The sequence below is a fragment of the Xenopus tropicalis genome, chromosome 8, assembly GCF_000004195.4.
Source record: "Xenopus tropicalis strain Nigerian chromosome 8, UCB_Xtro_10.0, whole genome shotgun sequence".
NCBI lineage: Eukaryota > Metazoa > Chordata > Amphibia > Anura > Pipidae > Xenopus > Xenopus tropicalis.
Window position 1 is genome coordinate 118,094,092 of NC_030684.2, and position 72,089 is coordinate 118,166,180.

Genomic DNA, 72,089 nt, shown 5'->3' on the forward strand with positions numbered 1-72,089 from the left:
TCGGTTACCATCTCCTTAAGCAGTTTGGAGGTGACATCCAGTTTGGCACCGCTGCTGGTGCTGCGCCCGTCCTCAATGGGGCAGTTGAAATCCCCGCCCAACACTACCACCCGAGTGGTTGCTAACTGGGCCCGCAGGGTTTGGAGTAGTTCCAAACGCTCACCCTTCTCAGGGGAGGCGTACACGTTGATAAGCCTAACAGGCTCCCCTGCCCAGGAACCGTCCACGACCAGTAAGCGGCCGCAGACTAGCTCAAGTACAGAATCAACAGTGAAGAGGCTCCCCCTGATCAGAATGGCGACCCCTGCAGACTTACAGCTATTACCCCCAGACCAGTAGGAGGGACCATGGGTCTACTGACGCATGAGGTGTTTGTATGACCTGGAGAAAGGAAAGGCACATTCCTGCAACATGTACACATTACAATTCTGACTGTCAAGAAATGCAAAGATGGATTGTCTCCTCATCTGGTCCTTAATACTCCTAACATTAATGGTGAATAAGTTAAAAGACCCCATTAGTTAAGAAATAAAAAGATAACCCACTCTGGTCGGGCGGGTCTCCTCCTGCATTGTCGGGCGGGGGGTGACTCTCTTCCGGAGATTCCAGCTGCTGTAGCAGGGCCCTGTTGACATCTGCAGGCTCGAATGGGATCTGCTCGAGTTCTTCCAGGAGCAGTTCCATGTCCTCTGCTTCTACCTCTGTGGTGTGCACTGCCTCCACCTCCTCCCCCTCCTCTGACGATGTTGTGCCGTCCAGGTCAGTGACGGCCTTCTTCTTCTCCTGCTGTTGTTCAGCCGCTGGGCTTTCCTCTGCTTCCCTGGTTCTTTTTTTGCAGAGGGCTGGAGAGGAAGAGAGAGGCTGGGAGGGGTGGGTGAGTGGGGGAAATCCTCCAGGGAGAAACCTGCAGCCCCTGGAGGGGAGGTTAGTGGGGCTGCAGGGGGAGAGGGAGGTGTGAAGGTGGGGGCTGGAGTGGGAGAGGGTGTTGGGGCAGCAGTGGGGGGCTTACCATTCTTCTCCTTGTTCCCATTGTTCTTGGTTTTGGCCGGGGCCGGAGATGTTACCTTGACTTTGGCTGGGGCTGGAGGCTTTCCTTTGTTTTGTGTATTGGCTGGGGCTGGAGGTGTCGGTTTCGCCTGAGCCACAGACGCATAGGTTCTTGATCTCTGTGGGCAGTCTCTGTAGACATGATCAGCCAATCCACATAGGTTGCAGGCTTTGGAACGGGGGCAGTTTTTGGCCTCGTGGCCCAGCACCTTGCAGATCCTGCATGCATTTGCTGTGCAGGTTTTTGCCTGGTGTCCCAACTGTCCACATTTCCTGCAGGTTTGAGGCTGGTCTGGGTAGTAGAGGAGTCCGGGGGAGCTGCCGAGAGAGAAACTCTGGGGGAGGTGTTTGAGCCCATCTGCTGAGCCCTCTACCCGCTGGAGCTTTACCAGGACCGAATACTTACCCGTCCAGAAGCCATTGGAGTCCGATATCTTGATAGGGTCTTTGATGACATTGCAGAATCTGCTCAGGAAGGTCATGATGTCTTTGACTGGGGTGTGGGGGTTTCGCATTGCGACCGTCACCCGCCTTTCCTCACTTTGAATAGGGTTGTTGCCCACAAAGCGAGTAAAAGGAGATTCAGGCCCCGCCGCTTTAACCCTTTCCCAGTACCTCCTGCAGATTGCCATGGAGGCGAAAGTAATGTAAAACAGTCCCCCTATGAAGGTCTGTATACTTACAGTCTCCGCCTTGGAGAAGCCCTGCTCCATCACCATTTTCTTCCCGAACACGTCTGTACTCATGTCCGGGACCTTTCCTTCCACTTCCCTCAGCTTCAGTACTACCATCTGCCTCATCCATGGCTCCAGATTAGGTGACTGGGTAGCCTTGGGAGGCAGAGCGGAGGCCTGGGCTGGGGTTTCGGTTCCGGGTGATGCGCTCCTGGAACCTGTGGAGACTTTTTCCTTATTCTTCCCTGAGCTCTTCCCTCTGCTGGCAGCTGTAGTAGGAGCCATCTCTTCCTGTTCCAAGGGTCTGGAAAGGAAAAGAGAGGGGAAGAAAAGGGTAGAAAAAGGGGAGAAAGTTGGAAAAAAGAAGAGAGAGAGTGGGCGGGGGTTATGCAAATGACCCCGAGGGTCGTCCTTCAGAGCAGTGCAATGGCCCCAGGGAGGGAAGAGAGAGAGTAAGGGGGGAAGGGAGTAAGAGAGAGAGAGGAGTTTTTAAAAAAAACTCCTAAGTGTATACAGCTCTAGAGGAGTAAGAACTCCGAGTTTCTTCTTTATCTTCTTGTCGTTTCAGTCGGAGACTTCTTTCCTGAAGGTCAGAATCTCAGTCGATCGCTTCCAGATGAAGTGCTTCCTGAAGTGCAGCCTGAAGCCGAAGTCGGTCTCTGAAGCCGGTCCTTCGATGATTCTCCGTCGGTCAGTTGATCAGATGTTTCTCTTCCTCAGCTTCAGATCTTCAGACTTCAGCCTGCTTCAGTAGATCTGAACTGATAAGAACAGATAAGGTTTCAACAAATATTTATTGAATTTACAGAATAAAAGGAGTATCATAAAACTTTGAGCAGAAAACCATAAAATATATACAAAGCTTTAAGAGAAGATTTAACAATGTTTTTAAAAGAGAAAGCAATAAAATCACATTAAAATATCATTCCAGAGTTTAAAACCCCAGACATGCATAGCTTTCTCTGCCCCCAAACATTTTTTATCTCTTAAAAAGTATATATACATTTCGCTAAAAGCGATTTTAATACAGTTTTTCACATCAATAAAATCACGTTTAAAAAGTAAAATATTTCGTGTTTTCCAAATGGCATTTTTAAAACAATTAATCATCATCCAGCATATATTGTATTGGCTTGAGGTAGAACATACAAAAAGTCCAAATAAAACCATTAGATGATTAAAATCTTTAAAACCCCCAACGTGTTTAAAAAGAGGACCTGCCACTTTCCATACTTCTTGCGCGAAAGGGCAGTTCCAAAACAAATGTAAAACCGTTTCGTCAATGCAGCAGGTTTCCCGAGGACATTTGGCCCTTGCCACCAGTCCCCTTCTGTGTTGGAACTCTCTCGTGGGAAGACACTGGTGTGCAATGGCCCAAGATAGGTCTTTGTGGGTATTGGCTAAAAACTTCCCAAACACATTCCTCCACACTTTTTTTGACCTGTCCTCTGAGAAATTAGACACCGGTACAGTAACTTCATCATGCTTTAAAACTTTGGAGACCTTTCTTTGGTCTCCTAAAATCTCAGTTTCCACATTTTTGAAATTAAAAAGTCTTACTGCTTTTTCTAAAACTGCATAGTGCTTAGGGGGGCATAAAAGTACCGGTGAGTTTAAAGGAACACGAAACCATTTTTTAAAAACCATACCTGCTGCATATTTTAAAAAACAACTAAAAATGCCATCAGAGTTAAAAAGCTTAAAACAGAAACGGAAATACTTTACATGAAAGAATAAAAGAAGGTTAAGGACATTTCTTCCACCTTTTGATTTATCTTTATACATAGATTCCCTTTTCAATTTCTCCATTTTTGAGCCCCACAAAAATTTAAAACAAACCCTGGTCAGTTTTTTAATGTAAACATTAGAAGGGGGAAAAACCATACCAACATGTAACATTATTGGTAGTAAAACCATCTTAATTATTAAAATCTTCCCTTCCATTGTGAGGTCACGTAAATTCCATATTAAAACCTTCTTTTCTAATTTCATTAAAACCGAGTCCCAGTTGACAGTGCCTGTAATATCAGAATTAAAAATGATACCTAAAATCTTAATCTTGTCTTGTTGGAATAAAATATCAGGAGTTGGGGACTCATCCCATACTCCCACACCCAGACAGTTACACTTGTGCATATTGAGTTTAAAACCAGAAGCCCCACAAAAAAAGGAAGTATGAAAGAGTGCCCTTTTTATAGAGTAGGAGGAGGAACAAAAAACCGTTAAATCGTCCATGTAGCTTAGGACTTTGACCTGAGGGCCTCCTCCTCTGGGGACTGGGACTCCTCTGATCACTTTATCTGTTCTTAAAAGAATTAAAAGGGGTTCAATAGCACAAATAAAAAGAAAGGGGGACAGGGGACATCCTTGCTTTACCCCAGACTTTAAAAACACTGGCTGAGTTAAAAAACCATTAACGGATATTTGGCTAAAACAAGACTTATATAAAACTTTAATACCATTTAGAATAAAAATAGGCACATTCATTTTTTCTAAAATCTTAAAAAGGAAAACATGACAAACTCTATCGAAAGCTTTTTCAAAATCAAGTGATAAAATAGCAACGTTTTATTTTCTGTCGTTGCAATACCATATCGCATCCCTGATCACATTTAGAGCCTCAGCCATACTTCTCCCAGGGACTCCACACACCTGATCAGGATGAATTAGTTTGTCAGTAAAAGGCTTTAAACGCAGAGCAATTAATTTGGCCATAACCTTATAGTCAGCATTAAGAAGGGTTATTGGCCTATAATTTTCTAAATTCTCCTTACTTCCCTTTTTAAAAAGTAAAGAAACAATCCCTCTTCTCCAGGAAGAGGGTAAAACGTTGATATTAAAAGCCTCTTTATATATTAAAATTAGATCGTTCTTTAAAATTTCCCAAAAATGCATATACAATTCGACAGGTAAGCCGTCCTCACCAGGGGCTTTACTAAAAGAAAAACTTTTAAAAACAAGTAAAAGCTCATCCAGAGTAATATCCTTGGATAGCACCTCCTGGTCTAAAACACTAAGCTTACCTTCTAAAATCTTGAGACAATCATTTAAAACAGAGGCATCAAAACATTTTTCATTAAAAAGAAGCTGTTAAAAATTAAAAGTAATGGTTAAAATATCACTCATGTCAGTTTTACCATCTAAGGAGGAAATAAGCTCTTTTTTGTCCATCACTTTTTTAAAGAAAAATCTTGAGCATTTTTCTCCTTCCTCAAGGTGTTGAACATGAGAATTAAAAATAATTTCATTACCTTTCTGGTCAATCAGCTTCTTAATTTCTCCTTTAAGGGATAAAATGTCATTATCAACGTTAAAACCAATGCTCTGCAATTTTAAAAGCGTTTGTAAACGTAAATTTAAAACATTAAAACATTGCTTTTTTCTCTTTGCAACCATTTTACCAGCCTTTATAAAAAATTCCTTAATCTTTGGTTTAGTGCCCTCCCACCATAGCAGCATTGAAATCTGGGGGTCACGTGACTTCTGCCAACTATGGTAGGTCCGCCTAAATCTTTTGCAAATCGTAGGATCACCCAGCAATAATACATTAAGTCTCCATAGGCCACAATTAACCCTTTTTTCACCATAAAATTCAAGAAGAACACTTAAAACTTGATGATCAGAAAATATGTTAGATAAAAGATCACATTTGAAAGAGTTAAAATCCTTGGATAAAAAAATAAAATCAATTCTGGAGTGAATCCTACCGTTAGACCACGTAAAACCAGGGTTTGTTAATAACATTTTAAAAGCATCTTTCAACTTAAAATCATCAGTAAAATTTTTTAAGAGACAAGAGGTACGATCTTTCCTTCTGGGGTCACCTCCGAGTCGCTGTTCTCCTGCTAAGACACAGTTAAAGTCTCCGCCGACTATCAGAGGAGATGACCCTATGCAAAACAAAGGAATAAGATCAAGCAAATCAGCCCTCTCCTGCTTATCGGGAGGGGCATAGACATTTAAGATACGCATAAAATGACCCTTAAAAAATACATGAATTAAAAGCGCACGGCCGGGCATAATTTCTATCACATTTTGTAACGAAGCATGGGAACCTCGAAAAAGAATTCTCACCCCAGCATTTTTCCTGTCATTAGAACCGGACCAAACTGATAGTCCTTGCTTCCAGTCCTTTTTAAGATAAGCATAGTCCACACTACTTTCCACAGCACACTCCTGCAAAAGGCATACTTAAAAGTCCAAAGTCTCTAGAAAAGAAAATAAAGCAGCTCTTCGGACAGAGCCCTTTATGGACCTCACATTCAGTGAGGAGATTTTTAGAGAAGACATGATAGGCAACTTACGAAGCACCAGCGTCCATATCAGACTGCTTCCAAAAGAGATATTCAGGGACCCCCCCTCTCCTTGTTCAAGAGAAGTAGGATCCTCGATGTTAACCGGATCCGAAACGTAACGAGGATCAACTCGAACCCGGGGCATCTCATCACTGGAACTGGACGACGATCTATTTCTCCTCTTGCTGAATGCTTCACTCCTAGGACGCTTCTCGGCAGGATGGCGCCCTTCGATCTCCTCACTCTGGAACACACCACCATCAGGCTTCCGAATACCAAGACCCTCTTCGACGGACTTCTCCATCTTGGACGACCCCAGCATCCTGGCCTGACGACGTTCCTTTTTCGCCTTCTTTTTCTCATTGGCCTCAATCCATCTGCCTTCACAGGAGACATCCGGAGTCGTCTCGGCAGAGTCTCTCGCAGGCAATGCTTGAGACCCTTGCTCAGACTCCACAACAGATGTCCGGTGGCTGGTGTTTCCTCCCTTCCTTACAGACTCTGACGCTGATGGCACAGCAAAAGTCTGCTCAGGACCTACAACACCCGTAATCATCCTCGCACTGTGCTCTGACCCCACCGCCAGTGTGCACGGTGCCAAAGAAGCAGGAACCACCAAAGTGGCTGCAATATCCTGCCCCACAACCGAAGACCTTCTGCGGGCACTCGGAACCTTCATAGAGGGATCCGCCACAGATGTAGTGGCAACAGCCCTCTCAGGCCCCAAGGAACCCCTTCTCGCAACTGGCACTGTTTTAACTGGTGTCTTACGAACCAGTGTGGACGGTTCACCACGCTCATCTGAAGTCTTCTCAGCCGAGCCAGCAACTGCTGCTGGCATCTGCTCAGACCCAGGACCGGATTTTACCAGCTTGGCTCCGGCTCCCTCCTTCTTAGCCTTGCTGGGGCAATCTCGGTAAATATGGCCCTCCTTCCCACACATATTGCAAGTTTTCAGGAAGGTACAAAGGGCTGCGACATGGCCCGGTCGACCACACTTATTACACCGGGCCTGTCTTGCTTCGCTACAACCATCGCTCGTGTGCCCGAACCGACAACAGTTGCGGCAGTACAGTGGCATACCAGAATAAAAGAGGTACCCTCTGAAATTAGAAAATTTGAGGGAGGGTGCATAAAACCCCCTATACCCTCAGGGTCTCGCCTGAACTTGACAAAAAACTTCCGCTTTCCGTTCCAGTAGCCCAGCTCGTTCTTAAGACAGTGCGAGAACCGTAGCTCTGTACAATACCGCTGTAAAAAGGTGGAAATATCAGCGGTATCAAGAAACGGGTTAAACATATGGACGACCAAAGGCACGTCCTCCAACCCGTAAATAAGAAAAATTTTTAGGCCGTCAAGCCTATCCTCTCCCAGCTCTTTTATCTGAGAGGACCGCGTAGATGTTCTCGCAGCTTGATAAGGATATGAAGGTGATGGTATACACCCCCTTCTTTTCCTGGTCCTGTAGACACAGGATGTCATCGCTTTTCAGGCTGAAGATGCCAAACAAGATCTCCCTCACGACATAGCGCAGGTCCTTCTGTCGGCGATGTCCTTCTTCGACCTCGATGCGGACTGTGTTCTTCAGCCAAGTTTCCCCGACTGGGAAATCATATGAAAATGGCATCCTGACTCGCTCCCGACACCAGAAGAGAGAAACACAGAAACCACGATCCACAACAGAAACCGCTTCCACCCAAGGATCACCCCAAGGACCCAGGGATTGGCCCCCTGCCCAATAGCAATATGGGACTGAAGTCTCTTAAAAGAGACGATGTCCCATAGCCGAGCAAGGGGGGTACCCCGAAACCAAGTAGCAACCCAAAGGCTTCAGCAACTCTCCGCAAACCGAAATTCCCGCTATCCTCCTCAGGCCGTAAGGCAAAGCCCTTCGCCTGGCGATCGCAACTCATTGTTTTGGGATTGGCTCCCTCCCCAATAGCAGCATGCGGGTTTAGTTTACTAGGTAAGCGATCCCGCAAGGCCGAGAAGGGGGGGTCCCAGAAACACCTTTAGACTTTAGATCTTGCGTAATAGATTTTTTTTTTTTTTTCCTTTCAGTTTGAGTTTCTTTCATAAGAAAAAAAATCTTTCCATTTCAAACAAAAATGAAGAAAGATGAAGAAAGAAACTAAAACACATCATAAAGGAAAATTTTTAAAAAATAATCACAGAAATAGAAAACTTAGGAAAATTTATACCAGTCTTTTATTTTCCATTCATTCATGGCAGACATTCCAAGCTTTTTCTTATCTACTAAGTACAAAATATATAGATTACTTAAGGCAAATTTTATGCAGTCGGTTACAGTTAACTCATCCCTTCTTAAAACTAAAATATTTCTACACTTCCAAATTGCTTCTTTGGTTACATTAATTATTTGCCAGGCCTTGATAGTATCCCCGTTTTTACATTTTAAATTATGTCCAAAAAAAAACTTGCTCATAACCTAAAAACTCAAGCTCTCCTACATACTTTACAAATCCACTCATCTTCTCCCACACCATTCTTGAGAAACTACAGTTCCAGAACACATGCATCACCGTTTCATCATACACACAACCACTTCTGGGGCATTTAGGATTATTTAATAAACCTCTCAAGTACTGAAAGTTCCTTACTGGCAAGCAATCATGAACTACTGCCCATGCCAAATCCTTTTGGCTATTGGTGAGATTTTTATTCAGTACCATATTCCAGATGTTTTTAGAAATTTTAGCATTAAATTTTTCAACCGGGTATATTAATTCATTCTTTTTAAAACTTTTAACTATTTGTTTTGCGTTTACAAGTTCGGTAAAATCAAATGTATTTAAATTATATTTTCTCACTATTTTCTCTAAAATCACATAAAACCTACTGATTTTAAAAGCGTGCGGTTTATTTAAATCAAATCCCAACCATTTATATTTATTAAAAAACCAACCTCCGCTATATTTTATAAAATTCGACACAATACTCTTTTTTTAACAACCTAAAAATAAAAGCAGCATGTTTTAATGATAAAAAGAGTCTTAAATCAGGCACACCTCTACCCCCGTTAGCTGTATCTTTATACATGATTTCTCTTTTTATTTTCTCCATCTTAGATCCCCATATAAAAATGAAGATTTCTCTTATAAATTTCCTCATATACAAATCCGAGGGTAAAAACACAATAGACACATATAATAATAAGAGATAAAATTACAGCCTTAATAATTAAAACTTTCCCTACAATCGACAGGTTCCTCAGTTTCCAAAACCCCAATTTTTTCCTAATTTTACCCAACACAATAGCCCAATCATCTTCACCCGAAAGAGACTGATTAAAAGTAATTCCTAATATTTTCACACTACTCTTAACAACTTTAAATTTACAAAACATATCAAAACACCAATTCCCATAAGCGCAACATGTTGATTTACTCAAATTCAGACCCAATCCTGATATGCATTTAAAACAACTAGCAATAAAACATACCCTATTAATAGAAGTTGAATCCTTAGATACCACTACCACATCATCCATGTACGCTAAACATTTCACCTCTTTTCCTCCACCTCCAGGAATCTTTACACCCCTAATTAATTTCTCTTCTAAAAACCTGTACCAGAGGCTCCATGACACAAATAAATAAAATTGGAGATAAAGGGCAACCCTGCCTCACCCCTGATTGTATATAAATTTTTTTTGTTAAAAAACCATTTACTAAAACCTTACTCTCAACCTTATTATATAAAACTCTGATCATTTTAATAAAATCATTGTGCAAATTCATTTTCTCTAAAACAAGGAACATAAAATCATGTGATACACTGTCGAATGCTTTTTCGAAATCCAAAGAAAAAAGACTGACACCCTGATCTCTATCTAAAACATCATATAACAAATCCCTTATTAAGATCACGTTTTCCCATATCATTCTTCCTGGTACTGCACAATTCTGACCCTCTTCAATCACAATGTTTATTATTTTCCTAAATCTATTAGCTACAACTTTCGCCATGATTTTAAAATCCACATTTAATAATGTTATTGGTCTGTAATTTTTAATGTTTTCTTTATCGTCCTTTTTATATATAAGGGTTACCAAACCTTCTTTTTGAGATTGTGTCAATTCCCCTTTTTTAAAACACTCATTCACTAAATCACACAAGTCAAACTTAATAAAATCCCAAAATTTTAAGTAAAATTCCGCGGTCAACCCGTCTAATCCCGGAGATTTGTTTTTAGCAAAACTTTTAACCGCCTCCTCTAATTCAAACATAGTAATTTCACCTTTTAAAACATTTTGCTCATTTAAATTAAGACATCTATTTAAATTATTTAAAAACATCTCTACAAAACTTTTATCTACAATTTCCTTTTTACCTAATAAATTATTATAAAAATTAAAAACAACATCTAAAATATAATTTATGTCATTATTTCCATTCATTCTTACAATCTGATTATTATTTTTATTTTTAACACATCTAAAAAAGAAACTCGAGCATTTTTCATTTTCTTCAAAATCTTTCACTCTAGAATTTAAAAAATGGATTGAACGAAGGGGCAAAGAAATTATTTTTATTTCTTTTTTCACATCATCAATTTCTTTATTAACATCGTATCCTAGTTCTCTAAAAGCCAACATTCCTTGTAAACGAGAATTTAAAAGCTTAAAATGACTCCACTCTTTTTTCTTTTTCTTTATACCATTTCTTATAAAAAATAACTTACATTCTTTTTTAACCCAATCCCACCATACACTCTTAGAAACAAATGTATCTTTCATACTCTTCAAGTGCTTATATTTCTTTTCAAACAATTCACATATATTTGCATCCTCTAACAATAAATAATTCAACTTCCAAGGCCTCCTTGCTGTACTTATGTTTTCCGCACTCATTGACACAAAATATTTTATGGTCAGAAAACCCACTATTTATTAACTCAAAATCACGTATTTGAAATTCATTTGAACAAAAACAAAAATCTATTCTGGACTGACTATTTGCCCAAGTAACACCATTTTTATCCCCGTGTTTTAACCTCCACGCATCTTTTAGATCAAAATCTTTTATCAATTTTTTTAGAACAACGGAAGATTTATCTAATTTATTAATTCCAGTTCTATCTTTTCCATCTATTATGCAATTAAAATCCCCCAGAATAATAGTAGGCTCTGAACCCACCAAAAAATAACTAATTTTCTCAAATAACTTAATTCTATCATTTTTACCTGTATTCCCATAGACACACATAATTTTGACTTTAAACCCCCCAAAACAACCTTTAACGCAAAAAGCCCTACCTGGCTCAATTTCAAGATAACTTTCAAAAACAAAAGAATCGCCTTTAATTAACAATCCTATACTGGAGTTTTTTATATTGTTTTCCCCTGAAAAAAAAGAAGGTCCCCATTTCCAAGAATCTGATAGCAATTTATAATTTTTACAAAACTCAATGCCACACTCTTGCATACAAAAACAATCAGTATTTAATGTGGCCACAAAATCAAAAATTCCATTCCTTCTACCTATATTCTTGATACTTCTCACATTCAGGGACCCACACTTTATAAGCATCAAAAAAAAGAATCAAGGGGAAAAAGAAGAGAAAAAAAAGAAAAACAAAAAATCAACAAAAAAAAAAAAGGTCAAAAATCAGTCAAAATTTACCAAAGCACAAAAAGGAAGTAAATCACCCCGGGTCATTCTTACTTCCTTCAGGAAACAAGTCAGGAGTCACACTCAAGCGACTCAACCCTCTGTCCACTCTAGCCGAAAACTCACTTTCACTAACGGGAGAAAAGACACTTAGATCCATACTGTCTATTGTCCACTCGCCTTCTTCTTCTTCTACTACTTCTGCCTGGTCGTCTTCTCTTTCTCCTTCTCCTCTCTCCATCACTACACCCTCACTTCCTTCCACGTTCTTTTCTTCTTCGACGATCTTTTCTTTTCCGACGATCTTTTGCGGACACTTCTCACTATCGACCAACCTTCTCCTCCGTTGGAAAGTCCTAGTGGGCAAACACCCATGCACACACATCCAGGCTAAATCCTTCTGTCGATTCCCCAGATCCTTATCACACACCTTCTGCCATACAGTTTTACTCTCAGGGACAGTAAGACCTGCCACCCCCTCCATTTCCTCTCTATTACCCAAGATTTGGAAGATCTTCTTGTTTTCCACCCACATATCCTTAGTTAGTGTTTGCAAATTATTTCTTCTGATGCATCTATCAATCCTCATATAAAACCAAGGGGCAGTAAAACACACAGGCTTCATCCTATCCACGTGGCACAAACCATACTTTCTCAACACATTCCCTGCTGTATATCTCACCATGCATCCAGCCAAATTGTCCTTCATACTCACTTTAACACATAAGCTCACGTATTTAATCGCAAGAAAACGTTCCACATTCACCATCCCTTTCCCTCCATTTACTTTTGACTTCATAACCTTTTTTCTCCGTAACTTCTCCATCCTTGAATTCCAAAAGAAAACAAAAATGAGCCGAATAATTTTCCTCAGCACAGGATCTGAGGGCGGGAACACATTATTTATATACAACAGAATAGGAATAATTACGGCTTTAATCACAAGCACTTTCCCATCCATAGACAAAGATCTTAACGACCAGAAATCAAATTTCCTCTTTATTCTCGTATTTACTCTCTCCCAACTTTCACCCCCTCTCATATCTACATCAAACACCACCCCGAGCACCTCAATCCCCCCGTTACACACAGGCCACCCACATACATCAATCTCCCTCCATTCCCCAAAGGATTTACATACACTTTTAGCAACATTTAAACTAAACCCACTTACCGCACAGAAACATTCAATCAATAGCTTACCCCTTCTCAAACTCGCCTGATTCTTACACACAACCGTAACATCGTCCATATACCCAATTACTTACAACAAACACTATACAAACACTTAATCCACACTAACATCCGCTCAGGCACCCCCATTTTCTCTAACACACTAAACATAAAACCATGCACGACCCTATCATACGCTTTCTCAAAATCCACCGTTACAATCGCCACCGCTTGCTCCCTTTCCCTAGTGTACCACAAAACATCTCTAAGGCACAACAAACATTCCCCAATCTGCCTCCCCGGCACCGCACACACCTGCTCCTCGCCCACCATTCTCACAATTACTTCTCTCAACCAATTAGCCACAACTTTCGCAACAATCTTATAGTCAACATTCAACAACGTAATTGGCCTCCAATTTCTCAGATCTCTCCTTTCGCCCTTCTTATACAACAACACTATTACACCTTCTCTCATACTTTTAGTCATAAACCCTTCCATTAACACATTCTTACACAATTCAAAAACATATATACCAATCATATCCCAAAACTCCCAATAAAACTCAGCAGGCAGACCATCACTTCCAGGCACTTTCCCTTTCTTCATCCCCTTCACACAACCATCAACCTCTGCTTTCATTAAGTCCTCACTCAAAAACTCTCTATCAGACTGCTGCAATTCCTTATCAAGTATCTCCAAATATTCATCTTCCGAACCCCAATCTCTCTTCCTTTCAGTATACAATTCTTTATAAAAACCACATACGGAATCCAAAACTCCCACCTTACCACAACACTCGTCACCTTTGTTATCAAACACACTCAACATTTCAACCCGTTTACCATATACCTTTTTGAAAAAGAAACTGGTACATTTCTCATCCAACTCCTTCACTCTCACTCTCGCTTGTGCAATAATCTTTATCCCTTCTGTTTCCAAACTCCTCCTTATCTGCTCTCTGGCCTCCACCATCTCATTCTTCACATTCTCCCCTATACGCTGTAACTCTTCCAGATATTCCACCCTCCGCTGCCACTTTTCATGTTCTTCTCGACCCTTTCTCACTTTCTCACAACCCTTTTTAATAAAAAATATCTTTGTTTGGCTTTTCACCCACTCCCACCATTCACACACATTCCCAAACTCCTCCTTCCTCTTAACCCACTTACCAAACCACACTTTATATTCCTTTTTAATACTTTCATCCCCCAATAAAGAGATATTCAGCTTCCATAAGCCTTTCCCATACTCCCAGTCCCCATTAATACTGACCTCACATTCCACACAGCCATGATCAGAAAAAGACACTCTCCTAACATTATAATTCAAAGCCTCCAGGGATCTGGAAATAAAACAAAAATCAATCCTGGATTTCACAGTCCCCTTATCACTATAATATGTAAAACGCTTGGTATCATCACCTACAATTTCAAACACATCCTGTAAATGAAACAAGGAAATCATAACCCTCAATACCTTCCCAGATTTCTCCACCCCCCCACCACTCTCACCCCCCACACCACACCTGTCCCCCACATGAAGAACACAATTGAAATCTCCTACTAGGATAATATTTTCTTTACCCCCCAGAAAAAAATTCATATTCTCAAAAAGTTCAATCCTTTCCTGTCTTTTAGCAGGAGCGTACACATTTATTAACTTAAATACACATCCCAGGAATTCAAAAATAACCAAAAGAACTCTTCCTTGGACTACATGAATGATTTTTTGGATTACATAATGAAACCCTTTAAATAAAATACCAACCCCACCACTTTTTTCCTTACTTGTAGACCAAACAGAAGGACCATGACTCCATTTCACTTCTTTGGGCTCTTCTTCAATATTACACTCCTGTAAGCAAATAATGTTAAGATTCAACAGAGCTAAAATCCTAAATATAGCAGCCCTTCTAGCATCTGATTTTATGCTCCTAATATTAAGAGAACCCAAATTTAGAGTCATACAAAAGGAAGAAAATTATACATTAGCACAGAAACAACATTTGCAAAACAATATCACTTTCAAGTATCATCTTTTCTCTTCGGCCCCCCTCTCGCTCGCAGTCTGCATGGGGGATCAGGCTTAACTGGTTGAACCCCTCTCATCTCTCCAAGATCCTTTTTTGGTTTCTTTTTGGCTGCTTTAAAGACCTCCTCACTTCTCACAATGTTCAAAGTCTCAGTCAATTTCTCAACATCAGCTGGATCCAAAAAAGCAGATGACATAACAGAAGAATCAGAGTCAATATTTACAGAGGAATCTTCTTCCTCACTTTCCTCCGAGCTGGAAAATTCCTCGACCCTCTCACCCCAACTTTTAGTTGCAGAGTCTGTCTTTCTTTTTAAAGAGGCTTTTTCAACTGACATTTCCTCCAAGTTTTCTTCCTCCACCTGAACATCGTCCCCCTCCGCACTCAACAAATCTGGTATATTCTCTACCGGGACTTCCCTGGAGGGTCCAGCTTCCACCACACTCTCCTGGGATGCCGGTTTCTCCTCCTCAGGAACTGTTCTCACCACTTCTTTCCCACCTTTTACTGCCTCAGAAAAAAGGCGGGTTACAGGAGCCACTGGAACAGACGGACATTGTTTAGCCAGATGCTCAACGGAATTGCACAGATGACACTTGCGTGCCACTTCACAGTCCATTGTCTTATGTTCAGGTTTGAAACAGTTACGGCAGCAAAGTTCCTTCTCACAATCAGTCTTTAAATGACCAAAACAAAAACAGTTTCGGCAAAACAGTGGTTGGCCAGGATAGAACAGGTAGCGTTTGTTACTTCCGATCGAGAAGGTCTGCGGAGGGTGGGAAAAGCCCCCAACCCCATCTGGATCCCTCCTGAATTCCACCCAGAACCTCCTCTGGCCATTAAAAGTTCCATAAATGTTCTTTCTTCTTTCACCCGGTGAGACATAGGTACAATACCGACCCAGAAAAGCCTTTATTTCCTCATCCCGGACAAAGAGGTTGAACATATGCACAACAACAGGGGTTCTTTTCTTGGCCTCATTAACAACAAAAGAAAGACCTTCCAGCAGAGGATGTGAGGCCTTCTCTTGGCTTCTCAGGAAGCAGGTTCTTAACTCACTCGTGCTGGAAAACGTAACGTCATAGAAGCCTTGTTGCAGAAAAACTTGCACGCAGAAAATGCTCGATCGGTTCATTCCCAATAAATCCTCGATCATATCTTTTTGTATCAGGCGTAAGACGAATTTCTCCTTCTTCTCCTTTGGAAAAAACACCCTCACAGTGTTCGGTGCCTCTGGTGGGACTTCCATACTCCCACAACGCTCATAGATCGCCTTCCCTCAATGGATAGTGCCTGGTCCCCAATAGCAGCATACCTCCCAACCTTAACGGAAGAGAGGAAGGCAGAGAACCAGGGTTCCTCGGTATTCTGTGGGTACTGCCTCCACCCAATAGCAGCATGGACCCAACCCGTCAGGGAAGGGCCACAAGGCCGAGTAAAAGGGGCCCCACAGATGCCAATTGCTAGACACTTGGTCTTTGCCAAAAGGCCGAGAAGCGATAACCCGAATTGCGCACACACCGACGGGCCCAGATCCTCACTTGCTCTACCTCCATGGGGAGAGGGGCCATAATGCTTCCTCCTGCACCTATACTATCCTCCCCCCAAAACCCCAACCCCCACCTCACACACAAGCCCCCACATTACAGCATCTCTGATATCTTCTACAGCCCTTCTGGCCTCTTGCTGTTGCAGTGCTGAGAGTCCGCAAAAGCGATGCAACTTCACCACTCTCCCAGAAGCCAACATTTACATAGCCCCGCCTCTTTCTGGCGCACACAATCAAGCACACAACGAGCTCCTGCAACGAGTCCCGGCTGAAAGGGCATCACACCGAACAACGGGCGGATGACGACATTAACAGCAAACTGTCTCCTGCAAAGTCTTGCAAAGTTCTTTTTTCCCCTTCCTTGGGCTGCTTGTTGCTGCTGTTTCTTTGCACTTGTTGTGCTGCTGCTGCAGATTCGTGCTTGTTCTGATTTTTCAAACTGAATAAGAGAGGTGCACCGGTCCTGGAGGTATTGCAATACCAGGTCGATGCGTGGAGTGGACAGAGCAAGCTCTTCTTCCATCTCCCTGTTCCAAAAATCCATTTAATATATGGTCCCCAGATAGGGGACGTATCAGATATTAAACTGATAAGAACAGATAAGGTTTCAACAAAGTTTTATTGAATTACAGAATAAAAAAACACCATAAAATACTTTGTTGAACGTAAAATATATACAGAACTTAAGAGAGAGAAGCAATTAAGAGAAAGCAATAAAATCACATTAAAATATCATTCCAGTGATTAAAACCCCAGAGAGACATAGCTTTCTCAGTCCCCAAATGTTTTTTGTCTCTTAAAAAGTATATATACATGTCACTAAAAGCAATTTTAATACAATTTTTAACATCAATAAAATCACGTTTAAAAAGTAAAATATTTCGTGTTTTCCAGATGGCATTTTAAAAACAGTTAATAATCATCCAACATACATTGTATTGATTTTTATTAGGACATACAAAAAGACCATATAAAACCATAAGATGATTAAAATTGCTAAGACCCCCGACATGTTTAAAAAGAGGACCTGCCACTTTCCATACCTCTTGTGCATAAGGGCAGTTCCATAGCAAATGTAATACTGTTTCATCAATGAAGCAGGTTTCCCGAGGACATTTAGCCCTTGCCACCAGTCCCCTTTTGTGCTGAAACTCCAGGAATGGGCCAGGAAAGGTCTTTGTGGGCATTAGCAAGGAATTTCCCAAACACATTCCGCCACACTTTTTTAGACCTGTCCTCGGAGAAGTTTGATACCGGTAAAACAATTTCTTTTTGCTTTAAAACCTTGGAGACCTTTCTTTGGTCTCCCAATATTTCAGATTCCACATCTTTAAGGTTAAAAAGTCTTACTGTTTTTTCTAAAACCACATAGTGTTTGGGGGGACATAAAAGTACCGGTGAATTTAAAGGAACACGAACCCAGTTCTTAAAAACCATACCTGCTGCATATTTTAAAAAACAACTAAAAATGCCATCAGAGTTAAAAAGCTTAAAACAAAAACAGAAATACTTTACATAAAAGAATAAAAGAAGGTTAGGGACATCCATTCCACCTTTTAATTTGTCTCTGTACATGAATTCCCTTTTCAGTTTTTCCATCTTAGAGCCCCACAAGAATTTAAAACAAACCCTGGTTAGTTTTTTGATATAAATATTGGAAGGAGGAAAAACCATACCCACATGCAACATTATGGGGCACATTTACTAACCCACGAACGGGCCGAATGCGTCCGATTGCGTTTTTTTCGTAATGATCGGTAATTTTGCGATTTTTTCGCGTCTTTACGATTTTTGCGTAAAAACGCGATTTTTTCGGCGTCTTTACGATTTTTGCGTAAAAACGCGAGTTTTTCGGCGTCTTTACGAAAGTTGCGCAAAGTCACGATTTTTTCGTAGCGTTAAAACTTGCGCGAAACGTCGCGCCTTTTAAGTTTTAACGCTACGAAAAAGGCGCGACTTTGCGCAACTTTCGTAAAGACGCCGAAAAACTCGCGTTTTTACGCAAAAATCGTAAAGACGCCGAAAAACTCGCGTTTTTGAGCAATAAACGTAAAGACGCCGAAAAAATCGCAAAAAATACGAAAAAGTCGCAAAATGTTCGTTTCCAATCAGAATTTTTCCAATTCGGATTCGAAATCGTGTCTTAGTAAATCAGCCCCTAAGGGTAATAAAACCATCTTAATGATTAAAACCTTGCCTTCCATCGTGAGGTCTCTCATATTCCACATTAAAACCTTCTTTTCTAATTTCATTAAAACCGAATCCCAATTAAAAGTGCCTGCAATGTCGGAGTTAAAAACGATACCTAAAATCTTTATCTGATCTTGTTGGAATAAAATGTCAGGAGTTGGGGGGTTCATTCCATACTCCTAAACCCAGACAGTTACACTTGCATATTGAGTTTAAAACCAGAAGCCCCACAAAAAAAGGAAGTGTGAAATAGTGCTCTTTTTAGTGAATAGGAGGAGGAACAAAACACCGTAACGTCGTCCATGTAGCTAAGGACCTTCACTTGACGGCCTCCTCCTCCGGGGACTGGAACACCTCTAATCACTTTGTCTGTTCTTAAAAGGGTTAAAAGAGGCTCAATAGCACAGATAAAAAGAAAGGGGGACAGAGGGCATCCCTGTTTCACCCCAGACTTTAAAAACACAGGCTGAGTTAAAAATCCATTCACAGATACTTGACTAAAACAACATTTGTATAAAACTTTAATACCGTTAAAAATAAAAGCAGGCATATTCATTTTTTCTAAAATGCTAAAAAGAAAAAAATGACAAACTCTATCAAAAGCTTTTTCAAAGTCGAGAGATAAAATTGCAAGATTTTGCTTTCTGTCATTGCAATACCATATTATATTGATAATATTAAGAGATTCGGCCATGCTTCTCCCAGGGACTCCGCACACCTGGTTGGGATGAATAAGTTTGTCAGAAAATGGTTTTAAACGCAGAGCAATCAATTAGGCCATAACCTTATAATCTACATTGAGAAGGGTTATTGGCCTATAATTTTCCAAATTCTCTTTACAGCCTTTTTTAAAAAGTAAAGAGACAATCCCTCTTCTCCAGGAAGAGGGTAAAACATTGACATAAAAAGCCTCTTTATACAGTAAAAACAGATCATCTTTTAAAATTTCCCAAAAATGCAGATAAAATTCAACAGGTAAGCCATCCTCACCAGGGGCTTTGCTAAAAGAAAAACTTTTAAAAACAAGTAAAAGCTCATCCGCCGTGATGTCCTTAGACAATACCTCCTGGTCTAAAAAACTTAGCTTACCTTCTAAAATCTTAAGACAATCGTTTAAAACAGAGGCATCAAAACATTTTTCGTTAAAAAGAAGCTGATAAAAATTAAAAGTAACATTTAAAAGGTCATTCATGTCAGTTTTATCATTTAAGGAGGAAATTAGTTCTTTTTTTATCCATCACTTTTTTAAAGAAAAATCTAGAACATTTTTCTCCTTCCTCAAGGTGCTGAACATGAGAATTAAAAATGATTTGTTTACCTTTTTGGTCGATCAGCTTCTTAATCTCACTTTTTAGGGATAAAATGTCATTGTCAACGTTAAAACCAATGCTCTGCAATTTTAAAAGCGCTTGTAAACGTAAATTTAAAACATTAAAACATTGCTTTTTCCCTCTTGCAACTATTTTACCAGCCTTGATAAAAAACGCTTTAATTTTAGGTTTAATGCCCTCCCACCAAAGCAGCATTGAAATCTGGGGGTCACGTGATTTTTGCCAACATTGGTAGGTCCGCTCAAACCTTTTACTTATTTTAGGATCCTCCAGCAATAAAACATTTAATCTCCATAATCCACGATTAACCCTTTTCTCACCATTAAAATCAATAAGAGCACTTAAAACTTGATGGTCAGAAAAAATATTAGTTAAAAGTTCACACTTAAGAGGGTTAAAATCCTTGGATAAAAAGATAAAATCAATTCTGGAGTGAATCCTACCGTTTGACCAAGTAAAACCAGGGTTTGTAAAAAGCATTTTAAAAGCATCTTTCAACTTAAAATCATCAGTAAAGTTTTTTAAAAGACAAGAAGTACGATCTTTTTTTCCAGGGTCACCTCCAAGTCGTTGTTCTCCTGCAAAGACACAGTTAAAATCTCCGCCGACTAACAGAGGAGATGACCCCACACAGAACAGAGGCAAAAGCTCAAGCAAATCAGCTCTCTCCTGCTTGTCAGGGGAGGCATAAATATTTAAAATACGGATAAAATGACCCTTAAAAAACACATGAATTAAAAGCGCACGGCCAGGCACAATTTCAATCACATTTTGTAATGAAGTATGGGAACCTCGAAAAAGAATTCCCACCCCAGCAGACTTGCCATCATTAGAACCGGACCAAACTGATAGCCCGTGTATCCAGTCCTTTTTGATGTGAGTATAGTCCACACTGTTTTCTATTGCACACTCCTGTAATAGACAAATTTCGAAGTCCAAAGTTTCTAGGAAAGAAAATAAAGCGGCTCTACGAACCGAGCCCTTTAGAGACCTCACATTGAGTGAGGAGATTTTTAGAGAAGACATGATGAAATCCACTTACGAGGCAACAGCGTCCATATCTGAGTCCAGACTACTTCCAAACGAGATGTGAAAGGACCCTCCCTCTCCTTGTTCCAGAGAGGTTGGATCCTCGATGTTAACCGGATCCGAAGCCGACACATATCTAGGATCAATTCGAATCCGGGGCACCTCATCGCTGGAGCTGGACGACGATCTTTCTCTCCTTTTACTGAAAGCCTCACTTCTTGGACGCTTCTCGGCAGGATGGCGCCCTTCAATCTCCTCACTCCGACCTGCAGATGTACCACCATCAGGCTTCCGACCACCAGGACCCTCTCCGACGGACTTCTCCATCTCGGACGATCTCAGTAGCTTGTCCCGACGACGACGTTCCTTTTTCGCCTTTCTTTTCTCATCTGCATCGACCCATTTTTCTTCACAGGAGACATCCGGAGTCGTCTCGGCAGAGTCTCTCGCAGGCAATGCTTGAGACCCTTGCTCAGACTCCACAACAGATGTCCGGCGGCTGGTGTTTCCTCCCTTCCTTGCAGACTCAGACGCTGATGACACAGCAAAAGTCTGCTCAGGACCTACAACACCCGGGATCATCCTCGCACTATGCTCCGATCCCACCGCCAGTGTGCATGGTGCCAAAGGAGCAGGAACCACTAAAGTGGCTGCAATATCCTGCCCCACAACCGAAGAACTTCTGCGGGCACTCGGAACCTTCCCAGAGGGATCCGCCACAGACGTAGTGGCGACAGCCCTCTCAGGCTCCAAGGAACCCCTTCTCGCGACTGGCACCGTTTTTACCGGTGTCCTACGAACCAGTGTGGACGGCTCACCTTGCTCATCCGGAGTCTTCTTAGCAGCACCAGCAACCGCTGCTGGTATTTGCTCAGACCCAGGACCGGATTTTACCAGCTTGGTTCGGTTCCCTCCTTCTTAGCCTTGCTGGGGCAATCTTTGTATATGTGTCCCTCCTTGCCACACATATTACAGGTTTTTAGGTAAGTACAGAGGGCAGCGACATGGCCCGGTCGACCACACTTATTACACCGGGTTTGTCTCGCCTCACTGCAATTCTCGCTCGTGTGCCCGAACCGAAGACAATTGCGGCAGTACAGGGGCATACCGGAATAAAAAAGGTATCCCCTATTTCTACCAATGAGGAAATTTGAAGGTGGACGCATGTATCCACCAAATCCCTCAGGGTCACGCCTAAACTTCACAAAAAACTTTCTTTTGCCGTTCCAGTATCCCAGTTCATTTTTCAAACAATGGGAAAATCGTACCTCCATACAGTACCGCTGCAAAAAGGTGGAAATATCAGCGGTGTCAATGTACGGGTTGAACATATGGACAACCAACGGGACATCCTCCAACCCGTACAACAGAAAAAACTTAAGACCGTCTAAACGATCTTCTGCCAGATTTTTCTTACTCAGCACTGCGTAGATGTTTTCACAGCAGGCTAGGGAGGTGAAGGTGATCGTATACACTCCCTTCCGCTCCTGGTCCTGAAGACACAGGATCTCGTCACTCTTGAGGCCGAATACTCCGAACAGAACCTCCCTCACGACAAAGCGCAGGTCCTTCCGTCGGCGATGTTCCTCCACGACCTCAATCCTGATGGTATTCTTTAGCCGAGTTTCCCTGGCTGGGAATTCAAAAGCAACTGGCATCATAGACCCGCTCCGAACACCAGAAGAGAAAAAAAGAAAAATTCTGATCCACCAAAGGAATCACCTTCCACCTAAGAGCCACCCCAAGGACCCAAGGATTAGCCCCTTGCCCAATAGCAGTATGAGGCTTAAGTTTCTAAAAGAAACGATGCCTCAAAGCCGAGCAAGGGGGGTACCTGGACCCGAGAAGCAACCCAAAGGCTTCCAGCAACCACTCCGTAAACCAAAAAACTCCCTTGATCCTCCTCAGGCCATAAGACAAAAGTCGTCCGCCTGGGGATCGCAACTCGTTACCCTTAAGCTTGGTCCCCTTCCCCAATAGCAGCAAGTGGGTTTAGTCCTAGGACGATCCCACAAGGCCGAGGAAGGGTGGCTCTGAGTACCTTTCAGCTAAGACTTCCTGTATTACTACACTTGGTCCTAGCCAAAAGGCTGAGAAGCGATAACCCGAATTGCGCACGCAACGACGGGCCCAGATCCTCACTTGCTCTACCTCCATGGGGAGAGGGGCCATAACGCTTCCTCCTGCACCTACACTATCCCCCCCCACAAAACCCCACCTCACACACAAGCCCCCACATTACAGCATCTCTGATATCTTCTACAGCCCTTCTCTGGCTCTGGCCTCTGGCCTCTTTAGGCCTCTAGCATCGCTTTTGCGGACACTCGGCACCGCAACAGCAACTTCACCACTCTCCCAGAAGCCAACATTTAAATAACCCCACCTCTTTCTGGCGCACACAATCAAGCACACAACGAGCTCCTGCAACAAGTCCCGCCTGAAAGGGCATCACACCAAACAACGGGCGGATGACGACATTAACAGCAAACTGTCTCCTGCAAAGTGTTGCAAAGTTCTTTTTTTTCCTTCCTTGAGCTTTTTGTTGCTGCTGTTTCTTTGCACTTGTTGTGCTGTTGCTGCTGGTGCTGCAGATTCGTGCTTGTTGTGATTTTTCCAACTGAATAAGAGAGGTGCACCGGTCCTGGAGGTACTGCAATACCAGGTCGATGCGTGGAGTGGACAGAGCAAGCTCTTCTTCCATCTCCCTGTTCCAAAAATCCATTTAATATATGGTCCCCAGAGAGGGGACGTATCAGATATTAAACTGATAAGAACAGATAAGGTTTCAACTCAGTAATAAAGTAAAAATAGTAGTAAACCACCAAATTACTTTACATAATCATTGGAAACCATTTTTTAATTTTTATTTATTTTTAACCATCATTTCAAATTGCGAATGAACGTTAGCACCTGATACCTAACATTACCCATCGCATTACCGTCTTTTATACATACATTAATACCATCGATTTCTTCTTCATCTGACCAAGACGAAATGAACTCTTGTATCTCAGTGTTTGTACCAGTTTTGGAAGAAAAAAACAAAGTCTCACCTCTGGTATCATACTTTTTTTCACCACTTACGTCACCAGATGGTGTAACCTTAATATCTTTATTTTTCTCCTTCTTTTTCCTTTTGACGACCGGCTTTACCTCACTCGCTGGACTAGAGGCATCTGATAAACTTTCACTAGAAAAATTAATAACTGGAGATTCACTAAGATTACCCAAGTCAGGTGAAGCTACCTGAATTTCTTCTGGGATCGGAGACTCTTCCACTCGCTTCTCCTGTTTCTCTCTTAGTGGGCACCTCAAATACAGATGATTGGGCTGAAAGCACAAAAAACACTTTTTCGCCTGCACACAATCTTTTACCTCATGGGTTGACTCACCACAGTTGGTACACGACTTACAATCTTCCAAAACATGCCCATAGGCACGACATTTTCGGCAACAGGCTGGCATCCCATTAAAGTGACAGTCTAAATTAAAGTTTCCCAGCCGGAATCTTGCTGGAGGATAAACATCTTTTTTGAACTTAGCTTTGAACTTCAACTTAGAAGTCCAAATCCCCAGCTCGTTGAGGATCTTTCCTGCAAAGACAATTTTTTCACAATATTTACCCAGCACGAGCTCTATCTCCCGTAGGGGGACAAAAGGGGAGTAGGATTTCACCACCAAGACCGTCTCCTCAGCGATATGCGGGAAAATCCTGTAGCCACTCAAGCGATCATCTTCCTTATTTGCAGACAAAATCTGTAAGAAACTAGACAAAATTCCTTCACCAGTAAAGGTGATGTCGAAGACCCCACGTTTGGGATAGTCCTGTATCGCCAAAATTTCCTCTTTCCTCACTCGTCCGAATTCGCCTAACAAGATGTTCACCACGAATGATAACTTCTTATCACCAGCAACGACATGAATGGAATTCTTGATCCTGGCGAAAGCAGGCACGACATCCTCTCCGACATCCATAGTACACTCCCAGCTTCCCCCTCAGACTAGGGTTACCACTGGAGTGGATGATCGCAACTCGTTGCCTTCGGAAGACCTCTCCCCTATAGCAGCAGTGGGCTTAAGGTGGTATTACCCACCGATGCCCAAAGGCCGAGGAGAAGTGTCCTACAGCACCTAATGACTCAGACCATCACCTGATCTTTGCCAAAAGGCCGAGAAGCGATAACCCGAATTGCGCACGCACCGACGGGCCCAGATCCTCACTTGCTCTACCTCCATGGGGAAAGGGGCCATAATGCTTCCTCCTGCACCTACACTATCCTCCCCCCAAAACCCCAACCCCCACCTCACACACAAGCCCCCACATTACAGCATCTCTGATATCTTCTACAGCCCTTCTCTGGCCTCTAGCATCGCTTTTGCGGACTCTCAGCACCGCAACAGCAACTTCATCACTCTCCCAGAAGCCAACATTTACATAGCCCCGCCTCTTTCTGGCGCACTCAACGAGCTCCTGCAACGAGTCCCGGCTGAAAGGGCATCACACCAAACAACGGGCGGATGACGACATTAACAGCAAACTGTCTCCTGCAAAGTCTTGCAAAGTTCTTTTTTTTCCTTCCTTGGGCTGCTTGTTGCTGCTGTTTCTTTGCACTTGTTGTGCTGCTGCTGCTGCAGATTCGTGCTTGTTCTGATTTTTCAAACTGAATAAGAGAGGTGCACCGGTCCTGGAGGTACTGCAATACCAGGTCGATGCGTGGAGTGGACAGAGCAAGCTCTTCTTCCATCTCCCTGTTCCAAAAATCCATTTAATATATGGTCTCCAGATAGGGGACGTATCAGATATTAAACTGATAAGAACAGATAAGGTTTAAACAAATAATTTATGATACAGAATAAAAGAACATCATTCAAGCACGAGCATTAAAATACAGAAATAAAAGTACAGGGCAGATTAAAATATGTCATTCCAATATTGCAAACCCCACAATGACATAGCAGCATTATCTCCCAAATTCTTTTTATCTCTTAAAAAATAAATATACTTTTCACTCAGTGCCATTTTAATACAGTTCTTTACATCAATAAAATCATGTTTAAACAAATAAATATTTCTTACTTTCCACAAGGCGTTTTTAAAACAGTTTATCATCATCCAACATACCATATGCAGTTTAAAAGAAGGGCAGATAAAAAGACCATATAAAACATAATTATGGTTAAAATCTTTAAGACCGCAGATTCTTTTAAAAAGGGGCCCAGCAGTTTTCCACACCTCCTGTGCATAGGGACAGTTCCAAAATAGATGTAAGATAGACTCATCAACGCAACAAGAGTCTCTTGGGCACTTTGCTCTAGCCACCAAGCCTCGTCGGTGTTGAAACTCCCGTGTAGGGAGGCATTGGTGGACTATGGCCCAGGCAAGGTCTTTGTGGACATTCGCCATGAATTTGCCAAAGACATTCCGACATTTCAGAAATTGGATACTGTCACAACGATTTCCTCGGCCCGCAGGATTTTCGTTACTTTTCTCTGGTCCCCCAACACTTCAGCCTCTATCTCTTTCAGGTGAAAGAGTTTGACGGCTTTTTCGAGGACTACGTAGTGTTTTGGGGGACATAAAAGCACAGGGGTGTTCAAGGAAGTTTTGAACCAGGGTCTAAAAAGCATGCCCGCTGCATATTTTAAAAAACAACTAAAAACACCATTTGAGTTAAAGTTTAAAACAAAAGCAGAAATATTTCACATAAAAGAATAAAAGAAGGTTAGGAACATCTTTCCCTCCACAAGCTTTATTTTTGTACATATAATCTCTTTTCAGCTTTTCCATTTTAGAACCCCAAAGAAAAAGGAAGCATACACGAGTTAATCTCTTAATGTACAAATTAGAGGGAGGGAAAACCAATGCAATGTGCAACATTATAGGAAGTAGGATCATTTTAATAATGAGGGTCTTCCCTTCCATGGTTAAGTTACGTAGTTCCCAAAATCGTACCTTCTTCTCCAGCTTGACTAAAACAGAATCCCAATTGTCATCACCTTTGTTATCTGCATTAAAAAGGACTCCTAAAATCTTAATTTTGTCTTGCTGGATGTTTATTTCTGGTGTAAGCACAGGATCTCAATAACCAATCCCCAAACAATCACACTTGTGCAAGTTCAGCTTTAGACCAGAGGCTCCACAAAAGAAGGATGTGTGGCGTAACGCCCTTTTGAGAGAATGTGAAGTAGTGGCAACAATGGTCACATCATCCATGTAGCTGAGCACTTTCACCTGCTGCCCACTACCGCCCGGGATTGGGACGCCTCTGATCACTTTGTCCTTACGCAAGGACATTAAAAGGGGTTCTATTGCACAGATAAAAAGAAAAGGGGATAAAGGGCATCCTTGCTTAACACCAGACTTTAAAAACACTTTTTTAGTTAAAAACCCATTGACGGAGATTTCACTAAAACAAGCTTTGTATAAAAGAGTAATGCGACTTAAAATCAGATCAGGTATGCCCATTTTCTTTAAAACTTTAAAAAGGTACTCATGAGCTACGCTATCAAAGGCTTTCTCAAAGTCTAATGACATGATAGCGAGATTTTGTTTTCGCTCATTTGAGTACCAAATAACATCTCTTATGATGTTGAGGGATTCCTCCATACTCCTGCCCGGAACCCCGCATACCTGATCAGGATGAATTAAAAAACTGGTAAAAGGTTTAAGATGCATAGATAAAAGCTTGGCTAAAACTTTATAATCAACATTAAGAAGGGTAATAGGGCGATAATTTTTAAGATTGTCTTTCTCACCCTTTTTAAAAAGCAGTGAGACAATACCCCTTCATGATGGAGGCAATTCATCTGTTTTAAAAACCTCCTGATATAATAAAAACAAATCATCTTTTAAAACATCCCAAAATTTCAGATAAAATTCAATAAGAAGACCGTCTTCCCCAGGGGCCTTCCCAGATAAAAAAACTTTAGAAGAACTATATGTTGTTTTTAAAAGTAATATCACGGGATAAAACCTCCTGGTCTAAAAAACTTAACTTAGCATCTAAAACATTTAAACAGTCTTCTAAAAGGGATGGATCAATACATTTCTGGTTAAAAAGGAGTTGGTAAAAATTAAAAGCAGAATCTAAAATCTCAGGCATTGTAGTTTTACCGTCTAGAGCAGAAATAGTCTCTCGCTTTTCCCGGGCCTTCTTAAAAAAGTACCTAGAACACTTCTCGCCTTCTTCTAGGTACTTAACGTGGGCATTGAAGATAATTTCTTTGCCCTTCTGCTCTAGACATTTGGTAATTTCCGCTTTTAAAAACAACATATCATCAGCAACATCAACTCCAACATCTCTCAATTTAAAAAGCGTTTGTAAACGAAGGTTAAGATAATAAAACCATTTCTTTTTACTTTTTGCAACCCTCTTACCTGCTTGAATAAAAAAAGCTTTGATTTTAGGTTTAGTACCCTCCCACCAGCGGAGCACAGATTCGTGGGGCTTACGGGAAAACTGCCACCGCTGGTAGGTCCGTACAAACCTTTTGCAGAGCTGTTCGTCTTCTAGGAGCTGAACGTTTAGTCTCCATAGGCCTCTGTCAACATTTTTTTCCTTTAAAAAATTAATATGGGCAGATAAAATCAAATGATCAGAAAAAATGTTTAAAAGGGCTAAAACAATCCGATAAAAGCATAAAATCAATCCTAGAAGAAAATCGCCCATTAGACCACGTAAAACCAGCATCTGCTTTAAACAAATCTCGCCACACATCCTTCAATTTAAAATCATCAATAAAATTTTGCAGCAGGTAAGAGGTTCTATCTTTTCTATTAGGATCTCCCCCCTGTCGGTGCTCGCCCGGTCGTACGCAGTTAAAATCGCCACCCACCAACAGGGGAGTAGAACCAACACAAAACAAAGGTAAAATATCAAATAAATCTGCTCTCTCTTGTTTTTCAGCAGGAGCATATAAACATTTAAAACACGCAATAAGTTACCTTTAAAAAATAAATTAGTTAAGACCGCTCTGCCGGGCATAATCTCAGTCACTGATGAAATAGCGCAATGCGAGCCACGGCAGAGCAAGCCCACCCCAGCATTTTTGTTGTCATTGGCCCCTGACCAAACTGAAGGGCCCAGCTTCCAGTCCTTTTTTTAAATACCCATAGTCCAGTGCACTGTCAATACCGCATTCTTGCAGAAGGCAAAAGTCAAAATCCAGAGTCTCCAGAAAGGCAAATAAAGCAGCCCTGCGAACAGGGCTCTTTAGTGATCTCACGTTAAGTGAGGCAATTTTCAAGCTGTCCATCATGATGCTTTACTTAGTTGCGACATCCATCTCCGGTTCCGATCCGCTCCCGTCAGATCTCCAGCGATTCTAAATCCCCTTCCTCAGGGGACCCAAACTCGCCGATGTTAACTGGGTCCGAAGCCGACGTGTACACCACCTCCGTTCGTCCCCTTGGTTCTCCCTCACTGGAACAGGATCCACCCGACATTCTCCTCCGGACATCGCCACCATCACTTCGCATACGCTTCTCCGCTGGACGTTTGCCATCAATCGCCTCACTCCTCAGCAGAGGCTCAGCGCCAGCCTGAATGCCTTCCACGCTCAGGTCCCCAGGAAAACCCAGGACAGAAGGATCTGCCCTAGACAACCCAGAGATTCCAGGCTGCTGCGAAGCAGGCCCGGGAGGCTGGCGCTTACGAGCCTTTTTCTGCTGTTTTGTCTCATGCCTTTGCCACCGACTTCCGACTCCTTCATCATCCTCTTGGGCATCAGGGGCCATCTTTGCAGGACTTATCGCAAACAGATTTTCTAGTCCTTGCTCCGGTCCCTTTACCAATGCCTTACCGCCCTTGTTGCTGGTCCTCTTCACAGGGTTTACTGCCTGCGGTGCAATAAAACCCTGCTCCAACCCAACAGTGACTTTCGATGCACTAGACCTTCGGGTACTTACTTGAACAGAAGGCCCTGACTCTGGTCCCGAAACCGACCTACGTCGCACACCTGGGTTTGCATCCAAAGGCTTGGCCAGAGATGTTCCGGCTTGCACCCTTTCTGCAGCACCCGGGGCCGGCTTATCAGAGTCTGTCTTAGCTGGCACCTTCTGTCCAGAGCTCTCTTTCGGAACCGTCCTCGCTAAGCTAGTCACGGATTTGACTAGCTTTTGCTCGGATTCCGAACGGGCTGGAAGCATTCTCACTTTATCGGCATAAGTCACCGCAGACTTAGCCTTACTGGGGCAGTCTTTATACACATGGCCTTCTTTTCCGCACATATTGCATGTTTTCTGCATCTGGCATGCAGCCGCCAAATGACCCGGTTTTCCGCACTTATTACACCGGGCCATTTTTTCCTCAGGACACGCGTCCTGAGTGTGCCCAAATCGCTGACAGTTTCTGCAGAACAGGGGCATCCCAGAGTAAAAGAGGAACCCCCTGTTTCTGCCAATGAGGAAGTTTGATGGTGGATGCGAGAACCCGCCAACTCCCTCAGCATCTTTCCGCAACTTAACAAAAAACTTTCGTTTTCCATTCCAGAAGCCTAAACCGTTCTTCACATTATGTGAAAAACGAACTTCTGTGCAGTATCGCTCCAGGAATGTCACGATATCTGCTGTATCCACGTGAGGATTATACAAGTGGACAACCATATGTATATCCTCCTGCCCATAAAGTAAGCAGAATCTCAGGCCGTTAAGCCTGGGATCCTTCTGCTCTTTACTTCAAAGAGCTGCGTAAATATTTGCGCAACACGCCAAGGAAGTAAAGGTGACAGTGTACATTCCTCGGCGTCCTTGATCCTGTAGACACAGGATATCCTCGTTCCTGACGTGGAGTACTCCAAGCAGAACCTCCCGAACGATGTACCCCAGGTCCTTCTGCTGGCGCTGTTCCTCCTCCACTTCAATCCGAACGGTATTCTTAATTCTTGTCTCCCCAGCTGGAAATTCGTAGGAGAACGGCATCTCGACTCGCTCTGTTCACCAGAAGAGAAAGAAAGAAACTCCTGGACCACAAAAAGTCACCTTCCACCAAAGGATCACCCCCAAGACCCAAGGATTGGCCCCCTGCCCAATAGCAATATGAGACTTAAGTCCCCTTAAAGGAGACGATGTCTCAAAGCCGAGCAAGGGGGGTACCCTGAATCAACGGAGCAACGCAAAGGTTTCCAACAACTCTCCGCCGACCAACAATCCCCTCGATCCTCTTCAGGCCTTCAGGCAACGCCTTCCGCCTGGGATCGCAACTCGTTACCCTTTGAGTTATTTCTCCTCCCCTATAGCAGCAGGTGGGTGAAGTCCACAGAAGTGGACGATCCCACAAGGCCGAGGAGGAGAGTCTCTTAGGTACCCTTCAGCTAAGACTTCCTGTATTTTTTTTTTAACTTAGGCTGTACATAACAAAGAGGTACACCATTTTTATTAGACATTAAAAAATTTTAACAGAGACATGACCATAAAATACAATTTACAAAGGATTCACATAAAAGAAGACCAATCACATAAAAACCAATTCTTTGCTAGTAAGACATCTTGTTTCTTGTCAATCAAATAATACAAATACATTTCACTAAAAGCCAAACTTAAAACATTTTTAACAGATAAAACATCATTTTTAAAAAGTAATATATTTCTTGCCTTCCATAATGCTTCTTTACAACAATTAATAATTTTCCATGCAATAATTTTATGAACAGAAGAGGCACATTCCAACGGACCATATAAAATCGTAAAATAATCCATGTGCTTTGAATTTAAAATCTTCAGTAAAAAAGGAGTAATTTTAGTCCATAATTCTTTAGCAAAAATGCAAGTCCATAACACGTGTAAAACAGTTTCCTCTTCGCTGCAGCAATTCCGTGGACATTTTGACGAATTGGCCATGCCTCTTCTGTATTGGAAGGCTCTGCATGGAAGGCACTGGTGTATGCACATCCAAGAAAAATCTTTTTGAGAATTAAAACAATGCGTAAAATTTACCATGTTCCAAATCACTTTACTTTTGGCTTCATTGAAATTACCCACCAAAGATATTACTGATTCCATTTTTAAGGATTTTAACAATGTTTTAACATTCAATAAAACTTTTAGCTCCTTCCCTTTAAAATTATATAAAACCACTATTTTTTCTAAAATATCGTAATTTTTAGACAAAGTAAAAGAGTACGGATGACTTAAGTCTGTTTTAAACCAGCCACATTTTCTCATAAAAAAACCGGTATTAAAACGAATAAAAAAGGACCAATAGTGATTTTTAAAAAGAGCATTTAGACAAAAAACAAAAAATCTAACAAGTAAAAAAACCTTAAAATCCGGGAAATCTTTTCCCCCTTTTTCTTTTGACTTCATGACAATTTCTCTTTTAAGTTTTTCAGCTTTTGAGCTCCAAAAAAATGTAAAGCAAACTTTTGTAATTTTTTAAAAAAAATAAACCGGAGGAGGAAAAACCAGACTCAAATACAATAGAATAGGTAGAATCACCATTTTGATAATTAAAATTTTTCCTTCCATTGTCAACTTCCTCAGACCCCACATGCAAATTTTCTGATTTATTTTATTTGCGACCATGTCCCAACTTTCCAAACCGTTATTAGAAAGATTAAAAATGACACCTAAAACCGTAATTTTTTCTGATACTGGCACAGGGACGTCCCTTAAATCCAGATTTCCAAGGTTTAAAATTACACTCTTATTTAAGTTAATTTTAAAACCGGAAGCACAACAGTAAAACTGGATTTGCCGTAAATTTTTTCTTAATGAGAGAGTATCTTTACAAAAGAATACCACATCATCCATATAGGCAGAAATTTTAGCTTCAAGTCCACCACCGCCTGGTAAAAAAACACCCCGAATTTGCTTGTCTTTGCGAATTGCACATAAAAGAGGTTCTAAGGCACATATGAAAAGTAAAGGGGAAAGCGGGCACCCCTGCTTTACCCCAGATTTTAAAAGAACCTCTTGCGTCATAAAACCATTGACTAAAATTCTATTAGAACAATTCGTATAAAAAGATTTTAAACACAATAAAAAAGAGTCCGGAATCCCCATTGTATGTAAAACATTAAAAAGATAAAAGTGAGATACCCGATCGAAAGCTTTCTCAAAATCGACTGATAAAATCGCCAAATCACATCTCCTAATCTTAGTATCTTCAATAATGTCCTTTACCAAATTGAGATTTTCCCATACACTCTGACCTGGGACACCACATACTTGGTTTAGATGAATAAGTTTTTCAGTAACCCTTTTCAGTCTGTTAGCACAAATTTTTGCAAAAATTTTATAATCACAATTTAATAACGTTATAGGCCTCCAGTTTTTTAAATCACACTTAACACCTTTTTTATGTAACAATGTTACCACACCTTTTTTCCAAGAATTTGGTAAAATTTTGGAATTAAAAACCTCAGTAAAAAGCGCAAATAAATCATCTTTAAGAACATCATAAAAAATTACATAAAATTCAATAGGTATACCGTCGTCCCCGGGGACTTTACCATTTTTAAAACTTTTAACCGACTCTAAAACCTCTTGTTCATTTAAAACTCTGGTTAAAAAATTCTTAGAAACCTCATCAAGTTTGTTTTCAATTTTACTCAAAGAATCTTTGACAAAATTCTCATCAACAACTTTTTCATTAAAAAGTTCAGAGTAAAAACCATGCACCTTATTTAGAATGCCTTGCAAATCAGACACCCCCTCAATTTTTTCAATAAAACCACGATTTTCAACCTTTTTCTTAAAAAAATACCTAGAACATGTTTCGTTTTCTTCAATGTGTTTAACTCTTGAATTAAAAATCACCTCTTTCCCTTTTTGCTCTAGGCATTTAGTAATTTCTTTTTTACATTCAATAATATCATTTGCAACTTCAATATCATAATTCCTCATCTTATATAAAGTTTGTAAACGACAATTTAGAACCGCAAAGAAATCCCTTTTTTGCTTAGCTTTCCTTATTCCAACCTTAATAAAAAAAATTGATTTTTTTCTTCACACTTTCCCACCAAACACCAAAGGAAATATTTGGGTTTTTCTTTCTCCTACAATCAGTATAAAATTTTTTAAAATCTGTTAAAACCGTAAAATCATCTAAAAGGGAAACATTCAATTTCCAAGCAGTTTTCTTCTTAATCCTTTTAAAACCAGTTTTCACATAAAAGGATAAAATCTTGTGATCTTTTAACCAATGTTTTTTCTGATCATAACTGACAGGTTCAACATTATCAGAGGAAAAAACAAAATCAATTCTGGAACTGCACAATGCATTGCTCCAGGTTACACCATCTTCTTCAGGTAAATCCTTATTACAACATTTAAAAACATCAGTAAACTTAAAATCAGTTAAAACATTTTTTAGCATAGCAGATGTTTTATCATAATTCCGACTGGTAGATTGCGTAAAACGTTTTTCCCCTTTAAGAACACAATTAAAATCCCCAGCTAAAATCAAAGGACAAGAGTTATCAATAAAAAGAGGTAACATTTCTAACATCTCAGCCCTTGCCACTTTATCTGGAGAACCATAAAAATTTAAGAATTGCCATTTAACACCATTCATAAAACCTTTAACCAATAAAATTCTGCCTGGTAAAATTTCTTGTTTAAAATCAACAATAAAATTTCCCTTAAAAAGTATAGCAACACCCGCGGAGGAAGATCCGTTGGACCCAGACCACACCGAAGGACCATGAACCCAATCATCCTCATATTTCTTATAATTCAAACTGTGCGGGATGCCACATTCTTGTAAAAAGAAAACAGATGCGGTTAAAACAGATAAAAAATTAAAAAGAGCAGATCTCCGAACATTTGACAACAAACTTCTTACATTAAAAGAAATACCATTAAATGATGACATTTCCATAAAGAAAAAGAAGTTAAAAAGCAAATCAACATCAGAGGCTACATTAATCTTTACCGGTCAGACATTCCATGTCACCGGAACTAAACTCTTCCACCTCACCAGAATCAACAGTGCAGAGTGTAGACACAGGGGAACTACAACCCTCACTGATATCAGAAAGACCCTCAAGAAAAGGGACTGGAGTATATTGCGGTAAATCTGATACATGAAGCTCTTCAGCAGGCTCTTTTCCTTCACGACACTGAATACTGGATTTTCTACCAGCAGTATCTTCCATCAGACCTCCTAAAAAAAGGTCTTCCGGAATCAACCGAGGTACTTGCATCACAGATGGAATAGCCAGTTGCTGACTCTCAGATGTCTCCGGGACCACAGAAACGACAGGACCCCTATCCTCTGCAGGAGAAGAAGAAGGAACCATACATGACTGCTTACCCGAAATAGCTTCATCATCATCATCATCATCATAAGAGGAGCTAGATTTTTCTTTCCCAACACGTCTCCTCTTTGCAGCAGAAACTGGTTTGTTCATAGGTGGAGAGATAAAGGCTGGTTCGGCATCATCCAAATTCCCAGCAACCCCTTTGGTAAGGGGGGGTACTTTTGTCTGCCGCCCGCTGGCCTTTGTTTGCCGCCTCAGACGTCTCCTTTGTTTTGATGTCAACTGCGTTTGGAATCCCTCATTGCCCGAAACGTTTTCATTCTCTAAAGGTATCTCTGTAGATGGAGGTTGAGACACAGAAACAGAGGACACCACAACAGGAGCAGGTACAGAAACCGGTATAGGAACGGGAACAAGAGCAGGAACGGGAGCAGGAACAGAGTCAGAGGAAACAGTCTTGAGTACCCTGAGAGGGCACCCCCAAAAGGTATGTCCGACTTTCTGACAGAGCCTGCATTCTTTACCCTTAGGACACTCAGTACCCGAATGTTCCTTACAGCCGCAATTTGTGCAGAGGGCCTCGCATTCAACCTGAAGGTGCCCGTGCTGCTTACATTTACGGCAGAACAACGGCATACCTGTATAAAAAAGATCTCCGTTAACAGTTCCCAGCTTGAATCTGGCAGGAGGGTGTTTTTTCCCCTTAAAACCATTTGGGTCCTTAATAAAAGTAACTTGATACCTCCACTTGGAGGTCCAGATACCATATTCATTATTCACTTTACCCAAAAGTTTGATATCTTTAAAGAAATTGGCCAGAAAAGTACGAATTACGTGTTCTGGTACAAAAGGGGAATACATTTTAACAACAAGAATAACACTTTCATCAACAAAATGTTGTATAATATTAACACCCTCTAATTTAGGATTCCCCTTCAAGTTTTCTAATTTACAGACGAAATCTTTGAAAATGCCTTCTGCAACAAAAGTAATATCAAAAATCCCTCTTTTGGGGTAATCCTGAATGGATAAAATCTCAGCTTTCTGGATGGAAAATAAATTGAAGAGGATGTCTTCCACCACATATTTAAAGCCGCGAAGATCTGCTCCACCATCCTTGTAGGAGATCCGGATGGTGTTCTTTAATCTGGCGTAAACAGGAACAGCATTGGTATCAGCCTCCATGATAACATCAAAATGAAAAATTCCAGTATTTCAAAAGGAAACTGGAAAAAGGAAAGAGGAAGGACGCTACCCGTTTATCAAGAGGATGCCCCTTCCCCAATAGCAGCATGCAGGTTAAGCCAAAGGCGATCCTGCAAGGCCGAGGAAGGGGGTCTCCCGAAAACCGCAAGGCCGAGAAGCGCAAACACAAAATACAATTCCAGTACTCAAAAAAAAAAAACACTGGAACACAGGGGGGGATCGCAACCCGTTGCTCTGAGATTAGCCCCCTCCCCAATAGCAGCATGCGGGTTTAGCCTATCTAGGTAGGCGATCCCGCAAGGCCGAGAAGGGGGGTCCTCAAGAAGCACCTCTTTTCTAAGGTCTCATGCAGTGGATACCACACTTGACCTTAGCCAAAAGGCCGAGAAGCGATAACCCGAATTGCGCACGCACCGACGGGCCCAGATCCTCACTTGCTCTACCTCCATGGGGAGAGAGAGGGGCCATAACGCTTCCTCCTGCACCTACACTATCCCCCCCCCACAAAACCCCACTTCACACACAAGCCCCCACATTACAGCATCTCTGATATCTTCTACAGCCCTTCTCTGGCCTCTGGCCTCTTTAGGCCTCTAGCATCGCTTTTTCGGACACTCGGCACCGCAACAGCAACTTCACCACTCTCCCAGAAGCCAACATTTACATAGCCCCGCCTCTATCTGGCACACACAATCAAGCACACAGCGAGCTCCTGCAACGAGTCCCGCCTGAAAGGGCATCACACCAAACAACGGGCGGATGACGACGACATTAACAGCAAACTGTCTCCTGCAAAGTGTTGCAAAGTTCTTTTTTTTTCCTTCCTTGAGCTGCTTGTTGCTGCTGTTTCTTTGCACTTGTTGTGCTGCTGCTGCTGCAGATTCGAGCTTGTTCTGATTTTTCAAACTGGATAAGAGAGGTGCACCGGTCCTGGAGGTACTGCAATACCAGGTCGATGCGTGGAGTGGACAGAGCAAGCTCTTCTTCCATCTCCCTGTTCCAAAAATCCATTTAATATATGGTCCCCAGATAGGGGACGTATCAGATATTAAACTGATAAGAACAGATAAGGTTTCAACTCAGTAATAAAGCAACGTCGTAGGAAAACCCACTAATTACTTTACAACATCACTGTAAACCAAAATTTTTAAACTTTATTTAATTTTTTTCTTTTTATAATTTTTAAAAAAGTTACTTTAAATTCCTAAGATGACTCAATACTATTTCCCTTCTCCCCCTTTCAGGAGTTCTCGCAATCTTCTTCATTATGATATTAGACTCTTCATCATCTGACCAATCCTTCAGAAATTCTGAAATTTCTTTACCTGTCTTCTTCTTAATCATCTGGTATAGTTTTTCACCTCTAGAAAGAGACTCAGAAAGAGAATCAATAGACTCCATAGATGCACTTACTTCACTATTTTCTGAATCCTCTTTACTCTTTTTCTCACTCTTTTTACGTTTGACAGTAGGACCTTCTTGTGAAACATTTCCCATAGCCTCCTCTCCAGAAGACATCTGAACTGGTTCAGTTAAAACAGGTAACTTACCAGGCTCCTCAGACTTAATTTTCCTTTGAGGGCACGCTGCATACAGGTGTCCTACCTGCAAACAGAAATTACATGCCTTCGGCAGAGAACAGTTTATAACTTCATGTCCCGTCTTACCACAATTTTGGCAAAAAGTACACCCGTCTGCTAAGTGCCCATACTGCCGACACCTCCTGCAGAACTCTGGCATACCAGGAAAAAAACAGTCAATATTTACAGTTCCTAAGCGAAACCTCGCTGGCGGGATCATTCCTTCCTTGAAGACAGCCTTAAAGCGGTATTTAGAAGTCCAAATACCTAACTCATTTAGGACCTTACCTGCAAAATCGAGCTTCTTGCAGTACCTACCAATAACTGTCTCAATTTCCTTTAAAGGAACAAATGGAGAGTACGACTTCACCACAAGCACTTTCTCCTCCGAAAAATGAGGCAGAATCTTAAACCCCTTTAACCGGGGATCAGCCGAAGACTCCTCCAAAATTCTCAGGAAACTGTCATAGATTCCTTCCCCGTCGAACGTAACGTCGTAGACACCCCGCTTTGGGTAGTCCTGGATCGCTAAGATCTCTCTTACAGCGACTCTCCCGACATCCTCCAATCTTCACAATGTAGCTCAGGTTTTTCTCCACATCCGAAGGATCGATCGACCCGATTCTTACCGAGTGCTTAACTCGAACGAAGGTAGGAACACCATCTTCCATCGCAGCCATCGTAGGAACACTCCCAGCTTCCCCCACAGCTCAAGGGTTACCACTGGTGTGGTTGATCGCTGCCCGTTGCCTCAGGAATGACCTCTCCCCTATAGCAGCAGTGGGCTTAAGGTGGTGTTACCCACCGATGCCCAAAGGCCGAGGAGAGGTGTCCTTCAGCACCCAATGACTCAGTCCTACACTTGGTCTGAGCCAAAAGGCCGAGAAGCGATAACCCGAATTGCGCACACACCGACGGGCCCAGATCCTCACTTGCTCTACCTCCATGGGGAGAGAGAGGGGCCATAACGCTTCCTCCTGCACCTACACTATCCCCCCCCCACAAAACCCCACCTCACACACAAGCCCCCACATTACAGCATCTCTGATATCTTCTACAGCCCTTCTCTGGCTCTGGCCTCTTTAGGCCTCTAGCATCGCTTTTGCGGACACGCGGCACCGCAACAGCAACTTCACCACTCTCCCAGAAGCCAACATTTGCATAACCCCACCTCTTTCTGGCACACACAATCAAGCACACAACGAGCTCCTGCAACGAGTCCCGCCTGAAAGGGCATCACACCAAACAACGGGCGGATGACGACATTAACAGCAAACTGTCTCCTGCAAAGTGTTGCAAAGTTCTTTTTTTTCCTTCCTTGAGCTTTTTGTTGCTGCTGTTTCTTTGCACTTGTTGTGCTGCCGCTGGTGCTGCAGATTCACGCTTGTTCTGATTTTTCAAACTGAATAAGAGAGGTGCACCGGTCCTGGAGGTACTGCAATACCAGGTCGATGCGTGGAGTGGACAGAGCAAGCTCTTCTTCCATCTCCCTGTTCCAGATATTAAACTGATAAGAACAGATTTTTTTTTTTTTTAATTTTTTTTTTTCTCTTTTTATTTTTTTTCCACTCAGTATGTCTTAAAATAAAAAGTCACATGGATTTTTCTTATCCCAAAACCATAAGAAGACCATCATTGTGGAAAACTCAAAATAACATTTTGTTCCAATCTTTTGATTTCCATTTTTTTTCTGTTTCAACAAACCCACTATTTTTAACTTCCCTCCAAAAATAAACATATAATAAACTCAAACCATACTTAATACACTCATTAACCGAAATATACTCTCTCTTTAGTACTCTTATGTTCCTTACTTTCCATATTACCTGTTTAATATTATTTGGTTAAGTATTAATTGTTTCAAAGTTTTCCTCCCCAATTCCCAAACCATACATAATGACCTTATAATTTAAAGAAAGTAGCCCACCTATTTTAAAAAAAAAAAGGAACTAACCTTCCCCCATACCTTTCTAGCATACGTACAAACCCAGAACACATGCAACGGAGTCTCATCTGAAAAACAAAAATTCCTCGGACAAACTGCAAAACTAATTAGCCCCCTTCTATGATTAAATCAACCACTTGTATTTTTTAAATAAAAATCCCAATTGATATTTCATAAAAATACTAAGAATTGAATTAGAAAAGATCACAGTTTTAATGGAAAACGCTAAGATTTTACTATAAATATATCCCCTTAATTCTGGAAAATTTTTACCCCCACAAATTTTAGACTTATATAAAATATCTCTTCTTAATCGTTCCATTTTCGAATTCCATAAAAATGTAAAAAACTCCCTTATCAATCTTTTAATCCATAACTCTGGAGGAGTAAAAGTCATAGCAACATACAAAATAATAGGTAAAATAACTTGTTTTAAAACCAAGATCTTCCCCTCCATTGATAGTTCTCTCAACCGCCAAAAACCTAGCTTTTTCCTTACTCTCTCCAGCAACGACTCCCAATTCTTAACATTCCCACAATTATCTGAAAACCAAATCCCCAAAATCTTAATTTCCTTAGTTAACTGAAAATCTACTTTAAAATCAAAAACCCAATCCCCTATTGTTAGGACACTAGATTTCTCAAAATTCACTTTAAATCCCGATGCCCCACTGAACCATTCCAAAATTCTTAAAACCCTCCGAAATCCACAAAAATCTTTTAAAAAAACCGACACGTCATCCATATACGCCACAGCTTTTAATTGCTCCCCATTACTACCGGGAACAAAAAAACCTCTTACTACTTTATCTTTATGGATACATGCGAGTAAAGGCTCAATTGCGAAAATAAATAATATGGGCGATAGGGGGCATCCCTGCTTTACCCCTGAAAGTAAATTAACGCTATCAGATAAAAATCCATTAACCGAAATCTTGCTAAAACTATTTACAGGTATATATAAGCTTTTAATCTGTTTTATCAAAGATCCAGGCAAACCCATTTTTTTTTAAATCTTAAAAAGAAACTCGTGCGACACCCGATCATAAGCTTTTTCAAAATCTACAGACATTAATAACAATTTTTGCTCCCTATCATTCACGTCCTGGATCATGTCTCTGATTAGCACCAACGGCTCCGTTATAGATCTTCCCGGGACAGCACAAAACTGATACTCGCCTACAATACTCCCGATGACCTGTTTTATCCTTAACACTAGTATTTTAGCAAAAATTTTATAATCGGTATTCAATAATGTTATCGGCCTCCAGTTTTTGACTAATTCCTTATCCCCTTTTTTAAAGATTAACACCACCACCCCTTCCAACCATGACTCGGGTACAGAAAAATCTACTTGAACCTTCTCTAAAACCTCCATAAAATCATCCGCTAAAACGTCCCAAAATACCCCGTAAAATTCCACCAGAATACCATCTTTCCCTGGTATTTTTAATTTTGCGAAACTTTTAATGGCATCCACTGCTTCCGCTCTTTCAATTTTACTACTTAACATCTCACTATCCCCTTCACCAATTCCCTTATCCAAACAATCCAAAAAGAACTGTTCTAGGGAGTCTTCAGTTTTCTTGGCTGCAAACAAATCCTTATAAAATTCTTTAACTTTTTTTAAAATCTCTTTCAGGTTATTTTCCCCTTCTAAAACCTCAATAGTATCTTTCTTATTCACAATTTTCTTAAAGAAGAACTTACTGCTCTTTTCATCCTCCTCTAAAATCCTTACTTTAGTATTAAATATTATTTGTTTACCCTTTTCTTCTAAAATACTTTTTAATTCCTTTATCTCCTGAATTTCTTTCCCAATGTCAATACCCTCCCTCTGAAATAACAGGAAAGTTTGAAGCCTTGTATTTAACACCCGATATAATTTCCTTTTCTCCTGCATTTTCTTTTTACCGGCAGCAATAAAAAACGTTTTAATTAATTCTTTTAAAAATATTCTATTATGGTGGGATCATGTAAAACCTCTTTTTAAAACCCTCCATTTTTTATAAGCACAAATAAAATCCTCTCATCTTTATATCCTCTAATAACTTAATATTTAACTTCCAATATGTGGATTTACGTTTAACATTACCCGGAATTTTAACCTCGCATTCTATTAACTTATGATCCGAAAAACAATTAACATTAGATTTAAAACTAATAATCTTAATATCCGATGAAGTAAAAAAGTAGTCTAATCTAGATTCAGAGTTATGACTAAACCACGTAACTTTAGAACCTTCATCCCCCTTAACTTTCCAAATATCTTTAAAGTTAACCACTTCTACAATCTTTTCCAGGCAGACAGCAGAAGAATCTTTACTCTTCCCGTCTTTTTCCCCGGGCCAAGACACATTAAAATCACCTCCCATAATTATTGGTTCGTTACCCACCAAAAACAACTTTATAATTTCAAACAATTCCACCCTTTTTTTATCTGGGGATGCATAAATATTTATGCACTTAAAATTCTTGCCATTTAAGTTAACAGACACCATTAAAGCCCTACCTGGAAAAATTTCCTCCACCCAATTTATACTAAAACTCCCTTTCAATAAAATACCAACCCCAACACATTTTTTTCAGGGGGTAATGAAAATAAAAGACAAACCTTCCCAATAACCACTAAATTCTTCATAATTCAGACGATTCTTAATATTACACTCCTGCATAAAAATAATATCATAACTCTCACTTTTGAAAAAACCATAAAGTGCTGCTCTCTTTTTAGGATTTTTAAAGCTCCTTACATTTAAGGAGGCTACTTTAAGCATTACCTCCTTGAAATTGCTAGACATGGGCTTCCCCCACCCCCATCACTATAATCTTCACTTATTGGAAGCACTGGTGAAGGGAAATAGTTACATAGTTACATAGTTACATAGGGTTGAAAAAAGACCATTGTCCATCAAGTTCAACCCATCCGAGTAAACCCAGCACACAACCTATACTAACCAATCTATACACTCACATACATAAACTATATATATACAACCAGTAATACTAACTGTAGATATTAGTATCACAATAGCCTTGGATATTCTGCTTGTTCAAAAACTCATCCAGGCCCCTCTTAAAGGCATTAACAGAGTCTGCCATTACCACATCACTAGGAAGGGCATTCCACAGCCTCGCTGCCCTCACCGTGAAAAACCACCTACGCTGCTTCAAATGGAAGCTCTGTTCCTCTAATCTATAGGGGTGACCTCTGGTGCGCTGATTGTTTTTATGGGAAAAAAGAACATCCCCCAACTGCCTATAATCCCCTCTAATGTACTTGTACAGAGTAATCATGTCCCCTCGCAAGCGCCTCTTTTCCAGAGAAAACAACCCCAACCTCGACAGTCTAACCTCATAGCTTAAATCTTCCATCCCCTTTACCAGTTTAGTTGCAGTCTCTGCACTCTCTCCAGCTCATTAATATCCTTCTTAAGGACTGGAGCCCAAAACTGCACTGCATACTCAAGGTGAGGCCTTACCAGGGACCTATAAAGCGGCAAAAATATGTTCTCATCCCTTGAGTCAATGCCCTTTTTTATACAAGACAGCACTTTATTTGCTGTAGTAGCCACAGAATGACACTGCCTGGAATTAGACAACTTGTGATCTACAAAAACCCCTAGATCCTTCTCCATTAAGGATGCCCCCAACACACTACCATTCAGTAGATAGTTTGCGTTTATATTATTCCTACCAAAGTGCATAACTTTGCACTTGTCAACATTGAACCTCATTTTCCAGTTTGCTGCCCAGTTTTCCAATTTTGTCAAATCGCTCTGCAAAGCGGCAGCATCCTGCATGGAACTTATAGTTTTGCACAATTTAGTGTCATCAGCAAAAATAGAAACAGTACTCTCTATGCCCACCTCCAGGTCATTAATAAACAAGTTAAAAAGCAAAGGACCAAGGACTGACCCCTGCGGTACTCCACTAACCACACTGGCCCAATTAGAAAATGTTCCATTTACCACCACTCTTTGTACTCTATCCTTCAGCCAGTTTTCTATCCAATTACAAATATTATGTTCTAGGCCAATATTCCTCAATTTGATCATTAACCTTCTGTGCGGTACTGTATCAAACGCTTTAGCAAAATCTAAGTAGATGACATCAACTGCCATTCCAGCATCAAGGTTCCTGCTCACCTCCTCATAAAAGGCAACTAAATTAGTCTGGCAAGATCTGTTACGCATAAAACCATGCTGGCACAAACTAATAGTATTGTGAACTGCAATGTATTCAACTATCCTATCCCTTATTACCCCTTCCAGAAGCTTTCCTACTACTGATGTCAGACTAACAGGCCTATAGTTTTCAGGCTGAGAACGAGATCCCTTTTTAAATAACGGCACCACATTAGCAATCCGCCAGTCTCTCGGCACCATGCCAAACCTCAACGAATCCTGAAAAATTATGTGAAGAGGCTTGGCAATCACAGCGCTCAGCTCATTTAATACCCTGGGATGAATCCCATCCGGTCCTGGACCTTTGTTTACCTTTACATGTTCAAGTCTCTTTTGAATTTCCTCCTGAGTGACCCATGCGCCAGTAGCTAAATTACTAGCACTGGGTATATTAAAAGGGAAGCCTTCATTATCTGGCTCCTCAGATGTATAGACAGATGAAAAATAAGAGTTCAAAATTTCAGCTTTTTCCCCGTTCTCATCAACCAACGTACCTCCCCGTGATAATAAAGTTCCCACCCCTTCTTGCTTCATTTTTTTACTATTCACATAATTAAAAAATAATTTTGGATTCTTTTTACTCCTAGCTGCAATATCCCTTTCCATCTCTATTTTAGCTTGCCTGATAGCTTTTTTGCATGCTTTATTTGCTTCCTTGTACCTGATGAAAGTTTCCGCTGTCCCAGCTAACTTGAATGCTTTAAAAGCACGTTTTTTATTACCAACCTCGACCTTAACTCTTTTATTCAGCCATAAGGGTTTTGCTTTGCGATGCCTCTCCTTGCTTACAAGGGGAATATACTGTTGTGTATACCTGCAAAGCAATGTTTTAAAGATGTTCCATTTTCCTTCTGTGTCTAACCCCATGAAAAGCCTTTCCCAGTTGACACATTGCAGAGATGCCCTTAAACTGGCAAAGTCTGCACGTCTAAAATTGAGCGTTTTAGTTACTCCCTTATCCATTATCTTCAAAATATCCGGTTCACTTTCAACCTCACTGGGGAAAGACTCTATATTTTCAGATGGACCTTTCTTTTGTTTTTTAGGAGTTCTCTGTTCCTTACTCTTTTTTCCTTCTTTTCAGGCTTTTCCTCAACTCCTCTTTTTAGCTGCCGAAGCTCTGTCTCCATCTCCTCCACCGCCAACTCGACAGAAGCTGTCCCTATAGGTCCTTCCGATTCATCAATTTCCTCCAAAACAGAATCCACTACAGTCTCCTGAATCACCTCCACACTCTGCACTCCAGACCCACCCTCTTCGGGATCTTCGTCAGGATTTTGATTTACAGGTACAGTATTTTCTTCTTCTCTGTTTTCCTCTACTGCACCTGGGCAGTCCACCTCATGGTGCCCCTGCACATCGCACTTTCCGCACACATATTTCGGACACTCTTTCTTTGAATGTTGAGCACCGACACACGTCAGACACCAATCACAAACCGCATCTGAGTGCCCATGTCTTTTACATTTTCTACAAAACGGGGGCATGCCCGCATAGAACAAGAACCCTCTGCTCCTATTTATGTAAATCAAAGGAGGAGGATGTTTCTGACCTCCAAAACCATCTGGATCTTTTTTCAAGGTCACAAGATACCTTCTCTTACCATTCCAGATCCCAAAATGGTTGCGAATTTCACCTTTATATGTCACTTTCTCACAAAAATTAAACAGAAAGGCTTCAATCTCTTGAGAAGAAATAAAGGGATCATACATGTGCACAGTTACCATCTTCTCCTTATTCTGGTACAAAGGGAAGACCTTGATACCCTGAAAAGCCGGGTCAAACTTGTGCAACAAATAAGTACCAAAGATTTTCTCACAAATCTTTTCACTCACGAAGGTGACGTCATAAACAACTCGGGTGTAAAACTCTTGTAGGCAGAAATAAAAGCTCCTTTCCGCTTTTAAGATCTTTTCCAAAATTTCGACAACCAGAAATCTTAGATCTTTCTCCTGCCAGACATCTGGTTCCACCTCAAAACGTATGGTGTCCTTCATCTTGAGGTCCTTAGAGAAGAACTCCTTTCTCTTCTTCTCTTCAAATCCGGACTTCTCGCCAACCACCACAAAACCACCATCTCTCTCCACCACGTCGATTTGATGAATCCATGATTAATGTCTTATTACAAGACACGATCGCTAAACGTTTCTGAAGAAAGCACTCCCCTCCAATAGCAGCAACCAACTTTAGGCAATACACCGATGTTGGAAGGCCGAAGGCACAGCGGTCAACAGAACCCCCTGGATGCAACACAAGATCACAGCCAAAAGGCAGAGAAGTGATAACCCGAATTGCGCATGCACCGACGGGCCCAGATCCTCACTTGCTCTACCTCCATGGGGAGAGAGAGGGGCCATAACGCTTCCTTCTGCACCTACACTATCCCCCCCCACAAAACCCCACCTCACACACAAGCCCCCACATTACAGCATCTCGGATATCTTCTACAGCCCTTCTCTGGCTCTGGCCTCTGGCATCGCTTTTGCGGACACTCGGCACCGCAACAACAACTTCACCACTCTCCCAGAAGCCAACATTTACATAGCCCCGCCTCTTTCTGGCGCACACAATCAAGCACACAACGAGCTCCTGCAACGAGTCCCGCCTGAAAGGGCATCACACCAAACAACGGGCGGATGACGACATTAACAGCAAACTGTCTCCTGCAAAGTGTTGCAAAGTTCTTTTTTTTCCTTCCTTGAGCTTTTTGGTGCTGCTGTTTCTTTGCACTTGTTGTGCTGCTGCTGCAGATTCGTGCTTGTTCTGATTTTTCAAACTGAATAAGAGAGGTGCACCGGTCCTGGAGGTACTGCAATACCAGGTCGATGCGTGGAGTGGACAGAGCAAGCTCTTCTTCCATCTCCCTGTTCCAAAAATCCATTTAATATATGGTCCCCAGATAGGGAACGTATCAGATATTAAACTGATAAGAACAGATTTTTTTTTTTTTTTTAATTAACTTTATTGATCTTTTAACAAATCAATACATTTTAAACGTTTTAAACATATTTTAACATTTTAGCATATTTATTTACTTACAAAACTAGACCATTGTTTATATTTCCACTTCAAAGAGTTATCTTGATTACATTTAGAATCCACTATAAAATATAAATACATTTCTGAAAATAACAACAATATTGCGTCATCAACAGATATTTCATCTCTTTGAAAAAGTACAATGTTTCTAATTTTCCATAAAACATCTTTGCCACAGTTTATTATCTTCCATAAAATCACCATACAAAATAGATTCATACTTAAAAAATATAGGAGGTTTAAAGTTCTTAAAGAGTAAACCCACCTTCCTCCAAAAAAGTTGTGAAAAAGGACAATTCCATAAAAAGTGCATAATTGTTTCATCAGAACAGCAATTTTCCCTTGGGCATTTAGCTCTTGCTACTAAACCCCTCCTATGCTGAAAGAATCTAGTTGGCAAACACGCATGAATACAATACCAAGATAAATCTTTGTGCGAGTTAAATAATTCTTTGTGATACTCTAGCCCATATATTTTTAGATTTCTCCTCGGAAAACCTTTCAACTGGGATTAAAATAGTTTCATTTTCAAACTTTTGCTTTAAAAAGGACTTATTTAATAAATTATCTAAAGCTACACCATTTAAATTATAATTTATTACAACTTTCTTTAAACTCTCATAAAAACCAGGGGAATTAAAACAAAATGGATTTTTTAAAGAAATTTGAAACCATTTATACTTAGCAAAGATAAATCCACCAAAATATCTAATAAAAAAGGACCAATAATTAGTTTTTTTACTATTTTTTAAACATAAAACTAAATATATTACCCATAAAAATCTTTTAATATCAATGAAACCCTTGCCTCCTTTCTCTTTTGATTTATATAAAATCTCTCTTTTACATTTCTCCATTTTAGACCCCCATAAAAAGACAAAACAAATTCTTACTAAACGTTTCATATTAATATCAGACGGGGGATAAACTAAAGCCAAATATAAAACAATTGGCAGTAAAACAGCTTTAATAACTAAAATCTTTCCTTCTAAAGACAAGGATCTAAGTGACCACATCATCACTTTCTTATTTATTTTCTGCAACACTAAATCCCAACTGTACTCTCCATTATTATTTTCAGAAAAACAAACTCCTAAAATTTTAACAGTGTCAGAAGACTTAATATGCTTTTAATAGGTTAGTGGGATTCTTTGAGATATTGATATTACTTTTCTCTAAATTAATCTTAAACCCGCTAAAAGAACAAAAACACTTAATACATCGTATAGCTCTTTTAATTCCACACTCATCCACACATAAAACAGCCACGTCATCCATATAGGCTACAGTTTTAACTTGATTTCCACTACCCCCTGGCAATGGAACCCCCCTTACCATCTTATCTTTCCTAAAACTACATAATAAGGGTTCTAGGGCGCACATATAAAAAGTATAGGGGATAGTGGGCAGCCCTGCTTAACTCCACAATGCAAAGAAAAAGAATTAGTCTTAAAACCATTAACCAGGACTTGACTTGAACAATCTGTATATAAAAGTTTTATGGACTCCACAAAAGTTCTCGGAAATCCCATTTTCTCTAAAACTATAAATAAATAACTATGTGCAAAAAATTTTAACAGGACCTTTAAAAAGAATAGCTACACCCACTGACTTGTTTTCATTGCATCCGGACCACACAGATGGACCATAGGACCAATCATTTTGGTAGTCCGAATAATCTCTTTTATGTGGTATAGCACACTCTTGTAAAAAAAAGAACAGATACATTAAAAACAGCTAAAAAATTAAAACCTGTTGTTCTTTTTAACTTAGTTTGGATGCCCCGTACATTAAAAGAAAGTCCATTTAGAAAAGCCGTAAGAGAAGAATAAGAAGAGAATAAACAAAGGACTTAGAGGATCTTAAAAAGTGATTTTATTATTTTAGATCTTGTCATACCCATAATGTCTAAAAGGCTGTGAACACCATCAGTCTCTAAAAAGGGCTGGAAGGAGAAACTGGATTACCAGATTGGAAACTTTCGATTAAATTTGAGCCTCCCCACTCCAATGGATCGGACCCCATATCAGGACTATCAAGGTTCTGAACAACTGCTCCTGCATAGCTCATCTTTTTATCAACTCCTTCCCTTTTACCGTCACTTTCAACGGCCGAGGCATCTCTTTTCATTATATTCCTTTTTAGCTTCACTTCGGGGATAAAACTAGCCGATCCAGAGGTTTCAGCCTCTGTCACGGATAACTCGCCCCCCGATCCGCTCTGAATAGTGAGATCCATTGCCTCCTCTACACTCAGCTAAGAAGGTTGTTACCTCTCAAACACAAATTGAGGTTCAAAGTGAAATGTCTGCTGCTTGTGTTGCTCATTCCCTGACTCTTCAGCTTCTGTTACCTCTCTTGATGTCTCAATTATTTCATTACCTGGGGGTCTACCCATAGAAAGAGGCTTTTTAAAACTTTTATCACAGTTTCCGTATTTATGTCCAGGTTCTCCGCACAGATTACAAATTATTTTATTTGGACACTCTTTTGTACTATGCTCAACAGATCTACAATTTTTACAAAACCCAATTTTATCACAGTCCTCAGGAGAATGTCCATTTTGCCCACAGACTCTATAAACAGGCATTCCAGCATAAAAAATATCTCCATTATGTTTGCCAATTGAAATCCTTGCAGGTGGATGAATAGGATTTCCAACAGAGTCCTTCTTAAAAGTAACCAAATATTTCCTTTTACAAGTCCAAATCCCATACTGATTATTTATATTGTGCAAAAACTTGACTATCGCAATAACGGGTAAGATGAAAAGTAACATCCTCTTGGGGAACGAAAGGAGAGTACATTTTAACTACAATCACAGTACCTTCATCCATCATATGCTCACAAATCTTGACACCTTTTAATTTAGCATTTCCTTCCTAAAAGGAGACGCCAATCAGCAAACAACACCAGATGATGATCTTCGCCAAAAGGCCGAGAAGCGATAACCCGAATTGCGCACGCACCGACGGGCCCAGATCCTCACTTGCTCTACCTCCATGGGGAGAGAGAGGGGACATAACGCTTCCTCCTGCACCTACACTATCCCCCCCCACAAAACCCCACCTCACACACAAGCCCCCACATTACAGCATCTCTGATATCTTCTACAGCCCTTCTCTGGCTCTGGCCTCTTTAGGCCTCTAGCATCGCTTTTGCGGACACTCGGCACCGCAACAGTAACTTCACCACTCTCCCAGAAGCCAACATTTACATAACCCCACCTCTTTCTGGCGCACACAATCAAGCACACAACGAGCTCCTGCAACGAGTCCCGCCTGAAAGGGCATCACACCAAACAACGGGCGGATGACGACATTAACAGCAAACTGTCTCCTGCAAAGTCTTGCAAAGTTCTTTTTTTCCCTTCCTTGAGCTTTTTGGTGCTGCTGTTTCTTTGCACTTGTTGTGCTGCCGCTGCTGCTGTTGCTGCTGCTGCTGCAGATTCGTGCTTGTTCTGATTTTTCAAACTGGATAAGAGAGGTGCACCGGTCCTGGAGGTACTGCAATACCAGGTCGATGCGTGGAGTGGACAGAGCAAGCTCTTCTTCCATCTCCCTGTTCCAAAAATCCATTTAATATATGGTCCCCAGATAGGGGACGTATCAGATATTAAACTGATAAGAACAGATTTTTTTTTTTTTTTTTTATTTATTTATTTTTTTTTTTCCTATTCCGTCAAGAACTCAAAAGCATATCCAGAATGTATTAAGGATTTAGAGTTCTATTACATCATTATGGACTCCATATTTATTTATTTGAAATTACACCAAGATTCTTGTTTCCAATCTAGATAAGCTTTATCCGTGTTACATCGCTTATCTCTCAAAAAATATATATAGACAATACTTAGAATGTTTTTCTTTATTTCTTTTACTGAAAATTGCACTTGCTTAAACACCAGCAAGTTCCTACATTTCCACAATGCTTCTTTGGCACTATTTATAATTTGCCATGTTCTTATTACCCCACTGTCATTACTTTTTATTTTTCTCCCATAAGAAATAACTTCATAATCCATATAATTAAGGTTAGTCACATGTTAAACAAAACACCCCACCTTTCTCCAAAAACTCTGAGAAAAAGCACAATTCCAAAACAAATGTACTGTTGTTTCATTACTCCCACAATCATCTCTTGGGCACATAGGACTCCTAATTAGACCCCTAGAATACTGAAAATCCTTGACTGGAACAATATTATGCACGATAGACCATGCCAGATCTTTTTGACTATTTGTTAAATTTTTGTTTGTCACCATGTTCCATATATTTTTACTCACTTCAACACTATAAAACCCTACTCTGCTTATTATTTCATCCTTTTTGAGACTTGCACGCACAACTCTAAAATTATTGAGTTCCCTTTCCGAATATTTAGAAAGATTATACTGTCTTATTATTTTCTCCATCATTACATAAAACTTAGAAGGCTTAAAAGCATATGGTCTCCTTTTATCAAGACTCATCCAGCCATGTTTCCTTAAAAACCAGCCCGTTTCAAATTTTACTAAAAACGAGGCATTAGTATCTGAGGATAATAACTTAAAGATCACCGCCACATATTTTAGAGACAAAAACATACTTATATTCGGAACCCCTCTACCACCATTTTTACTTTCCTTATACATTTCTATTCTTTTTAATTTTTCCATTTTTGACCCCCATATGAATGTAAAAATCTCTCTATTAAACTTTCTCATATAAAGATCATTTGGTAAAAATATTAAAGATGAATACAAAATGATTGGTAGTAAAACTGACTTCACAATAAGAACTTTACCTTCTATTGTTTATTTTGGAACTTAAGAAAATTAAGTCTTTTTCCTTATTTTACTTAATACATTCTCCCAGTTTGGTAACCCAGATATATTTTGGTTAAAAACCACTCCTAAAATACTTATACTTTCAGAATATTTCTTAACTTTACAAAACATATCAAATACCCAGTTCCCGAAAACACAACATTCGGTTTTCTCCAGATTCAAATATAATCCTGATGCCATTCCATACAACTCTGCCAACATAATCACCCTATTAAGAGAGATCGAGTCCACACATGTCACTACGACGTCGTCCATATATGCTAAAGTTTTAATGTTTACCCCGTTACTACCTGGAATCATTATCCCTTTAATTATTTTTTCTTTCCTGATCATTTGTAAAAACGGCTCCATTGTACATATAAAAATTAAAGGAGACAACGGGCATCCTTGTCGCACACCAGATTTTATCACAACCTTATCTGTCAAAAACCCTTTTACTAAAAGCCCCATTATACATAGTTCTGATCATGTTAATAAAATCCTTTGGCACATTCATTGCTTCCAATACAGAAAACATAAAAATATGATTTACACCGTCAAAGGCTTTTTTAAAATCCAAAGACAAAATAGCCATTCTTAAATCTCGGTCTGAAATGTGCCATAAAATATCTCTAACTAAAATTAAATTATCCCATATGGACCTACCTGGTACCCCACATACTTGCCCATCCTCAATTATCTTACCAATCACTTTTTTTAGCCTATTACTTAACACTTAGCTATTATTTTATAATCTGTGTTTAAAAGGGTTATGGGCCTATAATTTTTTATATCATTTTTGTTTTCTTTCTTAAACACCAAAGTCACTATACCCTCTTTTTGAGATTCTGTTAAGACCCCTTTACACAAGCACTCATTTATCACTTCACATAACTCTTCCTTAATCACATCCCAAAAAAATAAATAAAATTCTATAGTTAAACCATCTGACCCTGGTGATTTATTTTTTGCAAAGCTTTTAATGACATCACTCAATTCTGCAACTGTAACCTTCCCACTTAAAATACTTTGATCATTAATACTTAGCACCTTGTCCATCTAACCCAATACAAATTCCGCACAAGACTTATCCATTTTTTCACCATTAAATAAATTACTGTAAAACTCATATACCACTTTTAAAATACCTTCTTTTTCTTTACACCCATTCAACTCACTTATGTAATCTTTTCTTTTAATACTCTTAAAAAAATACCGCCTGCATTTTTCTCCTTCCTCAAGATCTCTTACCCTTGAGTTAAATATGATTTCCTTACCCTTATTTTTCATCCACACTTTGATCTCACTTTTTATTTCAGTTATTTCAGTCTCTACTTCATATCCTAAAGATTCAAACTTCAACATATTCTGTAATCTCATATTTAAATTCCTATATTGCTGCTTTATCAACTTACTCCTATAGATACCGTACCTAATAAAAAAGAGCTTTAAATCTCTTTTAACCCATTCCCACCACTGACTAATAGATGAAAAACTATATTTCAACTTTTTCCAATAACCGAATTTTAAATATAATTTCCCGGTACAATTAACATCATCTAACATCAAACAATTAAGCTTCCAATAGCCTTTTTGGACTTTAAAGGATTTCAAAAATTCTAAAGTACAACTTAATAACTTATGATCTGAAAAAAGATGAGCTTCCAAACTAACCTTCTTCACACAGAAATCTTTGGAACAAAAACAAAAGTCAATTCTAGAATTATTATTTTGCCCGGACCATGTAAAACCATCTTCATCTTTATACATAGCTCTCCAGACATCCACCAACTCAAAATCATTTATTATGTTTTTCAATAGTTTTGATGACTTATCCAATTTGGATAATTTACCTCTACCTTCAGGTTCAATAACACAATTAAAATCTCCTAGCATGATAATTGGAACAGATCCGTTCAAAAAAAAAAAAGAAATTTTATCCATAAGCCTATATCGGTCATGCTTATCAACATATCCATAAACACAAAAAATTTTTAATTTAAATCCATATAGCTCGCCTTCAATTAATATTGCCCTTCCTGGCTCAATTTCAATTAGAGATTTGTAAACGAAAAGATTCCCTTTCACCAAGAAGCCCACCCCAGAATTTTTAATATCATTACTACCCGAAAATAAAGAAAAACCACCCCTCCAAGATTCTTTAAGTTTTGCATAATCATAACAGAAATCAATATTACATTCTTGTATACAACAAAAATCAAAATCCAAAGAAAAAAGAAAATCACTCCTGCTAGTTCATCCACCTTTTTGCCAGATGGGACCGACAACACAGGAGGCACTTCACGTATATTCTCTTTAGGGGGAGGCACCACACCAGCTTTAAGCCTTTCGGCATAGGTCTGTATGGGACATTCCCTAAATCTGTAACCCTCTTTGCCACAATTGGAACACTTCCTGGGTCTCTGGCAATCCTCACTATCATGTCCCAGTTCTCCACAAACACGACAGATCTTGCCAACATTGCATTCCTGAGACACATGCCCAAAATCGTGGCACTTCCAACAAAAAAGTGGCATGCCGTTATACTTCAAGAACCCTCTGTTGCCACTGATATTTATCAGCTGATCCGGATGATCAAATCCATCTTCACTGCTCTCGTCGTCTCGCAGCCTCACATGGAACAGCCTTTTCCCGGTCCAGATTCCATATTCATTGGTGATTTTTTTAACCATTTCCACCTCATCCAATATGCCATCCAGGTGAAAAATAATTTCGCTATCAGTCACATAGGTGTTATACATGACTACCGTCACCATTCGAATATTATCCCGGGGCTTAAACTCCATATTGCACCCAGCAATCCTCGGATCATCTTTCTTAGCCAAGTAGTTCTTCTTGAAAAGCTTATATAGGGCAGTATCTTTGAAAACCAATTCATATACCCCACGATTATAGAATTCCGGAATGCAAAACATATCAACAGGCTTAATTCCACATACAGCCAAAACATCTTCCACAATAAACTTCAAAGCATTCTCACCTCTCTTGGTTTCGGGTATTTCCACCTGCGCCGTATTCTTGAAACGGGTATCTGGAGCTGAAGATGTGTAAAAATCCTTTATTCTTCAAAGTAAGGAGTGAAGCCCCCTTCCACCACCAGAGGTGGCTTCCGGGTCTTCAAGACGATCCCTCCTCGTTAGCCTCACCAACCTCCCCCAATAGCAGCGATCAACTTAAGGCCTACAAGAGACCGATGTTAAGGGGCCGAGAGAGGTACGGAACAGCAACCAATCAGCAGGACACTGGATCTTGCCAAAAGGCCGAGAAGTGATCACTTGCTCTACCTCCATGGGGAGAGAGAGGGGCCATAACGCTTCCTCCTGCACCTACACTATCCTCCCCCCAAAACCCCAACCCCCACCTCACACACAAGCCCCCACATTACAGCATCTCTGATATCTTCTACAGCCCTTCTCTGGCTCTGGCCTCTTTGGCCTCTAGCATCGCTTTTGCGGACTCTCAGCACCGCAACAGCAACTTTACCACTCTCCCATTTTTTCCAAGTAATTTTTTATCCCTTAAGTAATAAATAAAATTGCACTAAGCGAAATGTATAATACAATCATTTACAGAAATAAAATCATGTTTTAAAAATGCTATCTGGAAAGTAAGGAACATTTTGCTTTTTAAACAGTTTAAAATCATCCAACAGATTTCATGTTGTTTTACAGATGTGCAGGTAAAAAGTCCATATAAAACATAAAAATGATTAAAATCTTTAAAACCACCAATATGTTTAAAAAGCGGACCAACAGATTTCCATAACTCCTGTGCATAGGGACAGTTCCAAAACAAGTGTAAAATAGTTTCATCTATACAACATGTTTCTCTGGGGCATTTACCTCTGCCCACCAAGCCTCTTCGGTGTTGAAACTCCCGTGTAGGGAGGCATTGGTGGACAATAGCCCAGGCAAGATCCTTGTGAACATTGGCTAGGAACTTTCCAAAGACATTTCGCCATACCTGTTTGGATCTTGCCTCAGAGAAGTTGGACACTGTCAAGACCACATCATCATGTCTTAGTATTTTTGTAACCTTTCTTTGGTCCCCCAACACTTCCGGTTCAATTTCTTTTAGGCGAAACAGTCTTACAGCCTTTTCTAAAACCACATAGTGTTTTGGGGGACATAAAAGCACAGGAGTATTTAGCGGAACCCTGAACCAGGGCTTAAAAACCATACCTGCAGCATATTTTAAAAAACAACTAAAAATGCCATCCGTGTTAAAACGTTTAAAACAGAAACAGAAGAATTTGACATAAAAGAATAAAAGAAGATTGGGAACATCTTTACCCCCACATTGTTTGCTCTTGTACATACGATCTCTTTTGAGTTTTTCCATTTTAGAACCCCATAGGAACTTAAAACACACTCTTGTTAGTCTCTTAATGTACAAAGAGGAAGGGGGAAAAACCAGGGCAATATGCAACATAATAGGAAGTAAAACCATTTTTATGATTAAAACTTTGCCCTCCATGGTTAAATCTCTCAAGTTCCACATACATGTCTTCTTTTCTAAACGAGTTAAAACAATGTCCCAGTTAAGATCACCTTTGTTTTCGGCATTAAAAATCACCCCTAAAATCTTTATTTGGTTATGTTGCATTTTAATTTCAGGGGCAACAGACATATCAAAAACACGAATACCGAGACAATCACACTTGTGCAAATTAAGCTTGAACCCTGAGGCTCCACAGAAACCTGAAATGTGCAATAAGGCTCTTTTTAGAGAGTAGGCAGTAGTGCACAGGAGGGTGACATCGTCCATATAGCTCAGCACTTTTACCTGACGGCCACCTCCTTCAGGAACGGGAACACCTCTGATGATTTTGTCATTTCTTAAAAGGATTAAAAGGGGTTCAATTGCACAGATAAAAAGGAATGGGGACAGAGGACAACCTTGCTTAACCCCGGATTTTAAAAACACATTCTTTGTTAAAAACCCGTTAATAGAAATTTGGCTAAAACAAGAATTGTATAAAACCTTAATACCCTTTACAATAAAATCAAGCAATGCCATTTTTCTTAAAACTTTAAAAAGGTATTCATGCGAGACACGATCAAATGCTTTTTCAAAGTCAAGAGATAAAATTGCAAGTTTTTGTTTTCGGTCATTAGAATACCATACAGCATCCCGAATAACATTGAGGGATTCTGCCATGGTTCTTCCCGGAACCCCACACACCTGATCGGGATGAATTAAAACATTTAAAAATGGCTTAACACGTAAAGAAATTAATTTTGCCATGACTTTGTAATCCACATTCAATAAGGTAATAGGGGACAGAGAGAGACTTGAGAATTTTAGACCTTTTTTAAAAAGCAAAGAAACGATGCCCCTCCTCCATGAGGGGGGTAAAACATCAACCTTAAAAGCTTCTTGATACAATAAAAACAAATCATCCTTTAATATATCCCAAAACCGTAAATAAAATTCAATCGGCAGACTGTCTTCACCAGGGGCTTTCCCGGATGAAAAACTTTTAAAAACCACATAAAGTTCTTCTAAAGTAAAATCACGGGTTAAAACCTCCTGATCTAAAACACTTAAATTAGGCTCTAAAACATTAAGACAGTCATTTAAAAGGGATTCATCAATGCATTTCTCATTAAAAAGGAGTTGATAAAAATTAAAAGCAGTATTTAAAATATCAGTCATAGAAGTAGCACCGTTCAAAGATAAAATAGGGTCTCTTTTCTCCCGGATTTTCTTAAAAAAGAATCTGGAGCACTTTTCGCCTTCTTCTAAGTGCTTTACATGGGAGTTAAAAATGATTTCTTTACCCTTTTGTTCTAGGTACTTCTTAATTTCTGCTTTTAAAACCAACATATCATTATCAACATCCACATCAACATCACGTAATTTAAATACGCGTATGCAAACTCTTTTTAAAACATAAAACCATTGTTTTTTCTTTTTAGCAACCATCTTACCTGCCTTAATAAAAAAAATCTCTTATTTTGGGTTTAGTGCCCTCCCACCAACATAAAATTGAACTGTGGGGATCGCGAGTCAACTGCCACTGTCGGTAGGTCCGCACAAACCGCTTACAGATCTGGTCATCTTCGAGAAGTTGCACATTTAGCCTCCAAAGCCCTTTATCCACTTTCTTTTCCCCTAAAATATTGACCTGGGAAAATAAAAGCTTGTGGTCTGAAAACACATTGTCTAAAAGAATGCATTTAAAAGGGTTAAAAAGGTCAGATAAAAACATAAAATCAATTCTCGAAGAAATTCTGCCATTCGACCAAGTAAAACCAGGATCTGTATGAGATAAAACCTTCCAAACATCTTTAAGGTTAAAATCATCAGTAAAATTTTGTAGCAGGTAAGAGGTTCTATCCTTTCGGTTAGGGTCACCCCCCTGCCTTTTTTCACCAACCCTAACACAATTGAAATCACCACCCACAAGCAGAGGAGCAGACCCTACGCAAAACAATGGTAAAAGCTCTAAAAGTTCGGCCCTTTCTTGCTTATCGGCCGAGGCATACACATTTAAAACGCGGAAAGAAAATCCATTAAAACATAAATGAATTAAAATAGCTCTTTTAGAGCCACGGCATAATAAACCTACCCCAGCAGTTTTGTTTTCATTTGACCCAGACCAAACGGATGGGCCCCAGTTCCAGTCTTTCTTTAAAAAACTGTAGTCCATAGCATTGTCAATGCCGCACTCCTGTAATAAGCAAAGATCCTGCGAGCAGGACCCTTTAAAGATCTCACGTTAAGAGAGGCAATCTTAAGGCAGTTCATCTTGGCAGCTTACGTGGGTGCATCCTCCATTCCGGATTCAGATCCTTCTCCTTCGGAGATCCCCAGCGATTCCACGTCTCCTTCCTCAGGAGACCCGAACTCACCGATGTTGACCGGGTCCGACGCGGACGTGTACCTCACCTCCGTTCGAGCCCTGACTTCTCCCTCACTGGAGTTGGATCCAACCGACATACGCCTTCGGATTTCCACGCCATCGCTACGCAACCTTTTCTCAGCAGGACGACTGCCACCGCCGATCACGCTCTCAGAAGCACAAGAAGGGGTTTCAGAATCTCCTGAAGTATCAGTCTGCCTGTCAGCAGACCTGGAACTCGCCCTCTTGTTCTTCTTCCCGTAGTAAACAACTTGATACTGCTCTGTATCTCTGCTCTTTTTAAGGGTATCAGGAACCATCTTAACAGGACTGACCACCGGCATGGTCATCAGCCTTTGCTCCGGTTCCCTTAATGGTCCCCTGCGGCTCGCAACTTGGCCTCCCTTTGCAGCATCCACTGCCCTAGAGGCAACGAAATCCTGCTTGGGTGCCACTCTGCACGAATCTGCAACTTTGCTATGGGCTATAGCAGACACAGTCCGTCCTTGCTCTGAACTGGAAACCGACTTTCTTTGGGCGCCAAAGACCGCAACAGAGGGCTCCTCAACAGGAGGCACCCCCTTGGGTCCTGTCAGTTTCCCGTTAGACTTACCCGACTCGTGTCTGCTTGGGACCGTCCTTGCTGGGCCAGCTACCGCCGCTGGCCTTTGCTCGGATCCCGAAGGAACTGGAGGCTTCGCAGCCACTTCCGCAAAGGTCGCCTTCTTTTTGGCTTTGCTGGGGCAGTCTTTGAATATGTGGCCAGCCTGGCCACACAAATTGCAAACCACCTGCATTCGGCATGCAGATGCTATATGACCCGGTTGACCGCATTTGTTACACCGGATTATGCGCTCTTTAGGACACGCGTCCTGTCGTAACTGCCATTTGTTTGGGCATACACAGAAGAGAGGCATCCCCGAATAAAATAGGTAGCCCCTACTTCTGCCAATAAGAAAATTCGAAGGCCGGGTGCATAAAACCACCGATGCCTTCAGCATCCCGCCGAAACTTCACAAAGAATTTCTTTTTTCCGTTCCAGAAGTTCGCTGCATTCTTCACAAGATGTGAAAAACGCACTTCGGAACAGTAGCGTTCGAGAAAGGTGACAACATCGGCCGTATCGATATGAGGATTGTACAAATGGATCACCAAAGGTACATCCTCGTCACCGTAAAGCAAACAGAATTTCAGGCCATCAAGCCTTCCATCCTGTAAATCTTTATTAGAGATTACTGCGTAGATGTTACTGCAGCAGGCGTGAGTGGTGCAGGTGATGGTATACACCCCTCGCCGTTCCTGGTCCTGAAGACAAAGAATATCCTCGCTCTTGAGGCAGAGTATCCCAAACAGAACCTCCTGGACGATGAACTTCAGGTCCTTCTGTGGGCGATGTTTCTCCTCCACCTCGATGCAGATGGTATTCTTGATGCGAGTTTCCCCAGGTGGAAACTCGAAGGAAAATGGCATCTTGGAAGCTCCTTGACACCGTCGAGTCTAAACCTACCTGCAAACAACCTGTCACTTCCACCAAAAAGTCACTTCCTTGTTATCCTTGATTGGTCCCTTACCCAAAAGCAGCACGGGACTGAAGTTTTAAGAAAAACGATGTCCCGAGGCAAAGCAAGGGGGGTACCCAGATACTAAGACTGAGGTTTGACGCCCAGCCAAGGCCAAGTAGTGACCAGTCAGCTTCCGCAAGCAAGATGGCACAAAATAGGTTTTACCTCTAGGCCGCACGCTACCGTCCGCCTGTCGATCGCAACCCGTTATCCTCGGAAACGCCCACCGCCCTATAGCAGCAGGGGACTTTAGACTCCGAAGAGTCGATGTCCCAAAGCCGAGCGGTGGGGGAACCTGGATGCCCTCTGACCAATCTCTCCTGTAGGTACTGCAATACCAGGTCGATGCGTGGAGTGGACAGAGCAAGCTCTTCTTCCATCTCCCTGTTCCAAAAATCCATTTAATATATGGTCCCCAGATAGGGGACGTATCAGATATTAAACTGATAAGAACAGATTTTTTTTTTTTTTTTTTTTATCCCATTCAGATCAAAAAACTTGCTCACAAACCATCTCATAAAACAAGCTTGATCATCCTTATGGACTTAAAAACCTACCCTTATTTTGTATTAGACACAAAGAAAGACCATTTTTCATATTTCCATAAAAGTGCTTTTTCCTGACTTTGTTTCCCATCTAATATATAATATAAATACATCTCAGAAAAAACAAATAATAAAGCATCCTCCACAGCTATTTCATCTTTATTAAATAACACAATATTCCTAGTTTTCCATAATTTCTTTCCCACAATTTATTATTTTCCAACTTATTAAAAACAAATCTTCTGAAGGGCATACCATTTCCCCATATAAAACAGCCTCATAATTAAGAAAATTCAAACCTCCAATATTTTTTAAAAGAGAACCCATTTTTTCCCAGAACTTTTGAGCAAAAGAGCAATTCCACATTACATGCATTACCGTTTCGTCCTCACAACAATTATGCCTAGGGCACTTAGCTCGGGCTATCAACCCACGTCGATGCTGAAAAAATCTTGTCGTGAGGCACTCGTGAATACAGCTCCATGCTAGGTCTTTTTGGGAATTAAAAATAGATTTATGTGATACTCTGGACCATACACTTTTTACTTTGTTTTCAGATAATCTATAAATAGGCATTAAAATCTCATTTTTCTCAAATTTTCTTTTTAAAAAATCCTTTTTTATTAGATCCTCAAAGGTCACTTCCTCAATACCACATAATAAAATAATTTTCTTTAAAATTTCATAAAATTTCGGAGGTTTAAAACATACCGGGCTTTTTAGGGAAATATCAAACCACTTTTGTTTTGCTAAAATGAAACCAGCAGCATACCTTATAAAACTGGACCACAAATTTTCTTTTTTACAATTTTTAACACAAAGCAATAAATACTTAGAATATAAAAATTTCCTTACATCAACCATTCCTTTTCCCCCTTTTTCTTTAGGTTTGCACATAATCTCTCTTTTGCACCTCTCCATTTTGGAACCCCAAAGAAAAACAAAAAATGCTCTTATTACCCGTTTCATATTCACTTCTGTTGGAGGAAAAACCATAGCTAAATATAAAATCATTGGAAGTAAAATTGCTTTGAGAATTAAAATTTTCCCCTCAAGAGTCAAGGACCTTAGTGATGCAAAAAATAAATAAAAAATTGTGTATGTGGTCGCTAAGTCCCAACTTTGTTTTCCATCATTATCATTAGAGAAAATTACCCCTAAAATTTTAACCGATACCGTTATTTTTATTTCCATATTTTGAAAATGGCCCCACTTACCAATTAAAAACATGCTGCTTTTCCCTAAATTTACTTTAAAACCACTAAAAGAACAAAACCACTCTATACATCTAATAGCCCTCCTAATTGCATTTTATGTGTAAATGAATGTGCAGAGGTCATCCATATATGCAATAGTCTTAGCTTGAACACCTCCTCCACCCGGGACAGGAACCCCCCTCACCATCTTTTCTTTTCTTAAATTATTTAATAATGGATCGAGTCTCTACCATCTGGGCACTCCCTATAGGAGCAATATTGGAGGCAGCAGTTTCTACTGGCTTATCAGCTCTAGCCGCCTCCTCAGACAACCCAGGTATCACTTTGCTGGAGCGATTTGGCCCTTTTGCCCTTTTAGGACAAGACTCGTATCTGTGGCCTGTTCCACCACACAAATTACATATCATTCCTTTGGGGCATTCTTTCGTACCATGTTCCGTAGAGCGGCAATTTTTGCAATGACCCACTTTTTCACAGTTATCAGCAGTATGACCATTCTGACCACAAACTCTACAATAAGCTGGCATCCCTGCATAAAAAATATCGCCATTAAACTTCCCTATATTAAATCTTGCAGGGGGATGCACAGGATTACCCATTGGATCTTTCTTAAAGGACACAAGGTATTTCCTTTTACATGTCCATATCCCGTATTCATTATTTATATTATGCACAAATTTTACTTTTTCACAGAAACGGGATAAATGGAAAAGCACATCTTCCTGCGGGACAAAGGGCGAGTACATCTTAACAACTATCATTGTACCCTCATCCTCCATGTGCTCAATAATTCTTACACCTTTCAAACTCACATCATTTTTCTTTTCCCGTATTTTACTCAGTAAATTATTATAAGCAACTTTCCCCGCCAATGTAACGTCGTAAATACCTTGTTTTGGGTAATCCTGTATGGCCAGAATATTCAGGGTGGTCATCTCAAACAATCCAAAAAGCAGTTTTCTCACAACATATTCCAAGCCGCGTCCATTTCTCTCAGCCTCCACGTACTCGAAACGCACCGTCTCACGGAGCCGCGCATTCGCCGGCAAAAAAGTAGCAGCCTTAGAGGCCATATCGCATATCTCCTTCTCCTTTCAGGCCTCTAAGAAGAGCCGAACAAGTTGAAGGGACACACTTCAGGGGGGATCGCTCTCAGCACCAGAGCAATGCCCCCTCCCCAATAGCAGCAGAGGACTTAAGCCCAAAAAAGGGCGATGTCCTAAGGCCGAGGAGGGGGGTTCTCTTAGTACTTCCTTCCCAAGGAGACACCTAATGGCAAAACACTTGATCTTGCCAAAAGGCCAAGAAGCGATAACCCGAATTGCGCACGCACCGACGGGCCCAGATCCTCACTTGCTCTACCTCCATGGGGAGAGAGAGGGGCCATAACGCTTCCTCCTGCACCTACACTATCCCCCGCCACAAAACCCCTACCCCCTCCTCACACACAAGCCCCCACATTACAGCATCTCTGATATCTTCTACAGCCCTTCTCTGGCTCTGGCCTCTTTAGGCTCTAGCATCGCTTTTGCGGACACTCGGCACCGCAACAGCAACTTCACCACTCTCCCAGAAGCCAACATTTACATAGCCCCGCCTCTTTCTGGCGCACACAATCAAGCACACAACGAGCTCCTGCAACGAGTCCCGGCTGAAAGGGCATCACACCAAACAACGGGCGGATGACGACATTAACAGCAAACTGTCTCCTGCAAAGTCTTGCAAAGTTCTTTTTTCCCCTTCCTTGGGCTGCTTGTTGCTGCTGTTTCTTTGCACTTGTTGTGCTGCTGCTGCAGATTCGAGCTTGTTCTGATTTTTCAAACTGGATAAGAGAGGTGCACCGGTCCTGGAGGTACTGCAATACCAGGTCGATGCGTGGAGTGGACAGAGCAAGCTCTTCTTCCATCTCCCTGTTCCAAAAATCCATTTAATATCTGATACGTCCCCTATCTGGGGACCATATATTAAACTGATAAGAACAGATAAGGTTTCAACTCGGTAATAAAAGCTTCATAGTGAATAAACCACCAATCACTTTTACAAAATCATTAGAAACCGATTTTTTATTCTTTATTATATTTTTTGTTTTTTAATTAAGTTACATTAGAGGTTTGACGTAATTTTAACACTGCATCTCGAACTTTTGATTTCTCTGGAGTGCTTTTGATACAGTTCTCAATAGCCTTATATTCCTCGTCATCTGTCCAGACTTCCAAAGCATCTGAAATTTCTGAGTTGGTTTTCTCTTTATAGATGTTATACAGCTTTTCTCCCCTAGAAAGAGATTCAACTACAACAGAATCAATTGACTCAACGACTGCAGGACTTACTTCAAGATTCTGACTTTTCTTTCTTTTTTTCTCCTCTTTTTTTCTCTTTTTTCTCTAGTGCTTTCCTCTTTACAACCAGCTTCTCTTTTGGGGCTTTACCTGCGGATACCTTACCATCAGACAGTGGAGATATAGGATCAGCCGGGATAGACAGCATAACAGAATCCACAGTAGGTTCCTCAATTTTCCTCTGCGGGCACCCCCCATATAAGTGCCCTTCCTGCAGACAAAAGTTACATTTTTTTGCGAAAGGACAGGACTTACCATCATGCCCATCCTTACCACAATTCTGACATAGGGAACAGCCTTCTGTTGCGTGACCATAATGACGACATCTTTTGCAGAAAACAGGCATCCCATTAAAGAAACAGTCAATATTCGCTGTGCCAAGCCGAAATCTCGCAGGCGGGTACGTATCTTTCTCGAAAACTGCCTTGAACCGATACTTCGAGGTCCAAATCCCCAGCTCGTTCATGATTTTTCCTATAAAGACAAGTTTTTTACAATACCTACCTAGTATTGCCTCATTTCGCTGAGGAAGAGAAGTTTCTTGTGATCAAGTCGTATTCTCCCTTTGTGCCTCTTAAGGAGATTGAAGCAAGACTTTAAAGCCATCCAAACGAGGTCATTCGAAAAGCCTTCCAGGATTCCCATGAAGCTACAGTAGACGCCCTCTCCATCGAAGGTGACATCGTATACGCCTCTCTTAGGGTAGTCCTGGATCGCCAATATCTCCCTCTTCGCGACTCGACCGAAATCCTCCAAGATGACCTGCACGACATAGGCCAATCCTCTCTCCAGATTCTCGGGATTCGCAGCGATGACTCAGATTGAGTGCTTCACTCGAACGAAAACAGGAACTGAACCATCTTCAGTCGCCATAGTAACACACTCACAGTTTACACTGCAGTGTAGGGTGATCGCCCCCCGTTGCCCGGAATAGAACGCCCCCCAAAAGCAGCATGTGGCTTAAGACACTATGTGCCGATGCCACAAGGCCAAGGGGCGATGTTTCCGAGCACCTCCGGCCAAGACCTCCTGTATCACTACACTTGATCTTAGTCAAAAGGCCGAGAAGCGATAACCCGAATTGCGCACGCACCGACGGGCCCAGATCCTCGCTTGCTCTACCTCCATGGGGAGAGAGAGGGGCCATAACGCTTCCTCCTGCACCTACACTATCCTCCCCCCAAAACCCCAACCCCCACCTCACACACAAGCCCCCACATTACAGCATCTCGGATATCTTCTACAGCCCTTCTCTGGCTCTGGTCTCTTTGCGGGCTGCAGCCGACGACCACTCAGCACCGCAACAGCAACTTCACCACTCTCCCAGAAGCCAACATTTACATAGCCCCGCCTCTTTCTGGCGCACACAATCAAGCACACAACGAGCTCCTGCAACGAGTCCCGGCTGAAAGGGCATCACACCAAACAACGGGCGGATGACGACATTAACAGCAAACTGTCTCCTGCAAAGTCTTGCAAAGTTCTTTTTTCCCCTTCCTTGGGCTGCTTGTTGCTGCTGTTTCTTTGCACTTGTTGTGCTGCTGCTGCAGATTCGAGCTTGTTCTGATTTTTCAAACTGGATAAGAGAGGTGCACCGGTCCTGGAGGTACTGCAATACCAGGTCGATGCGTGGAGTGGACAGAGCAAGCTCTTCTTCCATCTCCCTGTTCCAAAAATCCATTTAATATATGGTCCCCAGATAGGGGACGTATCAGATATTAAACTGATAAGAACAGATGATATTGTATCATCCGAGCGCCTCCGCCCTGAGGGCAAAAGGTACTCTCGTTCGATGCCCATGTGCCCGAAGACAGCATGTGCGGGCAGACCCACCTTCGCCGGAGCTAGGGTGGGGACCACCAAGTCAGGGCCTAGGGCCTAGCGAACTAGGACACCTATCCCGGGTTTTGCGCAAATCCAACACAAAAATGGTGCGGAAGTGTGCGGTGCAATGCCATTAGTCGCCTTGTTCAGGCCCCAGCTGGCAGCTGGTGCAGTTTCATAAAAAGGCAAAAAATCTCCACTACAGAGGTCAAGCATGGCTAGGCATAATAACCATGTGCAAAGCCCCCGACAAAAAGGTCGGGTGCCCTTCCAAAAGGAGGCACAGGTTCTCCGCTTTCGCCAAGCTCCCCGCTTCGTCACAAGCGCTGTAATCTGATCTGAAACTGATAAGAACAGATGATATTGTATCATCCGAGCGCCTCCGCCCTGAGGGCAAAAGGTACTCTCGTTCGATGCCCATGTGCCCGAAGACAGCATGTGCGGGCAGACCCACCTTCGCCGGAGCTAGGGTGGGGACCACCAAGTCAGGGCCTAGGGCCTAGCGAACTAGGACACCTATCCCGGGTTTTGCGCAACTCCAACACAAAAATGGTGCGGAAGTGTGCGGTGCAATGCCATTAGTCGCCTTGTTCAGGCCCCAGCTGGCAGCTGGTGCAGTTTCATAAAAAGGCAAAAAAATCTCCACTACAGAGGTCAAGCATGGCTAGGCATAATAACCATGTGCAAAGCCCCCGACAAAAAGGTCGGGTGCCCTTCCAAAAGGAGGCACAGGTTCTCCGCTTTCGCCAAGCTCCCCGCTTCGTCACAAGCGCTGTAATCTGATCTGAAACTGATAAGAACAGATGATATTGTATCATCCGAGCGCCTCCGCCCTGAGGGCAAAAGGTACTCTCGTTCGATGCCCATGTGCCCGAAGACAGCATGTGCGGGCAGACCCACCTTCGCCGGAGCTAGGGTGGGGACCACCAAGTCAGGGCCTAGGGCCTAGCGAACTAGGACACCTATCCCGGGTTTTGCGCAAATCCAACACAAAAATGGTGCGGAAGTGTGCGGTGCAATGCCATTAGTCGCCTTGTTCAGGCCCCAGCTGGCAGCTGGTGCAGTTTCATAAAAAGGTAAAAAAATCTCCACTACAGAGGTCAAGCATGGCTAGGCATAATAACCATGTGCAAAGCCCCCGACAAAAAGGTCGGGTGCCCTTCCAAAAGGAGGCACAGGTTCTCCGCTTTCGCCAAGCTCCCCGCTTCGTCACAAGCGCTGTAATCTGATCTGAAACTGATAAGAACAGATTTTTTTATTGAAAAATATACTTTATTATATATATATAATATAAATATACAAAAAACAAACATTTCCGTTTTTCATTCATTCATTGCATTCACATTATACTTTCAAAATAAAGCAATGGAGGTAGAGGGGGAGTGGATGGGGGGTGGGAGATGGGGAAAGGGATGTGGAATTTGAAACGCCCAAAGCTTTATTTTCCACTTAAACTTAGACAACAAGGGAGGGAGGGGGAGAAGGAGAGGGTTTTCAGTCCTCTTCTTCCTCAAGGCTGTCCCGGATGTTGTAGTCCCGGAGCAGACTGTGAATCAGTCTGCGGCAGTCTTGGATTGTCATCCTCTCTCTCCTCAGAATGAGGCAGTTCCTGGAATACCATAAAACGTCCTTAAAAGAGTTCATAAGGCGCCAGGCATCCTGAATTGCCCCTTCCGTGTGGGTACCCTGGAAAAGCCCATAAAGCACCGCATGGTGCGTAAGCAAGTTCCTGGGCACACAGTCTTTGAGTTCATGTTCCAGGGCATCAAGCAGGACCTGAGCAAACTGGCAATCCCAAAAGGTGTGCAAAGATGTTTCCTCATAAAGGATGCACCGTGGGCAATGCCGGTACCTGCACAGGTTACGGGCATGCATGAATGTTCTGAGGGGCAACCCCCCCTGTATGGCCATCCATGACATGTCCTTGTGCTTGTTGGTCAGGCTGTCTGAAGAAACATTCCCCCAAACAACCTTTGCTGTGTCCTCTGGGAGCCCTGGAATAGACTCCGTCTTGTCTTTGGCTCTGATCAACTTGTGGATTGTCTTTGGTTTCCACAAATCGGGCTTGACTCCCTCCAGTTGGTGTTCCCTCACAAACTTTGTAACATCCAGGTAAAACCAAGGGGTGTTCCAGTTGTAAGGGTAGGAGCTGTCCCACTTGTCCCACCCCAGCGAACGCCAAAGTGGAAGAAGAAAAAAACGGGACATGGAGCTGCCAACAGAGTCCTTTTCTTTGCCGGTGATCGTCTGGCGGATGCAGTTACACACGAAGAAACTCCTCAGCAGGGTGGGGATGTCAGGGACTCCTTTTCCACCTTTGCAGGGGGCCTTGTACATAACTGACCGCTTTACTCTGTCCATCTTGGAGCCCCAGATGAAGTGGAAGACTGCCCTTGTGATGGCCCTGCAGACCGTAGCCAGCGGAGGCCATGCTTGGGCCATGTACTGCAGGACAGGAAGAATCTCATTCCGCAGCACCAGTGTCTTCCCTTCGATTGTGAGGTCTCTGAGACTCCAGAGGCCAATCTTTTGTCTGACCTTTGCCATTCTCTCCTCCCAGCACTTCAGGGCAGCGCCCTCACCGCCAAACCAGACTCCGAGGATCTTAATGAAGTCGGCTTTGATGGAAAAGGGGACGTTGTCAGAAGCCAGGTTCCAGTCTCCGAAGAGGAGGGTCTCTGACTTCCCGCAGTTGACTTTGGCTCCTGAAGCTTTGCTGAAGTCCTCGCAGGTCTGGACGAGCGATCTCACCGACTGCTGATCTGCGCAGAAGACGGTCACGTCGTCCATGTACAGCGAGCACTTGATCTGGGATCTGGCAGGTCCTGGTGCGGTGATCCCTCTGATCTCTGGATTCCGTCGGATGCACTCGGCGAAGAGCTCTATGCAACAGACAAAAAGAAGAGGTGAAAGAGGGCAGCCTTGTCTGACCCCAGACAACACCGGGAAGGGGTCAGTTTTCCAGCCGTTGACCAGCACCAAACTGAAAATATCACGGTACATTAGACTGACATAAGAACAAAACATTTCACCCAGCCCAAACCTACGCAGGACCTTGTTCATAAAGACGTGGGACACACGATCAAAGGCTTTTTCCTGATCAAGACTGACCAGGGCCGCGTGCACACGGCGGTCCTTGATGTAGTGAACCGTGTCCCTAATGAGAGCAAGGCTGTCGGCAATCCTGCGCCCGGGGATACCGCAAGTTTGGTCCGGATGGACGATCTGTCCGATGACAGTCTTTAGCCGGTTGGCTAGTACCTTGGCGAGGATCTTGTAGTCCACATTCAGGAGAGAGATGGGACGCCAATTTTTAAGGTCACATCTCTCCCCCTTCTGTTTATACAAGATCGTGATCATTCCTTCCCTCAGCGACTGAGGCATTTTGCCCTCCACGGCCATCTCCTCGTACAGCTCGAGCAGGTCCGGACCAATGAGGTCCCACAGCGCTACATAGAGCTCCGCTGGGAGACCGTCACTGCCCGGGGTCCTGTCTCGCCTAAAGGATTTGGCAGCAGAGTGCAACTCCTCCAAGGCCAAGGGGGCATTGGTGGCTGAAAGACCTGCAGGATCAATAAGGTTAGTGATACCTGACAGGAACTTCTCAGCCGATGTTTCGTCTGTTTCCTTTTCCTTGTAGAGGGAGCTGTAGTAGTCTGTGACCACTTCCATTACTCCCTCCTTACCTGACTTCAGGGTGCCTGTCTCGTCGCGGAGCTCTGTCAGGGGTGTGTGGCCGGAGTGGAGCTTTCGGAAGAAGAAAGAGTTGCACTTTTCCCCCTTCTCGAGATGCTCCACCTTGGAGCGGAAGATGATGCGCCTGGATTCCTCCGCAAAGTGCCCTTTCAGGCCCTCTTTGGTCTCCTCCAGATCCTTTCTCACATCCCAGCCACACCGCTGGAGGTCTTGAAGGGACTGTAGATCTCTCTGCAGCCTCTTGAAGTTCCTCCTGCGTTCGCAGGCTTGACGCCTGCCCTTCACCTGAAAGAAACTACGCAACTGAACCTTGACAAATTCCCACCAGTCACTGACATTATTAAAACAACATTTCTCATTCCTCCACCAAATGTATGCATCCCTCAGTTCTTGCATAACCTCCTCCCTTCCCAACAGTTCACAGTTCAGCTTCCAGGAGCCCGGACCTGGAGGAAAACCACAGCCCAAAGATCCCTGAAAGTGAATGGCCCTGTGGTCAGAGAAGAAGCAGGGGACCATAGCATACCTTGTCTGCTTGATGGTACGGGAGGTAAACACAAAGTCAATCCTAGAACGCACTGAGCCATCGGGGCGGCACCAACTGTAATTCACAGTGCCGTTCCCAATGGACCCAACAGCGTCCTTTAAGGATGCTTCGGTTACCATCTCCTTAAGCAGTTTGGAGGTGACATCCAGTTTGGCACCGTTGCTGGTGCTGCGCCCGTCCTCCTCAATGGGGCAGTTGAAATCCCCGCCCAACACTACCGCCCGGGTGGTTGCTAACTGGGCCCGCAGGGTTTGGAGTAGTTCCAAACGCTCACCCTTCTCAGGGGAGGCGTACACGTTGATAAGCCTAACAGGCTCCCCTGCCCAGGAACCGTCCACGACCAGTAAACGGCCACAGACTAGCTCAAGTACAGAATCAACAGTGAAGAGGCTCCCCCTGATCAGAATGGCGACCCCTGCAGACTTACAGCTATTACCCCCAGACCAGTAGGAGGGACCATGGGTCCACTGACGCATGAGGTGTTTGTAAGACCTGGAGAAAGGAAAGGCACATTCCTGCAACATGTACACATTACAATTCTGGTTATCGAGAAATGCAAAGATGGTCTGTCGTCTCATCAGGTCCTTAATACTCCTAACATTAATGGTGAATAAGTTAAAAGACCCCATTAGTTAAGAAATAAAAAGAAAACCGTTAACGTCATTTTACATTATACATTACCACTCCGGTCGGGCGGGTCTCCTCCTGCATTGTCGGGCGGGGGGGGACTCTCCTCCGGAGATTCCAGCTGCTGTAGCAGGGCCTCTTCCAGTTGCAGGACCCTGTTGACATCTGCAGGTTCGACTGGGATCTGCTCGAGTTCTTCCAGGAGCAGTTCCATGTCCTCTGCTTCTACCTCTGTGATGTGCACTGCCTCCACCTCCTCCCCCTCCTCTGATGATGTTGTGCCGTCCAGGTCAGTGACGGCTTTCTTCCTCTCCTGTTGTTGTTCAGCCGCTGGGCTTTCCTCTGCTTCTCTGGTCCTTTTTTTGCAGAGGGCTGGAGAGGAAGAGAGAGGCTGGGAGGGGTGGGTGAGGGGGGGAAAATCCTCCAGGGAGAAACCTGCAGCCCCTGGAGGGGAGGTTAGCGGGGCTGCAGGGGGAGAGGGAGGTGTGAAGGTGGGGGCTGGAGTGGGAGAGGGTGCTGGGGTAGCAGTGGGGGGCTTACCATTCTTCTCCTTGTTCCCATTGTTCTTGGCCGGAGCCGGAGGTGTTACCTTGGCTTTGGCTGGGGCTGGAGGCTTTCCTTTCTTTTGTGTATTGGCTGGGGCTGGAGGTGTCGGTTTCGCCTGAGCCACAGACGCATAGGTTCTTGATCTCTGTGGGCAGTCTCTGTAGATGTGGTCAGCCAATCCACATAAGTTGCAGGCCTTGGAGCGGGGGCAGTTTTTGGCCTCATGGCCCAGCACCTTGCAGATCCTGCATGCATTTGCTGTGCAGGTTTTTGCTTGGTGTCCCAACTGTCCACATTTCCTGCAGGTTTGAGGCTGGTCTGGGTAGTAGAGGAGTCCGGGGGAGCTGCCGAGAGAGAAACTCTGGGGGAGGTGTTTGAGCCCATCTGCTGAGCCCT

At 41.8% G+C, this 72,089-nt stretch overlaps 2 protein-coding genes, 4 non-coding genes and 6 pseudogenes across 6 annotated transcripts in view; all 12 read right to left on the reverse strand.

Moving 5' to 3' along the window:
* Positions 1-16,854: 16,854 nt before the first annotated feature.
* LOC116407328 lies at positions 16,855-17,027 on the reverse strand (annotated as a pseudogene).
* A 6,555-nt stretch (positions 17,028-23,582) lies between these two features.
* Positions 23,583-23,772, reverse strand: LOC116407313. The gene has a single exon (XR_004220271.1). It is a non-coding gene; the product is annotated as a U2 spliceosomal RNA (small nuclear RNA).
* A 1,854-nt stretch (positions 23,773-25,626) lies between these two features.
* LOC116407339 lies at positions 25,627-25,802 on the reverse strand (annotated as a pseudogene).
* An 11,477-nt stretch (positions 25,803-37,279) lies between these two features.
* On the reverse strand, positions 37,280-37,460 carry LOC116407320 (annotated as a pseudogene).
* Positions 37,461-39,355: 1,895 nt separating this feature from the next.
* On the reverse strand, positions 39,356-39,469 carry LOC116407380 (annotated as a pseudogene).
* Positions 39,470-46,861: 7,392 nt separating this feature from the next.
* On the reverse strand, positions 46,862-47,062 carry LOC116407340 (annotated as a pseudogene).
* Positions 47,063-50,596: 3,534 nt separating this feature from the next.
* LOC116407336 lies at positions 50,597-50,815 on the reverse strand (annotated as a pseudogene).
* Positions 50,816-60,656: 9,841 nt separating this feature from the next.
* LOC116407363 lies at positions 60,657-60,853 on the reverse strand. The gene has a single exon (XR_004220294.1). It is a non-coding gene; the product is annotated as a U2 spliceosomal RNA (small nuclear RNA).
* Positions 60,854-63,944: 3,091 nt separating this feature from the next.
* Positions 63,945-64,134, reverse strand: LOC116407367. Its single transcript, XR_004220296.1, has one exon. It is a non-coding gene; the product is annotated as a U2 spliceosomal RNA (small nuclear RNA).
* A 1,903-nt stretch (positions 64,135-66,037) lies between these two features.
* LOC116407312 lies at positions 66,038-66,229 on the reverse strand. Its single transcript, XR_004220270.1, has one exon. It is a non-coding gene; the product is annotated as a U2 spliceosomal RNA (small nuclear RNA).
* A 1,314-nt stretch (positions 66,230-67,543) lies between these two features.
* Positions 67,544-71,193, reverse strand: LOC116406770. The gene is made up of 2 exons (XM_031891657.1): positions 69,964-71,193; positions 67,544-69,159 (listed from the first exon to the last, which is right to left on the reverse strand). Exons 1-2 carry the CDS (start codon positions 71,147-71,149, stop codon positions 67,772-67,774), a joined length of 2,574 nt encoding a protein of 857 aa, XP_031747517.1. The 5' UTR covers positions 71,150-71,193; the 3' UTR covers positions 67,544-67,771.
* LOC116406771 (zinc finger CCHC domain-containing protein 3-like) overlaps positions 71,171-72,089 on the reverse strand; it is a 2,059-nt gene continuing 1,140 nt past the window's right edge. The window contains exons 1-2 of the mRNA XM_031891658.1: positions 71,688-72,089; positions 71,171-71,519 (exon numbers count right to left, since the gene is read on the reverse strand). The exon at positions 71,688-72,089 is cut by the window's right edge and continues 1,140 nt beyond it. Coding sequence (XP_031747518.1) covers positions 71,191-71,519; positions 71,688-72,089 — 731 coding nt within the window. The 3' untranslated portion in view covers positions 71,171-71,190. The remainder of the gene's footprint in view (positions 71,520-71,687) is intronic.

What these genes read in the sequence shown, in the direction of transcription:
- LOC116406770 (XM_031891657.1), bottom strand. Translation starts at nt 71,149, where the DNA reads ATGGGGTCTTTTAACTTATTCACCATTAATGTTAGGAGTATTAAGGAC. An exon ending in GACAGGCACCCTGAAGTCAG is followed by an intron (nt 69,160 to 69,963) that starts GTAAGGAGGGAG and finishes TCTGTTGCATAG; the next exon opens with AGCTCTTCGCCGAGTGCATC.